The 72,089-nt window shown below is 35.9% G+C and overlaps 1 protein-coding gene across 1 annotated transcript; it reads left to right on the forward strand.

The window, feature by feature from the left end:
* Positions 1 to 13,354: 13,354 nt before the first annotated feature.
* On the forward strand, positions 13,355 to 38,010 carry LOC21404483. Its single transcript, XM_024173103.1, has 15 exons — positions 13,355 to 13,828; positions 14,958 to 15,295; positions 25,035 to 25,129; positions 25,229 to 25,743; positions 26,039 to 26,137; positions 26,227 to 26,404; positions 26,914 to 28,547; positions 28,783 to 28,875; positions 29,310 to 29,522; positions 29,971 to 32,238; positions 32,761 to 32,870; positions 33,721 to 34,120; positions 34,210 to 34,524; positions 35,340 to 35,597; positions 36,558 to 38,010. The coding sequence occupies exons 1-15, from the start codon at positions 13,355 to 13,357 to the stop codon at positions 37,698 to 37,700; spliced, it is 8,133 nt and encodes a 2,710-aa protein (XP_024028871.1). The 3' UTR covers positions 37,701 to 38,010.
* Positions 38,011 to 72,089: the final 34,079 nt, after the last annotated feature.

The raw sequence follows: 72,089 nt of genomic DNA on the forward strand, positions 1-72,089 counted from the left end.
CAAGAAATGAACGTGCTAAGTTCAATAATCTATAAAATATCTATGAACGCATAAACAACAATGCAAAAGTATCGTACTCCAATAAGATTCATTAAGTCTCCTTGAAATATCATAGTTATCAAGTGTTGATTTTATCCTCTTTTAACACCTTTTATCGTTTTCCCTTTAGAACCTCATACTTAATGTTAAACAACTACAAAGGCTCCAAACTACCAATCGTTCAGTCATAAATCAGTTTCTAACTCGAATCCATCAGAGTTAGAACGAGCAGTTCTAGTGATGAATATAAACACCATTTTGGACATTTTCTAAAACGGGTGCCAAACTATAGTTGTTGCACTAAAACCAACCTTGAAGTCATTTAGTTCCCATTATAGGCTTCACGTAGCCATAAGGGTTTCCCCAAACAGACACTGTAGCCTGATCAGTGCAACTGAGAATATTCAAACTTTTGTAGGAATACAACTGTTTGATTTTCTATTGTGTGGTTTCGAGAGCCCTGTAGATCTCCAAACCTCGCATGTAATATACCGAATCAAAGGCCTATGTGTCTAGTTTATATAGGAGTTAAAGATATGGACTTAGGAATCCCATAGAACTATTTGTGCATGTTCTCGTAGAATGTGTCAAATTTGCATTTTGTATAGAACTAGGAACTCATAAACTAGGACCCGGATTTAAAACCATAGTTACTGCACTTACATTGAGTTTAGAATCGTTAAGTATGTATTATAAGCTTCGCATGTGTAAAGCCCCTCCTGAGCTAGCAGCTAAAAATAAAGTCAGCTCAAGAGAAATGTTAACTAAAATAAATAATATTGCTTAATACAGAAATAATATCTATCACAAATACAATCATCGAACATAATTCTTAATATTACAAATTTCATTTCTTAATATCTCTTAACTCGTCATGGGACCTTGAACCATTCTTGCTCAGTCAACTGGAACTTCTATTTTAGCACTTACATACATCACAAGAATTATATGAGCGCAAGCTCAGTAGGTAAACCATAAATAATTTCCACTTTCAAATACTTTTCTATAACATTTAGGATCCTCTTGTATAATATTAATCTTGTGTTATTAGAACCCCTTTCATATAGTCCATATCTTGAAATCTCTCATTCCTTAAGAATTCAACCATTATCACATTCTCAGTTGGTTCATAATAAGCACAAGATTTCACGTCACATCCAGAAAACACTTTTAAAATCTCATGAAAGTAGGTCAACAATAATAAAGTGAAAACTTTCATTGGAAACATACTACTGTTTATGTGATGCAGTGGAAGATCTACTCATACTCAAGCTGCTTAAGAGGGAAAGCTATTCTCTCCCTATCTCTCCTCTTTTTTTTTCTTTCTTTATGTTATGACTCGCGTAAAATCGGTTGAAGACCACCCTCTGAATAGGCTTCAATATATGTACTACAAACTAAGAGAATTAGACTTCTCACTTAAAGAAATGTGGCATTAAGATCTCTAAGTAAGGTGGCATAGTTCACGTGCTTACATGCTAAGCTCCAAACGTGGACTCATATATTTTGTTTACTTAATTTATACCAACCCACCTCATGCTTATATAATATAATTCCTATCATATCAATTCTCAAGCAAATAAATCCATCCTCTTTCATGCATCATGCCTACAGACAACACTTTAATTATGCACTAAATAGATTCTAAGCATTATTGACAATATCAACGTAACCTCTACAAAACTCTACTTTTCATCTTATTCACTCTCAACTAAGCTAATAAATAGAATTTTAATATCAGATATTATAATTCTCCCTTTCTTAAAAAAATTTTGCCCTTGAAATTTGACAATTCTAATATCTCAAACTGAATATCTGTCTTTAAATAATTCAAAACCATACTTTGTCTCCAAAAACAAAAATCCTACACTAACTGAGCATTTAATCCCATGACATACCCACTATATCGCCATAAATGTATTGCTCTAATATCAAATTGTAATGCCCATCCCAAGCTAGCAGCTAAAAACAATGCTAGCTCGAGAAAAACGTTAACTAAAATAAATAATATTGCTTAATAGAGAAATAATATCTATCACAAATACAATCATCGAACATAATTCTTAGTATTACAAATTTCATTTCTTACGATCTCCTAACTCGTCATGGGACCTTGAACCATTCTTGCTCAGTCAACTGGAACATCTATTTTAGCACTTACCTGCGTCACAAGAACTATATGAGCGCAAGCTCAGTAAGTAAACCGTAAATAATTTCCACTTTCAAATACTTTTCTTTAACATTTAGGGCCCTCTTGTATAATATTAATCTTGTGTTATTAGAACCTCTTTCATATGGTCCCTATCTTGAAATCTCTCATTCCTCAAGAATTCGACCATTATCACATTCTCAGTTGGTTCATAATAAGCACAAGATTTCACGTCATATCCAAAAAACACATTTAAAATCTCATGGAAGTAGGTCAACAATAATAAATTGAAAACTTTCATTGAAAACATACTACTGTTTATGTGATGCAGTGAAAGATCTACTCACAGTCAAGTTGCTTAAGAGGGAAAGCTATTCTCTCTATATCTCTCCTCTTTTTTTTTCTTTCTTTATGCTATGACTCACGTAAAATTGACTAAAGACCACCCTCTGAATAGGCTTCAATATATGCACTACAAACTAAAGAGAATTAGACTTCTCACTTAAAGAAACTTGGCATTAAGATCTCTAAGTAAGGTGGCATACTTCATGTGCTTGCATGCTAAGCTCTAAACGTGGACTCATATATATTTTTTACTTAATTTATACCAACTCACCTCATGCTTATATAATATAATTCCTATCATATCAATTCTCAAGCAAATAAATCCATCCTCTTTCATGCATCATGCCTATAGACAACACTTTAATTATGTACTAAATAGATTCTAAGCATTATTGATCACTATCAACGTAACCTCTACAAAACTCTACTTTTCATCTTATATACCCTTAACTAAACTAATAAATAGAATTTTAATATCAGATATTACACTATGGCAGTGAAAATTATCCAAAACAGATAACTGTAGCTCAAGTTATACATTTTTAAAGTTAAGCATGATTTCTAGGAATTTTACAGAAAAATAACAACCTTTTGATCTGGTATAATATATTTTTGGAGACCTTAACAGAACCAAAATGAAGCTTGTTATAGCTCTTTAGAAAGCTCCAGATGTCTATTTTGATTAGGCACTAATTTTGTAATTTTTAGAAATGTGTAAAATATTTTATGATTATTCCTGTAACAGCTGCTAAAGCTATCTTTTTTAGGAATTGATAAAATAAAGAACTAAGACCCCTAGTTTTTGAAATAGCATTCCTACACCTAAACTAGTCTCGTTACAATTTAGAACATGTTATTAGTAATGTGTGGGAGTTAGAATCAGGTCATTTGGAGTTTTGTAACCCGAGTTGTGCGCATTGGAAGTTTCATGTAAAAACTTCTTAAAATCTGTAAAATCAGGGACAACTAGAATTTTAATTTCTTAAAAACTATTTTTGAGGTACTTAGAGAGCTTGGTTTTAGGTATACAAAAGCTTGTTTTGAAGCTCTATGTCTCTACTTTATTTAGAAACTAGAAGTATGCCCTTTAGATTTATGTGGAATGTGTTATGATCATTTTCGTCGGAAAGCTCAAAACTGCATTTTTGGCATAACGCAAAAAGTGTGAATTTGAACCTCAACTTCTAGAACCGAGATTGCTACACTTACGACACATAGCCTACCATTTAGTACGTATCATTAGTGATATGTAGCACTTGAAATCATTTTGTTTGGAGTTTTGTATGCCAAGATATGCGTAGTTGAAGTTTCACATAGAAAGTTTTTGAAATACCTTGAAAAGTTGAAATTTCAAAATTTCAATTTCTTGATGAATGTGTCTGAAAGGCTTAGAATATATGAAATAGTGCGTGCGATGGCTCGTTGGAAAGTCCTAGATGTCTATTTCTATTAGGAACTAGTTTTACACCATGTGAAGACACGTACTACGGTTTGCACGTGTTTTCACGACGGGCGTCAGGTCAGCCCAGATGCGAAATTAAAGAATTGAGTAAATTGGATAATTCTTTTAGATAATCTGAGTTTGATTAAGTGAAGGGCTTCCTTAAGCACTTAGCTTAAGGTTGGCTAGATGTTGAGAATCTAAAACCTTTTTAGTACTGCACAAGAAGCACATTCGTGATGATTCTTGTTCAATAATTCTATAACCTTGTCTCACCCTTCACGATGGAAGTTGAAAGTTTATACATATGTATAAAGATAAGAATTCACCCCGTTGATATACGAAAAACTGTGATCATACAAGAAATTACTAGGAGTCGCAAAGTGATGAAATCGTTAATGCCATTCATTTCCTTACAATGCATTGTTGTTGTTTTCGCAAGTTTAACCGCTACCCATGTTCAAAGGAATCACTCATTTTGGTGTGAAAGGGAAACTTGCGCCAAGATAAATAGGATTGTTCCAAATCATACAACAAGTTGGTGTCATTGCTTTTCACCTCGCGTTACCTCTTGAATTGTCTCATGTGTACAATGTGTTTCATGTTTCTATGCTTCGCAAGTGTCAACCCGATCCGGAAGCTATTGTACAATAGTACGATGTTTTGATTCAGTATGACACGACTTACAAGGAAGTACCGGTCCTGATTCTTGACCGAAAGATGAAAAGTTTACGTCATCATGAGATTCCGCTAGTGAAAGTGTTGTGGCAACACCATGGCGTTGAGGAAACAACGTGGGAACTAGAAGCGACAATGCAAGAACAGTATTCGTATCCGTTTTTATCTTAAAGTAAGCTCTAATTTCAAGGACAAAATTTCCTTTAGGAGGGTAGAACTGCAACAACCGGAAGAATTAAGTATGTTTAATTATGTGAATTGTGAGATATTAGTGTGCCTAATACTAATTTTATTAATTAATCATGTCATTAAAATTTCATTTTTAAGTTATATTCAAGAAATTTTAACTACTTCTAGTTTTAAAAATTTCACCCTAAAAATTTTAAAAATACACTTATTTCCTTTTTCTCTAAATATTCCTTACCATATTTTTCCCTTTGTGTTTTTCTTTTTCTTTCCTTTCTTTTTTCCTTTTCTCTCTTTTCTTTTCTTTTCTTTTCTTTTTCCCCTTCCTTCCCGCAGCTTCCACGCCACTCTCCCTCTCTTCTCTTTCTTTCTTTCTTTCTTTCCCTTTTCTCTCTCTCCTCTGCTTCATTCACCGTTGGTCTCTCTCTCTTTCTTTTTTTCCATTTTTCTCTCTCACCGTTGGCTTCTCTCTCCCTCCCTTACTCTTACTTTCTCTCATTTTCCCTCTCTCTCTCTCTCTCTTTTAGGTTCCTGCCGAAGCAGGAAGAAGAAAAAAATAAGAGAACATAGAGAGAATGGCTCCATCAAATAATTTAAGGTAAAACTCCTTGAAACCCACTCTTTAATTTGAATTTCTAACTTGAAAAATTGTGATTTTGGTTAGATTTGATGAATTTTGGTTAGGGTTTAGATTTGAATAAATTGTGGTTAAACTTGGAACAAATTGGGGGTTTTCAGTTATTGAACTTATTGAAGTGTTTAGAAACTGGTTTTAGTGATTTCCAGAGAATTTGTTTTGGAACTGAACTCAAACTGCAGGTTTTGACATTTTCCTTACTGTTATCGAAATGCTGACGAAATTTTTTCAAAACTCATTTTTCGAGTTAAATCTCAATTGGAAACCAAATCAACTGTTTGAGTTTTGACTTTTAAAGAATTCCAAATTGAATCATGAAAATTGGTTACAAACCTTGGATTTGAGTCAACGTACACTAGTAGGAAGCAGTTGAACTAGAATTGCTTTAGAGGTGAGAACTAAGTTCTAAAACATTGTTTTGATTACGAAGCTAGCGGCACGATTGGATGTGGAGCTTCAAGAATAGACGGTTGGACAACGTGAAGTTATTCGTAGATTTGACATCCAAGATGTAGAATATTCTTGTCCATATCTTTGTTAGCCTTGTTCTAAAGTGTTTTGGCCTATGAATATGTTTTAAAACAAAACATGTTTTATACTAAAAAGTGTTTGAGGAAATAGAATGATTTATGCTATTGAATTTATAATGAACTGAATTAAGGTTTAACGGATATTTTCTTAAAGTAAGATGTTTTAAGAAATGGTAAGAACGCTGATGGCTTAGTGATTGGGATATGAAAATCGTATCCTTGAGGGTATGACTCGAAACCCGTACGGGCTACTACAGTGGTGATTGGCCTTGCAATGACCGTAAATAATTTATCATTAAATTACTTGCTGGTGCCTGAAACCGGTAATTTAAGTTTATTTTCCTTTCAGAAAAAGGTTGTTTGGTTCTGAACGATTCGTTCGGGCCTGTACTTTCATTTATTTATTCAATTTTATAAAATTATATCTTATTGGGCATTCCACTCACTTTTACTATGTTTTCAATGTTTTAACCCCCTCCAGAGTTAGCGGTTTAGATTTACAGCACAACAAGTGGATGTCAATGGATTGAAGGCGCGAGATTCGAATAGGTTCGTTTGTTTTGAATTATAGTTTTTAAATTCCGAGTTGTACTATATTTCTGCATATAAACTGTATTGATCGACATTCTCCTAAAGTTGTACTATTTTCTTTAAATTTTATGGACTGTTTTAAATATCGTTCGCAAAAGAAAGACTTCGGAACAATAAATTTTGATATTTATGTATTTATTTTCATGGTTTTCGTTAATCAATTCAGTTTAATTGAGTTAATTTTTTTAATTAAATCCTAATAATCACAGTCTCATCTTTGAGGTCGTGACAGTTTTTTTACATTAAGTCATGTTTAGTAACGACTCGAGAAGCTGGGTCATTACAGTTTAATGGTTTGTTGTTGTAATCGATAATAAGTCTTAATGTGGTAGCTTCAATTTTCGATTACTATTGTCTAATTCCTCAGTAGTGAATGTAACTTTAAACCTTACCTTTCTTCAACAGCCTATAGAATCCTACTGACATTTCACAATTTCTTTTCCTTGTTTCTTTTCTGCTTCTTGTGCCTTTCAAGCATTGTATTTTCACCTTAAAGAGTCGTAGGTAGCGAGTCAATGTAAACTTTTCCTCTTAACTTCTTTATTGTTGCATTGCTATGGTTTTGAATAAAGAGTTTCTGAACGCTCATAGCAGGATATTTGATAAAGAGATAAGTCTATCTAATGCGTTATGTAGATTACCATGCTGTATACGGATACGTGGATTTCATATTTTGTCTAACCATTCTTGTTAATCACCCCCTCTCTTTTGTATTTTCTTGCACTTAGCTAGAATTGTTGAGGTAATCAACGAATGTTGTCTTCATTCTAGTGCTGTCATTTCCTATTTTTTAGTCTTAAGTGCAAGATTTCAGCCAAAACCAAGCGAATGAAACGATTCAGAGCGAGGAAAAAAAGTGAAAGAGGCGGAGAAGAGGAGCATATTGAGAAAGGAGCAAAAGATAGGGTTTCACGCGTGAAATGACCGAAAACCCCAGGCCAAAGACAGAGCAAACGGAGAGAAGGCAGGGGCAAAACGGTACAACCACAGCCCACATCGCAAGACAACCAAAAGCCCCAGCCCAGAAATAGAAGGGAGAAGGAAAAAGGACAAAACCGTCATTACACTATACAAGCACAGTAAATTGAGTGTGGATGAACAGTGGACAGCTCCTCCTTTATAGTATATTATTAAAGTGCTTGTAGAACAAGGCTTAGGATGAAAGGTGTGGAACTTGATCCTACAACCTCATAATGGTTTATATCTGAAGTCTTAAGGGAATGTTTGGTTGAAGGATTTAAACTATGATTTGAATCATGGTTCATGATTTGCTATAGTATTTTCTCTCATAAAAAATATACGTAAATTGAAAATGATTCTAATCACGTGATTCTAATCCATGAACCAAACGTCTCTTAAATCACAAAAATTTGTTTCGAAGCCTCGGGCCATAGTCAAAACCTGGATGAATGCCTCTATCTTGCAATGGGCTATATAGACAACTGCCACATTTCGGACGCTTGGATTATGTCCCAAAAAATAAAATAAAAAATTATTTCATAAAATATAATGTCATGTCATCATTATATGTTTTGTAATACTAAATACCCTTAGGACACTAGAAGGTATTCACTATAGACATGTCTTTTCACAACTCACATTAAGAACTTAAGCTGTAAAGTGAATTTTATGTGAGAAAAAAAATACTGTAATAAAAAAAATAAATTTAAAATTTTATAAAAAAATACTATAGCAAAAAAATTTGAGTTCTAAAAAAAACGTGTTTTATAATAGCAGATGATATCTATTGTGCCACTGTGATACCTGCAGGTGACAGTTAGACAGTAATTATCAATCGGTAACTATTGAGTTACTAACTAGTAACCCAGCCGAAAACCACTGGGATCCAACAACAATACTATTAATTACCAACAATGATATTGACGAGGATTTTTCACTAAAATACTAAGGCCTCGTTCATTTTACCGATTTGAGTTTTCTGTTTTAAATTTTTACAGTAAAAAATTTTCAAAAAATGTCACATCTAATTTTTTCTGTTATAGTAAAAAGTTCTAAAAAAATGTCACATCTCAGCTCAAATTGAAAACTCGAATCCATGAAGTGAACGAAGCCTAAAAAATCCCCATAATTCATCAAATTACATAAAATGCACAATCATTACTCACATAAATAAAAAAAATACAAACAAAATCAATAGGAAAAGTCTTCTCCACACCAGCTGGTATCCATTAGAATACCAACTAATATCCTGGCCGGTATCCATTGAAAAATCACCATTATCAGTGGCAGTGCAAAATCACCACTATGAAAGGTATTTAAGAAAATAAAAAAAAATACCAAAAATTGACGCCCATTTAGTTCGTTAATTCGAGTTGAGATGTAATATTGTGTGAGAGTTTTTTACTGTAGCAAAAAAGTTAGATGTGACTGTTTCTGAGAGCTTTTTACTGTAATAAAATTCAAATTCTAAACTCGAATCAACAAAAAAAGGGGACCAAAATCCACAAATAACACACATAAAAAATACAAAATCCACAAAAGTCATCAAAACTTCACGAAATACACAAAATCACATATTTGCTCCGCTAGATCTCTCCTTTGCCATGGAACCGTAGATCTCCTAGTCACTTACTCCAAATTAGCTGCACATCTAGTAGATATAACGTCCACATCGAAAAAATTGTTAAGAATAGAGTTCTAAGTGTGAGATGTAAAAAAATATTTATTATTTAATTAATAAAATAGTTTTTTCATTATTTATGTACATGTATTATTGAATATTTTGTGAATATAAGTGTTATATATGAGAGGACAATATTTAAGGATAATAATCGAAATATGTTCATAATGAATTTAATTAAAACAAAACTAATACATGTCATTCATATTAAGAATGAAATAGTGTTATCTGAATCATTAATATAGAGGGATAATGAATGTGTGTATTATGCATAATGAAATTATGTAGAGCTAGGACACAAACACAATTTGATTTCTAATAATTTATGTTAAGTGTATAAAATCAAATTTGAGTATACCAATAATCATATATAGATTGATCTTAATCTTGAGTTATTAGTAAAATCTTATTTATAGATTCGTGTTTTTTGACTTCCTCAATACGGGTTTCAACATTCTAAATTCTATTTCTTGTATCTTGGAAACATGAAAATAGATAGCTGAGAATGCTAATATACGAGATGGAATCCATTCCTTATTCCTTGAAAAAGTAGATAAATAATTCACTTAAAGATTGATTCGGTATCATGAATTTGTTTTTTTGAATATACTATTTATTAGAGAAGTAATAGTACTCAAGGATAAAGAAGAAATTATAGAGGTTAACGGATTTTACCTAGCTCTAATTATGAATTATTTATAGAGGATTAATCTATATGTAGTGACTATATCAAATGGACATTTCAAGTTTTTAAAAGTAAATTATGTCTATAATTTCGAGAATGCAATTTTAAATTTTTAGTGGAGTAACTTTTAGAATTAATATAATTAATTAATTAATTAAATAGTTTAATTAATTATAAATTTTTAAAAAAATGAAACATAAATAAAAGAGAGAAAGTAAAAAAAAAGTTAAAAGAAAAAAAGAAAGAAATAGGAGGCCAACATGTGGCGTTCATAGAGGCCAACACATGGCCTCCTTAGAAGCCAAATCCCTAGCTCTTTTAAGTAGAAATTACTTTTGCAACGTGCTCCGCATGTGTTGTCGTATTGTAGACACCTGAAAAATTTATTGTTTACCAGATAATGAGAAATTCATTTATACAATATTTTAAGGATTTTTGAATTTAGTTTAAAAGAAATATGTGTAAAGATAATAATTGACAAAAAAAAAATTAAGGTCACATTTTAAGAAAATTATTTTAACCAACAAAAAATAAAATAAGAACACATGCGAAAACTAACCTCCTAGGAGTAAAGTGAAGAACATTATATTTTTTAAAAACACACAAAAAATTAAAATGTAAAATAAATAGAAAATAAAGATAAAAAAGTAAAAAAAAAAGGGGGAAAAGATGTAAGTGAAGGGGCTGCCACTATAGAGAAGAGCTTTGATTTTTCTTTTTATTATGTATTATTAGATATATGTAAAGATAGCAACTAACAAAAAAAATAAAGTTGGGATACATTTTAAAAAAAATGATTTTAACAACTAAAAATAAATAGGAATACATGCAAAAAAAAGTTACTTTCATAGGAGTAAAGTAAGGAACAATATATTTAAAAAAACAAAAAATTCAAATGTATAAAAATAAAAAAAAATAAAAAAAGAAAGTGGAGAAAGAGCTTTGACTCTTTTATCTATTGTTAGTTGTATGGAGAAAAAATAAAAAAGAAAGTAATAGGCAAAAGAAAAAGAGAGGAAAAATAAAAAAGTTAAAAAAATGGAAAAAGAAAAAAAGAGGGAAAGTAAAAAAAATTAAAAGAAAAAAAGAAAGATATAAGAGGCCAACATGTGACCTCTATAGAGGCCAATACATAGCCTTTTTAGAAGTTAAATCCTTATTTCTTTTAAGTATGTATAAATATAGACATAGATATAGATTTATATTGTCACGTAACAATAAAACTAAAAGTTTTTTCCCCACAAGAATTAGTCAATCCACGAGTATTTTTCCTGGCAAGTATCATAAATAACTCTACTGCAATTCCGTTGCCACAAAACAAGTAAAGTAGATGTAACTCTACTGAGCACAACACAAATCAATAAGGATTCGTTTGGTACGATGATTTAAATTAAGGTGATTCAAATTAGGGTGATTCTAATCATGATTCTGGAACCAAAATCATGATTCATAATTTTGGATTCAAATTATGATTTTGAAACTATGATTCAGAATCAGGGATTTGAATCACCTTGAATCAAGAGGAGATGTGGTTTTAGAAACATGATTTGAGCTACTTTAAAACATAACATCAGATTCTGAAGCATTCAGAATCATCCAAACTAAACACTCATTCTGAATCACTGTAAACAAACACCGATTCTGAACTAGGATCCAGAATCATGATTCTAAATTCATCTACGAAATGCACCCTAATTGTTTTTAAAATTTTTATTGTGTCACATCAATAATTATTGTGTCAAAAATCCATTAAAAAGAGGTGGATATATCATTTTTCAAATTCAAAACTTTCTACCCCAAAAAAAGTTTCATATAATTCATTTTCTCAGAATGATCTTCTCACTAAAACTTTTTCAAAATGTTTACGGCAACTAAACAATATGAGGAAACAGTAGTACCGAGTATCATACATTAATAAAATATAGATTTAAAGTTATATGTCATTTGGACACCAACGGTTTTGGTCGGTTTGATAACCGATCCCACTCCATTACTTTTTAAAAGTAGAAATGAACTGAGTCAAAAGTGGAAATTGTTGGTCGGTTTCCAATCGATTTAAGGTCGATTATCGTCGCTTGGTTTTCTTTGATTTTCAGTTTTCATTAAACCGGTGGTATACTAGTTTGTGGCCCATTGTTTTTGCTAACAATTTTCTGTGTTTTTTTTCAAAAAATTTAGAAATAACTACATGAAATGTCTACTCTGAAAACCTTGAATTTAACAATGTCTACTTATATACAATATTTAAAAATATATACTTTTAAATAATAAGGCATGTGTAATATCGGGTATGTCCTTATTGTTTATTTTGGACACATTTCTGTGTGTGTGTTGTGGAGGGTGGGCTGAAACCACTTTCGACAATCGACTCAAAAACAAGTAAATGTACGGTTTTCTTAACCAACCATGTCGATTTCATATGGCACTGAAGTTCTACTTAAGCGATTTCGATGGTCGGTCTGTGTTCATTTTTTAGTTTTCTTGTACAATCTTAGGTGGATCCCATTAAACAACTTTTATTAGTCATGGTGCTTAGCATTAGTTGTACTTCCAAATATTTTTATTTATTGTTATTTATTTATTTATCTTTTTTGTAAAGACAACAGTGAACTTTCAAGACGGAATTTTTTTTTGTATTAATTACAAAAATTCTTTTGATTTATATCTCATGTAACACTTTATCTCATAATTTTTAAAACGTAACATCTGTTCCCATAAACAATTAAATATTAACAAAAAAAGTCTCGCCGTTAGGGTTTTAACTGAAATTGGTATTTAATTTACTATTTTGATGGTATTTTAATAATTTTATGATTTAAAATTTAATTTAAATCTAAATTAAATTAAATATTTTAAAAAAAACTTCATAAATTTTTTTAATCTACAAAAAAATGCATAAAATTTTTTTAACTTACATTCAATAATAATATTTGTATCATAATTAAAAGTTTAAATTTAAATTAATTTTAAATGCAAACAAAAATTTTAAAATATAGAGCTACTAACTACCCTAAAATAATAAATTATATGTCAATTTTCTTTAAAAATTTAACAGAAGGAACTTTTTGTTAATATTTCATTATTTAAAAGAAATAAATGTTATATTTTAAAAATTAAAAAATAAAATGTTACCAGAGTATAATTGAGAGACAGTTTTTATAATTAATACAAATTTTTTACTTTCCTTTGAAAATAAAAAATTGTATCCGAGCCATTAAACTTGAAAATAAAAACATACGCGGGCCGCCGTTAGAAAGCCGAACCACCTGATAGTTTCCTTAAAAAACATACAATAATATAAATACTAACTTGAGTGGGTTTTTTTTGAGTGATTGGGTGTAAACGAACAAACCCAATAAACGAGTTTGTTTTTAAACCCTAGTTCTCTGATTGTAGCCTTCATTCAGTTTCCCTCCTCTCTCTCTCGCCGCCATGGACGGACGCCACTGGAGATGGCCACCGCCACAGCAACCGTCTCAGCCGTCGTCGTCCCAACCTCAAAACCCTAATTTCCCCTTGCAAAACGTTTATTCCCAAACTCCTGCCTTCACACAGCCTCAAAATCCATTTCCTTACCACCTCTGGCAACATACCCCCAATTTTCCTCCCAACTTTCCGCCGCAAAACTCTAACGTTCACCCCCCAAACCCCAACCCGAGCTTCTCCTACAAGCAGCAGCACCAGCAGATCTCCACTCCAGCAACGCACTCTCAGGCTCGGGCCGAGAAGGTCGACGGGGCCGTCGCGAAGGCTCGGACCGATCTTATCGCCGCCGGAGAGAGCGTCTCGTCATGGAAGGTCGCTCAGGCTGCGCTCGTGGCCCTCCAGGTCGATTCGTGGGGCTCTTTGGGGTTTTCTATGCAGCAAGTCCCATCGCTTCATAGTCTTATGATCACCGAAGGAAAGGTAATGTGGTTGCTGAAATCTCTCTGTTTTTAGGTATATAGAACAGAATGAACGTACAAAGATGTGCAAGGTGAAAATAAATACATTGGTGAAATAACAGTTTAATTCACTATGTTCTTGTTTGGTTTGCCGTTCGAGTCTGATTTGGGTTTGAATTGTAGAATCTGAATTGTGGTGATTTGAATCTACTTGTAGAATCCGAATTATGGTGATTTGAATTGCGCTTCAAAATGATATTTGGATATGCAAATAAGTTATAATTTGAATTAGAATGAAATCTGAATTGTGTTTGAATAGAGTGTTAAAAACTGTTATTAGAGTTTTGCAACAAATCTATCTTATAAAACCTCATTGTAAAAGACATTTAAATGTGCAATATGGTTCGGATTTGTTTTCTCTTAATTATGAATCATCTCAATTGGAGTTGAAACGAAGAAGTTATGACATTTTTAAGCTTGAAGTTGAAGAGAGAAGTAAAAATAATTATATTTGAACTGTTCACAACAATCGAGATTGTTAAATTTAACGGCGGTGAATTCTAAAATCAACTATCTGAATTTTGAACTTTTAGGCACAATTTGAATTGAATTGTTTAGTTCAAATAGCCGAACCAAACATGGGGTATCTTTTTACAATTTTGCAATACTTTACATTGTATATCAAGATAAAAAGTACATCATTGAGAAAATAATCATGTTCTTTCAAAGGTTGTTCCTTACTGTTTTCGTTTTATTTTTGTTTTTGTTCAATTTTACACTACGGGTGAAATTGTGAAGAAAAAAATGGAATATTAATTCCTCAGTAACATTGTGTGGAAGGCACATTATTTCTTGGATATGAGGGGATGGAATATCGTTACACCTCGAATTAAGGATATTTCCGGAAAAATATTGACTAATTTATTTATATTTACTTCCTTTGTTGACACAAAAGGATCTGATTTTTGTTCTTTTAGATAAATTTCTTCAATTTTCTCGTCAAACAAACAGAAAAGAAACACACAAAATTTGTGACTACTTATTTCTCTTTAAGCTGCAACCGTTAGAATTGATATGATATATTGGAAAATACTACTGTTTTCAAAGTATATTCTTTTCACCTACTTTTACTTATTTTCCACTGGTATTAGATAGATGCGTTTATCCATTGCTTTGTTGGTGTGCGGAGAATCACTTCAGTGTACGAGTTGGGAGTGGAAATCTGCAAGGATGAAGGGATTGGACAGTTTGAAGAGCTGGGTTTGGGCCCTTTGGCTCGACATCCACTTGTTCTGCATTATTTCTCAGTGAATGTGGATACAATTGATATTTTGAAAATAACAACTGAGGAGATCATACTTCTACTTTCTCAATTCCGAAATCTTTGTAGTTCTAAAGATGTTAAGCTTGAGGAATTTTTAGATTTTGTTGCTGAAAAGCGATCAGTTGCCGGCAAGGAAAAGCTTGGTATACGAATTCTGCACTTTGGGTATGTAACACATTTATGCTCAATACTCTTTTCCCCCTAAATGATAGAACATCAGTTAGTGCAATATTTTTTGGAATTGAAACCTCATTAATCTGTAGCTATTGGCGCTATTGGTCTTTGAACTTTCAACATAGTGACACTTTTGTCCCTAAACTTTTGGGGGTTGTTCTTTTGCATTTTTGAATTAGGGTGACTTGAGTGATTACCTTGAGTTGAATTTGAGTTATAACTTGAGTTGAAGTTGTAACTTGAGTTTGTGTTTGGATGTGCACATTTGAGTTATGATTTGAATTGAGAATCTATTTGAGTTTGTGTTTGGACATGTCAAAACTTAAATTTGTATTTAGATAGTATTTTAATAAAAATTCAATGGTGATGAAAAATTTTAATAGGGTATATGGGTGTAGTTTTATTCGTTTTTTCGTTATGAATGCATAGGAAAAAAAATCATCTCAATCAGAATTAAAACGAAAAAGTTATGACATTTTTAAGAATAGAAAAAATACTGTTTATTAACTTCAGTTCGAGTTTATGAACTCGAGTTGAAGGGGAAACTTGAACTCGAGTTTAGCCCTAAACTCGAGTTCAAACTCAAATTTTACAAAAAAACATGAACTTGAATAAAGTTGTAATTCGAGTTCAAACTTCTTTGAGTTTCGTTGCAAAAGAATAACCCCTTAATTTTTGTAGATTAAACCTTGAACTTGTTTTTGGCAGTTTTGGTTCTGACACTAAAATTGACGAAGGTTTCTGAAATTTAATATATCGATATTGTATAATAATCAACATTTTACGTTAATAGTTATTGTTGTTAAATTTTAGAAATTGTTTGTTACTTTTAGTGTCTGGGGCCGAAATTACACAAAAAAAAATGTTGATGGAGTAATCTACTAAAATTGAAAGTTTAAGAATTAAATTGTTAAAATGCTCAAAGTTTTATTAGTTTGAAGTAAATTTTCTTCTAGTTGCCCATGTAATTTTGTGCTAGTCCTTTTGTTTTTTTGTGTGGCTGTTCTGCTAGTTGACTTTTCAATTTGTTTATTACAAAATGAAATATTAGAGAATTGACTTTGTGTCTGGGGCCGAAATTACACAAAAAAAAATGTTGATGGAGTAATCTACTAAAATTGAAAGTTCAAGAATTAAATTGTTAAAATGCTCAAAGTTTTATTAGTCTGAAGTAAATTTTCTTCTAGTTGCCCATGTAATTTTGTGCTAGTCTTTTTTTTTTTGGCTGTTTTGCTAGTTGACTTTTGAATTTGTTTATTACAAAATGAATATTAGAGAATTGCTCTTTCTAGAAGTCAGTCTTGCAGATTTTTAGGAAACTAAAAACTGTTGAATCAATTTTTTTACTCGTTGTTTGTATCCACTTAGACTTCAATGTTCAAAGGCCAAGTTCTTTTCGTTTTTATTCAATAAAAAAAATGAAGGTCAAGTTCTTGGCCTCATATGGCTTAAATTGACAAAGTGTTCAAGGACATCCCATTCTCCATGATGATTTTAAATTGGATGGATGTAATTGGTAGGTAGCTTCTTTTGAGGACTAGAGCTATTTCCTTTTCACTTTATTATTTTATTTTTATTGCTGTATGGCCAAGCTTTAGGCGTTGCTTTTTTATAATTTTTGAGGATCTGATAGGTTTCATAGAAGAATCAATTGGGATTAGGGCTGAATTAGGGCTTATTATTATTAATCAAATCAACTGAAAGACAAATCTGACTTACAATTCGAGAGGTAGGTCAATCTCTCAAAAACTCCTAATTATTCCTAATAGCTTGACAAAACTCAGCATAAACATAATTAACTTGTTAATGCACTCTTTTTAATAAAGTCCTAAATCTATAAAATACTAAAAGACTAATTTTCCCTCTTAACCCTACGCCTAACATAAGTTTGTAGGGGTTTGGGCTTAACATTACTCCCCTCCCTATGAGACACCTTGTCCTCAAGGTGGAACAAAGGAAACTGCTCTTGAATCAAGTCAAACGGTTCCCATGTCGTTTCATAGTTTGGCAAATCCTTCCATCTAATCAGCACCTCTTTATTGCTCAATTGTCTTGACAGCCCTTGGCGTACGCCTTCTAAAGCAGCTGGTTCGAACACAACCTCCATATCTTCAGTCAACGTAGGCGGTAGTAAAGGAGAGGGTGTATAGTCAACAATAGCCTGTCTCAATTGAGACATGAAACACCGGATGAATTGCCGAAGAGGGTGGCAACCTCAAACGATAAGCCACCTCGCCAATCCTCTCTATAATCTCATAAGGCCCAAAATACCGAGGAGAGAGCTTCTCATTCCTCCACCGCGCCAAGGTCTTCTGCCGATATGGTCGAAGCTTCAAGTATATCCAGTCCCCCACCGCAAACTGTACATCCCTCCTATGACCATCAACCTGCTTCTTCATAATCTGCTGAGCCTTAGACAAATGCATCTTCAACTCTTCCAACATTCTTTCCCCTTCTTCCAAGTACTGATTCACCTGCGACATATATAGGTGTCGTGCTATGCCCATCATGCACCAAATGCGGCGGGTCCCGTCCATATAAGATCTTAAAAGGAGTGGTCTGTGAAGCAGTATGGTAAGAGGTATTGTACCAATACTCAGCCCACACCAACCACTTTGCCCATTGCTTGGGCGTATCTGACACAAAACACCGCAGATAAGTCTCCACACTGTGATTGACTACCTCAGTCTGCCCATCGGTCTGCGGATGATAAGCCGTGCTCCTTTTCAATACCGTCCCCTGCATCTTAAACAACTCTCCAAAAATGGCTCAAAAAGACCTTATCCCGGTCCGTCACTATCGACCCCAGAATCCCGTGTAAACGCACCACCTCTCGCATAAAGGCTGCCGCCACTGTCACTGCGGTATAAGGGTGTCGCAAGGGTATGAAGTGAGCATACTTACTAAGACGATCAACCACCACCAAAATCACCATAAACCCATCCGACCGAGGCAACCCCTCAATGAAATCCATCGTCACCTCCTCCCAAACCTTATCCGGTAGCGATAGAGGTTGCAGTAACCCTCCTGGCACCATTGCTTGGTATTTGTGACGCTGACACACATCGCACCTGGCTACCATGTCTTCCACATCCTTCCTCATTCCCACCCAATACAACTCAGCTGCTAAGCGCCGGTAAGTCTCAAGAACCCCGGAGCGACCCCCAATCGCACTCCCATGAAACTGCTGCAGTAACCTCGGTATATGGGGCGATGTTCTCGGCAAAACGAGACGCCCCTGGTATAACAATTGCTGCCCCTCCAAAGAATAGCCTGGATATCTTGTCATCCCTCGCGCTAACGCAGTTCGGATCTTCTCCAACCCCTTGTCTACTTCAATATCTCGTAGTAGCGCCTCCCAATCCATCAACAAAGACACCGATAACGCTACCAATTGCGGCTCCTCCACCCGTCTCGACAAGGCATCCGCTGCCTTATTCTCCAACCCTGGGCGATATTGTATCTCAAAGTCATACCCCAACAGCTTAGACAGTCAACGCTGGTGTTCCTCAGTCACCAACCGTTGCTCCAACAGAAACTTGAGACTCCGCTTATCCCTTCGGATAATGAAACGTCGCCCCAATAAGTATGGCCTCCACTTCTATACGGCTAACACAATTGCCTTGAGTTCGCGCTCATCTCTGCCTTGAGCCATGCTCGTGCGGTTAACACTTGGCTGAAATAAGCGATTGGTCGCTAGTTCTGCATGAGGACTGCCCCTAGCCCATACCCCGATGCATCCGTCTCCATAATAAAAGGTTGGCTAAAGTCTGGTAAAGCCAACACCGGCACATTGGTCATGGCTCGTTTCAGCTTCTCGAAAGCTTGAGTCGCCGCTTCCCCCCACTGGAAGTTGTCCTTCTTCAACTGCTCCGTCAGGGCCCACACTATGGTGCTATACCCTTTCACAAACTTCCGATAGTACCCAGTGAGCCCCAAAAATCCTCTCAACTCCTTCAGCGTCTTAGGTAATGGCCACTCCAGCATTGCCACCACCTTAGACTGGTCTGTTGAAACCCCCGCAGCTGACACCACATGCCCCAAATACTTCACCCTCGCCTGAGCAAACAAACACTTCTTCTGATTGGCAAACAACTGATGTTTTTGTAACTCAGCCAACACTATCTCCAAATGGCTCCCATGATTCTCTAGAGAACTGCTGTAGATTAAGATGTCATCAAAGAAAACCAAGACAAACATCTGTAGATAAGGTTGAAATATTTTATTCATCAATGACTGAAAAGTGGCTGGAGCATTCGTGAGGTCAAACGGCATGATTAGGAATTCATAATGTCTCTCATGAGTCCGAAATGTAGTCTTATGTAGGAATTCGCAATGTCTCTCATGAGTCCGAAATGTAGTCTTATGTAGGAATTCGTAATGTCTCTCATGAGTCCGAAATGTAGTCTTATGCACATCCTCTGGCCGCATCCAAATCTGGGGATATTCTGACTTCAAGTCAATCTTTGTGAAAATTGCTGCTCCATGCAACTCATTCAACAACTTATCGATCACTGAAATAGGAAACTTATCCAGTATCGTCTCCTTGTTCAGGGCTCGATAGTCGATGCAAAATCTCAAACGCCCATCTTTTTTCTTCACCAATAAAATCGGGCTCGAAAACGGACTCACGCTTTGTTGTATGATCCCTGTCTCCAACATCTCCTTGACCAGCCTCTCAATCTCATCCTTCTGTATCTGGGGATAGCGATATGGGCGGACACTAACGGGTGAGGCCCCTTCCTTAAGCACGATCGCGTGCTCGTGATCCTGCTGTGGGGGTAGCCCCTTCGGCATCCGGAAAACCCCCTCAAAGCGCCTCAACAACTGTTGAATCTGCTCTAGAATCATCCTGTTTGTCTCTCTCTGCTCCCCTTCGAGGTTATGCAACTCGATCAAAAATTCGCGCCCTGCGTCCTGAATTGCCCTCACCATAGTCTTGAGCGACACCAGAGTTTTGCATCGACTCGGGTCGCCCCGCAGAACCACTGCTTGATCCCCAAACTGAAACGCCATTGTCAACAACTTCCAATTTACCCTCATCTCTCCCAATGATTGTAACCACTTCATCCCCAAGATGACATCTGTATACTTCCTAAATCTAGGGGAAGGAAATCCTCCAACGCTTGAACTCCCTGTATCCTCAAGATCAATCCTCTACATATTCCCCTACTCTTCTCCACCAATCTAGTACCCATGACCACCCCAAAACTGCCGGTGTCTGTCAAATGGAGGCCCAAACTGTCTACTACTCGATTGGAAATAAAATTTTGGGTCGCTCCACTATCCACCAACACCACCACATCCCGTTCGCCGATACTCCCCCTTAACTTCATGGTGTGGTTCGGTGTAAATCCCACCACCGAATTAAGTGAACTTCGGCCACGTCAAGGTGAAGATGCTCCTCTTCCATCTCTTCTTCCTCGGCTTCTTCCCCGCCTTCCTCCTCATCATCCACAGTCAGGACTTGTAGTGTTCAATGCTTACATTGGTGCCTCGTGAAAAATTTCTCATCGCATCGAAAGCACAACCCCTTCGCCCTCTTGTCCTGAATCTCTGTCTCAGTGAGGCGTTTGAAAGTCACTCCCGGACGCGCCCCACTAACCCGATCCTTTTGGGGCTCTCTCTGAATTCCCAACGTTTGAGTTTTCTGTCCTCCTGATGGTGTGCTGTTTTGGTATGAAAAACCGACTGAATTGCTCTTATTGACTCGCTCCGCTGCAATCTTATCCTCAATCATCTGTGCCAACTCCATTGTCTCCCCTAACCCTCTCGGTCTTAGCAAACGCAGCGTCGCTTGGATCTCCGGCTTTAGTCCCTTCTAAAATCCCCCTCCAACGCCGCTTCTGAGATTCCCCCTAAACGACCCGATAGCAGCTCAAATTTCTCCCTAGACTCCATGACCGTCCTATCTAGGGTCAGGGCAAAAAACTGTTCGTGTCAATGTCCCTCTTGAGTGGCTCGAAACCTCTCCAACAACCTGTCCTTAAATTCATCCCACGACCTCAATGGTTGTCGTTGTTCTCGCCATTGAAACAACGCAAGGGCCTTTCCCTCCAAACATAAAGCCGCTGCTATCAGTTTTTCCCTCTCTGAGAGTCCATTGATAGCGAAATAGCACTCTACCCTATACACCCATCCATATGCATCATCGCCTTTGAAAATGGGCATTTTCAGCTTCCTTACCCTAGAATCCGCCCCAAATTGGGTCTGCCCCGCCCAATTTAGCGCCATTGGAGGCCTCAAACCTCCCGATTCTCTTCCACTCTCCATAAATCCGGAAGACCCAGCCCATAATCCCCCCTGCCCAGCCCCAAATTGAGTTGATAACCCTTGCCCAGCCGCAATCCCGTCATACCTGCTTCCCCTCTCGTCGGAAACCCCTCCTCCCGGCCGTACGCCCCCAAATCCGCCCTGCCCAAGCGCGAATCTGCCTTGCCTAGGCCCTGATCTGCCAGGCCTAGGCCTGGAATCACCCCCAAACAGCATTGAGACGCCGTGCCCAGCCACCCTTGGCCCTGGCGCGCCCCAAGGCGGCGCCGAAACGCCGGACCCCGACGCGCATAGCCCTAGGCCGCCTCCTCCAGCAGCGAAAGCCTCTGATCCGCTGCCCCCAGCTGCGACCAAGCGTCCCCCGCCGCACCCAACGCCGAGGAAAAGTCCCCTTAAGTCGCGTGTCCCCTGGGCCGTCATCCGCGCTAGCAGATCTGCCGCGGGCCGTTGCCTCTGGCCGCGCGAAACTGGCGGTTTCCGGCCCCCCTCCCCCTGCGCCGTCATCGACCACGGGTTTCGTAATGTCGGACCCCTCTCCCGTTGTGCCACTATGGCTCGTCGCTGCTGCCGGTGGTGGGTTGAGGTGGAGCTCCGTTGATTTCATAGCAACATGGCCTCAAGGGATGAAAATTGTTGTTGGACGGTGTTAAATCGCTCGTCAATGGTGGTCTTGAGCGATCCAACTTCCGTTTCTAATTTCTCTTCAAGCGCGTCCACCTTCTTTGCTGCCATTGTCCCAGGATTTTGCTATGATACCAATTTGATAGGTTTCAGAGAAGAATCAATTGGGATTAGGGCTTATTATTATTAATCAAATCAACTGAAAGACAAATCCTGACCTATAATTTGAGAGGTAGGTCAATCTCTCTAAAACTCATAATTATTCTTAATAACTTTGTCAAAACTCAACATAAACATAATTAATTTGTTAATGCCCTCTTTATACTAAAGCCTTAAATCCATACAATACCAAAAGACTAATTTGCCCCCTAACCCTACGCACATAAGTCTGTAGGGGCTTGGGCTTAACAAGATCTCTCCTCATTTTTTCTTGTAATTTATCCTTATTAATGAAAATGGTTTTTCCTATTCCAACAACAATAACAAGCCTTAATCCCAACTTAATTGGGGTCGGCTATATGGATTTCACTTTTCCACACAGCTCTGTTCGAAATTAAACTTTCCTGAAGTCCTAGATCTAGAATATCTTTCCTAACTACTTTAGTCCACGTAATTCTTGGTCTACCCCTCCCTCTCTTAGTATTAGATATAAGAATGTCCTCCTAAGCACAAACTGATGCTTCTAGCGGTCTACGTTGGACATGCCCGTACCACCTCAAGCGGCCTTCGCGCACTTTATCTTCTATTGGTGCTACACCTACTTTATTACGAATAACTTCATTCCTTATGCGATCCATTCTCGTATGGCCACTCATCCATCTTAACATACACATTTCTACCTCACTCATTTTAGATATATGTTGTCTCTTAATGGCCCAACATTCACTACCATATAACATAGCTGGGCGGATTATAGTGCTATAGAATTTTCCTTTCAACTTAATAGGCATCTTGCCATCACGTAAAACTCCCGTAGCATTCTTTTACTTAACCCACCCTGCCTTAATCCTATGTTGAATATCTTCTTCTATATTTCCTTCGTACTGCACTATAGACCCAAGGTACCTAAACTTCCTAGAAGTCTCAATCTCCACACCATCTAAAGAAATTCCATCACTCTGATTACTTGAGTTATTAAGGGGTTTTTCTTTTGCAACGAAACTCAGAAAAAGTTTGAACTCGAGTTAAAATTTTATTCAAGTTCATGTTCTTTTGTAAAATTTGAGTTTTAACTCGAGTTTGAAGTTGAGTTTGAACTCGAGTTTGGAGCTAAACTCGAGTTCAAGTTTTCCCTTCAGTTTGAGTTCATAAACTCGAACTCAAGTTAATGAACAGTGTTTTTTCTATTCTTACTTGAGTTATTAAGGGGTTTTTCTTTTACAACGAAACTCAGAAAAAGTTTGAACTCGAGTTAAAATTTTATTCAAGTTCATGTTCTTTTGTAAAATTTGAGTTTTAACTCGAGTTTGAAGTCGAGTTTGAACTCGAGTTTGAAGTCGAGTTTGAACTCGAGTTTGGAGCTAAACTCGAGTTCAAGTTTTCCCTTCAGTTTGAGTTCATAAACTCGAACTCAAGTTAATGAACAGTGCTTTTTCTATTCTTAAAAATGCCATAACTTTTTCGTTTTAATTCTGATTGAGATGATTTTTTTTCTATGCATTCACAATGAAAAGACGAATAAAATCTCACCCATATACCCTATTAAAATTTTTCATCACTATTGATTTTTTATTAAAATACTATCTAAATATAAATTTAAGTTTTGACCCATTTAAATACAAACTCAAAAAGATTTTTAATTCAAATCATAACTTAAATATGCACATCCAAACACAAACTCAAGTTACAACTTCAACTCAAGTTATAATTCAAACTCAACTCAAGATCACCACTCAAGTCATCATAACTCAAAAATGCAAAAAGAACAACCCCTAAACCTACAATGCATGCATTCAGTTTTCGTCTTACTTAACTTAAATCCCTTCATCTCGAGAGTCTGTCTCCATAGTTCTAACTTACGGTTAGCTCCTTCCCTATGTTCATCAACTAAATTTATATCGTCCACAAAAAGCATACACCAAAGAACTCTATCTTGGATTTCTCTTGTCAGCTCATCCACCACGATGGTGAAAAAATATGGACTAAGAGCAGATCCTTGATGAAGGCCGATCTTAATGGAGAACTCTGCCGTGTAGCCTTCAGCAGTTCTCACACTCGTGACCACCCTATCGTACATGTCTTTAAGTACCTTGATATACCTCACATGCACTCCTCTCTTTTTTCTTTTCTTTTCTTTCCTGTTCCAAAAAATAAAATAAAAAATAAAAAAAATAAAAAAACTCTCCCAGTCAAAGTATCTTCAGGTTTTTAGATAGCTGCAGACTTCATTATTCTTCCTTACTCTAACTATATATTTGTTTTGTTTTGTTTTGTTTTTTTTTAAATACGGGTAATGTCTAAGCAGCTGATCATGTGTGCATATGTTTCAGAATCTTTTCTTTTTGATATATCAACGCTTTACAGTTTTCAACTTTTGTTATTGTCCACTTAAAATTGGAGACCTGGTTATAGAATAAACTATTTCGTGATTATTCTAGTTATATTGGACCATTGACTTGGGTGCTTGAATTTGTGATTTTTTTTTTTCTGTTCTATATTTGTTTTACATTTGGGACTTGATCCCATTCTTCCCTGAAAACATCAAAAGATTGTTTAAATCTTCATGAGTAAATATTGTTATCTTTCGTTCTTTAGGGTTTGTACAGTATAGCAGTATCATTCTTGTCAATTATATACACAAATAAACAATATTATTTGAAAAATACTGTGATTGTAGGAAACTCATTCATAACATCCGGAAGGCTAGGATTTTGGAAGATACTGTCATTTGTAATCATAACCAGGCACTTAAAGAACCAAAGAGAAAAAGAGGTGAGACACGTCCCCTTCTCTCCATGATGAAAAAGGAACTAGACGAACGGTTTGATGCTATTTCCAAGCGTGTTGGATCATTTAATAATGAAAAGACAGTTTTTCGTGGCAAGCACATTAGATTTGCATCATCAAGCTCAGAGGATGAACGTAGCAATGATTGTACATATGAAGATGATAGTGACTATGTTACAGACGATCATGGTAAATTCTCATCACAATCTGTCAAATGTTCTGACAGAGTAAGTAGTTGTCCTTACCCTTCTGCAACTGAAGAGATGAAACGGCTTGGATTGAAAGGTGAAATGAAACTGCATCTGTCTCCAGCAAGTGACAGCCAAAAGCACCATAAGAATATTGGATCAGCTAAAAAGAAAGGAAGAAATGAAGAACTAAGTAGCACTAACTCTGCACCCGCAAAACTGAAAAAGATGGACAAGGTACGCCTTGATGTTCTGCCACTAGAGAACGAGAATGGTGCACAGGAGAATAACAATACGAATGAAGATGATTTTTGCAGTATTAATGAAGATAAGTTTTTACTAACCAATGAATCTTTGAGAATGTTCATTACAATTTGGAAGGAGAGATGTCGGGGAGTCAGTGTGGGTCAGGTATGTTCATATTCTTTTTTATTTCGCATGATGTTTATGTTTGCAGTATGTATCATGGTGCTTGTTGGGTATTTAAGAGTTGGCTAGTCTAAATATAATCTTAATATTTAAGTTATATGGTTTATATGTTTCTCTTACCGGTTTATTTACTCCATGGTTGTCTTTTCTGGATGATTGCCGTGAGTATGAAGCACTCATCGATTTTGTTGGTTTTGACTTGTACCTGGCGTTCTATTTCTTGCTGGTTATTTGGGTACATAATAAGCACTTACCAGATAGATCTTGGTACTTGTAGGTATTGAAGAGGATGATTCGTTTTTATAAAGTTCAATTCTTAAGGAAGACAAGATCTATTTATTCATCTTATCCATTCATTGGAATATTAAACGTTGCTGTAAGTTGATCAATTTTTTCTTCCTTATCCATTGTTGTTATACAATTTACGTTGAATTGCTTAATAAGTTTATTATTTCTGTATTCTAGGTCTTGTCCATCAAATTGGGAATGTGGGACAGCATCTACGACACTGTACAAGCCGTCAGTCAATACGATTTATCTAAGACACTGATCAATGATGATTGTGAGTATGAGAGCATAGATGTTGAACCAAGTACAAAGGATGTAAGAGTGATTCCTGAACCTACGGCGGACCATACACTTTGTGAGTATCTTCTTAGTTGATCTTTGTTGAATATAGATAGGCTATTGTGGATTATTATCATGGTTTTACTCTTAACGTTTTTCTTTAGTGGTTGGTTCTAGCTTTTCTGATCATACAAATGTGATTAGAAATTAGGAGGTATTTGGATATCGTTACCTTAAATGCGTAAGTCATGAAACAAGTTAAAAGTTGGCTTGATATAAGGGTAGCACTTTGTAAATGCCATGATAGACTAGTCATTATTTCAACGTAATTGCATCTTTATTATTCTTATTATTATTACTTTACTATTATTATAATCATCATCATCATCATCATGTTGTTGTTTTACTATTACTACTATTGTTATTATTATTATTTGGAGTAACTGTTTTTATTTAAGAGGGCCAAAAAGTGGGAGCCTATTCAAGTATTAAAAAGTGGGGCTAAATTCTTCAAATATTTGTTGCACTCTAATTTTACTCCCTCTTGAGACTTGTATTCTTACCATGTGCTTTCAAACTTTACAGCAGTTTCAGTTGAAGACGTTATAAAGAAAGTTGCAGCATATCTCAAGCTTGATGACAATGTCTTTACAAATGATAGGACATCTGTGGAAAAGAGATTTAGCATGTGGAAAAACCTTTCCAATTGTCCGCATTGGCTGGCAGAACAATTTCGTGTCAAGGAATTCAGATCCCTTGGTTATGGGGATTTCACACTATTTTTAGAAAAATATGCTTCTCTGCTACCAAAAGAGCTGTGCAAATTCCTTACAGGTGACATAAGTGAGAAAAGTCCTTTGGAGGTTTGCATGATGCACCATCAATTGGTTCTTTTACTATCACAAGCTTCAAATAATTTATGGGAGGATAAAAACATAACCAAGCAGGATATTTTTTCACTTCTTATGAGGCAGTTTCCATCCATCACTTTCAACATCTTATCAAATGGTTCTTTAAATGATTTCATTAGCATGGCGGTGAAGGACAAAAACGTCTCAATTCCTAAATCTATTATATTCTCTTTAACACTATGTACCACAACTAATGCTCCAGAACTGTCAGCACGTAACAAGAACGGCCTACTGGATTGCACTAATAATGATCAAGATATCAGACCTCATGAATCTGTTACATCCAAGGATGCAATTGAAGTCTTGCTAAAGGCACCAATGTTGTCAGATTTAAATTTATGGTCACATTGGGACATTATATTTGCTCCCTCACTTGGTCCTCTTGTGTCATGGTTATTGAAAGAGGTCAAAACGGATGAATTGTTGTGTTTGGTGACCAGAGATGGAAAGGTCCTTCGGATAGATCCTTCTGCTACGGTTGACTCATTTCTAGAAGCTGCAATTCAAGGATCCTCTCACCGAACAGCAGTAAAATTGTTATCTCTGATCTCTGTAGTTGGGGGACAGAAACATGTTCCCATTTCCCTTTTAAAATGCCATGCCCAGCAGGCATTTAAAGTAATATTGAAGAATTCTCTAGAAAATGTGGAATTAAGTGGCTCTGGATATTCTTATTTTAGTGGGAAAGTGTTGTGTGGAGATGGAGAATCACAGAGCAACTTGAGCAAAATGAACAACTCAGTGTCTGCTACATCAAAGTTTGTCGTTGATTGTCTTCATTATATACCTGCAGAGATTCGTGCATTTGCTGCTGATGTACTTCTTTCAGGGATGCAATCTATTATCAAAGATGCTGCTGCAGCCATTTTACACGAGTGTAGCCAAACAGATCAGCGTCTCATGCTTCATGAAGTTGGGTTATCTCTTGGTGTGGTGGAGTGGATCAATGATTACCATGCATTTTGTTCGACAGCCGTTACTGATTTGTTCCCATCTGATGCTTTGTGCTTGAAAGCAGTTGGAATTAAGGTAAAGACACGTTCAAAACGCAAGCAAGATGTGTTGGACAAGTTTTCCACTGCTGAAGGGAACAAGAATACTTCTGTCAGGACACATAAGAAAAGCAAAAAACGTGCCTGCGATTCTTCTGTGATCAACAATGTAGAAGCTTCTGATGATAAAATTGTCTGTGGTGGCTCACTGCGTCCTTCTGAACAAAAGGAACATGAAGAGGCAGCTCTTGTCATTGAGTCTATCAGGAGAGATGAATTCGGTCTGGATCCAAGACTTTCAAACGTTGAGAGTGGCATGCTAAAGAAGCAGCATGCTCGCTTAGGGAGAGCATTGCATTGTCTTTCACAGGAATTATATTCCCAGGATTCACATTTTCTTCTTGAGCTGGTAATGACTTCTTTCTTATTATATTCTCTTGTGGGGGTGGAAAAATTGCTTACTATTAGAGTTATAACCAATTGAAACAAAGCACAAGGTTGATTGTATTTCATGCCTCTGTGATGCACAAAATTGACACACACACACACACATGCTAAAGAAGCAGCATGCTCGCTTAGGGAGAGCATTGCATTGTCTTTCACAGGAATTATATTCCCAGGATTCACATTTTCTTCTTGAGCTGGTAATGACTTCTTTCTTATTATATTTTCTTGTGGGGGTGGAAAAATTGCTTACTATTAGAGTTATAACCAATTGAAACAAAGCACAAGGTTGATTGTATTTCATGCCTCTGTGATGCACAAAATTGACACACACACACACACACACACACACACACACATCAATCTATAAATTCTTGGTATTAGGTTTTACTTCATTATGCAATTTGGGTGTTGCCTTCCGGAATTTTGCTCGAGAGAAAAATTGTTTAACGTTATTACATCCATCCCCTTTTTTGAACCGTCATATATTTCACGTTTGTTTGTGAGCATTCTTTTTTACTTCTTTTGAAAGAGACGTTGTGTATTCTTTTTCTTGAGCCAGATTTATGAAGCCTCTGATTGGGTTGTGTTCTTTTAATTTTTAAATACATCTTATAGTTCTCTATGGCTTCAGGTTCAGAATGCTGATGATAATATCTACCCTGAAAATGTGGAGCCAACTCTGACATTTATTCTTCAAGATTCCGGTATTGTTGTTCTGAATAATGAGCAAGGTTTCTCTACCGAGAATATTAGAGCTCTCTGTGACATTGGAAATTCAACAAAAAAAGGATCAAATGCGGGATATATAGGGCAGAAGGGTATTGGTTTTAAATCAGTATTTCGGGTATGTTGATAAGACACTAGCTCTTTTTTTCATTGTTCATGCGTAAAGCTACTGAGAAAGTCAGTTGCTTGATTGTTGGCTGCTCCTAGTTTAATACCTTGTAGTTTGTTTCCTATTACTCATGGCTTTACTGTAAATGGAGATGTGAGTGCTTACCTTTTTATTGCTCCAAAGGTTTTAACTTTTAATGATTGAAGTTTCAGTTGGATTTCATTATTGTTGATTGCAGTTGGATTACATCATCTCTTTCTCACTTTTCTGTTATAAGTGTTTCTTGTTCCAGTTATAAAAAGTTATTATAAATGAGATTTACTTCTTCAGATGTTCCTTGCTTTTGGCTACAAGTCTGCTAAAGAGACTAATTCCAGTGGCTATCATGTCAAGTTTATTGAACTCTATTTTCATATTGATGGTTAAATCTTATGAATATTTAAATGGTGTTTTGCAGATTACAGATGCTCCAGAGATTCATTCCAATGGATTTCATGTCAAGTTTGACATAAGCGAGGGTCAGATTGGTTTTGTTTTGCCAACAGTTGTACCTCCCTGCGACCTTGCTCTATTCAGCAGGCTGTCATCTAGTGGCAGTGATCAGTTTGATTTTAACCAGTGGAGCACTTGCATTGTGCTTCCTTTTAGATCAAGACCATCTGAAGGAAACGTTATGAAAAGTATTATGGCGATGTTTGCAGATCTTCATCCATCCTTGTTACTCTTTCTTCACCGCCTCCAGTGTATCAAGTTTAAAAACTTGCTGGATGATTCACTCATTGTCATGAGGAAAGAAGTTGTGGGGGATGGTATTATTAATGTCTCAAATGGAAAAGAGAAAATGACATGGTTTGTTGTGTCACAGAAATTACGGTCAGATTATATACGTCCTGATGTACAAATGACAGAAATTTCAATAGCGTTCACACTGCAGGAATCGGCTAGTGGTGGTTACAGTCCACTTCTGAGCCAACAGCCTGTGTTTGCATTTCTTCCTCTGAGAACTTATGGCCTAAAGTTCATTCTTCAGGGCGATTTTGTTCTTCCTTCATCTAGGGAGGAAGTGGATGGGAGTAGTCCATGGAACCAGTGGTTACTATCAGAGTTTCCAGGTTTGTTTGTCAAAGCAGAAAGATCTTTTTGTGCTCTTCCATGCTTTAAAGACAATCCTGGAAAAGCTGTAGCAGCTTTTATGAGCTTTGTCCCACTTGTTGGGGAAGTGCACGGTTTCTTTTCTAGTCTTCCTCGATTGATCATTTCCAAATTACGCATGTCAAATTGTTTAGTTTGGGAAGGACGTAATAGTGAATGGGTTCCTCCTTGCAAGGTTCTAAGAGGCTGGAATGAGCAGGCTCGTTCTATTCTTCCTGATGCTTTGCTTCATGAACACCTTGGTCTTGGTTTCTTAGATAAGCATATAGTTCTATCTGATGCGCTGGCAAGGGCTCTAGGTGTTGAGGAGTATGGACCAAAAATTCTGGTTCAAGTTTTGTCCTCCTTGTGTCGTACGGAAAGTGGCCTTAAGTCAATGGGCTTTGGCTGGTTGTCCTCTTGTCTGATTGAGCTTTACACAATGTTGGTGCCTTTCTCTGGGAGGACTGCGTCGGAGTCTGAAGTAGGATTAGATGTTATAAATAATCTTCAGAGAATTCCATTTGTTCCCCTCTCAAATGGTACATTCAGTGCAGTAAATGAGGGTACAATTTGGCTGCATTTTGATGCTTCAAGCTCTGGTTTTGATGGTGAGCATCGCATCGAGTCTTTTCCAAATCTATATTCCAAACTTCGAGTTGTAAGTCCTGATCTCCTATCTGCATCATCTGTTGATGGCTCACATAGTGATTTGACTTTATCTGACAAACTCACCATGATGCTTTATAAAATTGGTGTCCAAAAACTGTCTGCACATGAAATTATCAAGGTGCATATTCTTCCAGCAATATCTAATAAAACTATTGCTGATAAGGACAGGAATTTGACGACGGAATATGTTTGTTTTGTCATGTCCCACCTACACTCAAGCTGTTCTGATTGCCATGTTGACAGAGAGTACATAATGTCCGAGCTACAAAACAACGTTTATATTTTAACAAATAATGGCTTTAAACGACCTGCTGAAGTGTCTATTCATTTTAGCAAAGAGTATGGAAATTCTGTTAACATAAATAAGTTGATTGGTTCTGTGGATATGAAATGGCATGAGGTGGACATCTCCTATTTGAAGCATCCAATAACCAAAGCACTCCCATCTGGACAAGCGAAATGGAGGGAATTTTTCCAGTCAATTGGGATCACAGATTTTGTAAAAGTAGTCCAGGTTGAGAAGACTGTTGCAGAAATATCTCATGCTGTGTTGCAAAGTTTCATGTCAGAGGGACACTCGATTTCCCTTGGATCAATTGTTAAAGATTGGGAATCTCGTGAGTTGTTCGATTTGTTATCTTTGTTGACCAAGGTTGGAATGAGAAAAAGCAGTGAATACCTCTTAGAGGTTTTCGACAAATTATGGGATTCTTGCTTTACTGATAAAGCAACTGGTTACTATACTTCTGAATCTGTTGCGAGTAGTAAGCCTTTCAAGTCTTCATTTATAACCACCATCTCTGATGTGGAATGGGTTGCATCAACCATGGATGATAAACTTCATTGCGCTAAAGATTTGTATCATGACTGTGATGCAGTGCGTTCAATTCTTGGCATATCTGCTCCATATGCTGTCCCAAAGGTTAGTTTAGCATGTTTGCCTGCACACAAAATTGCCACTCCCTTTACATATCGTTTTAATTTTAGTATACCTTTTGTAGTTTTGAATTCTTTTCTTATTCTGTGTTATTGGACGAACTTAAGTACTGGTTATCTATAAAATATTTACCATCGTAGTCTCTGCTGTTTAGTCTAGGGTTTTCTTGGGGCTTATGAGCCCCTTGTTTCTGATATCTTTCACTTCTTGATAGTGTTGGGTAGTTGTAGTTTTCCTTATGTGGCCTGTAGTCCCAATGGGGTGCCTCATGCTCCTCCTAACAAGGGGCTTTTGTGTGCTTTTCCTTGCTGTTGGGTGAATGCTCTCTCAGTTTGTCTAAGTTCTGTTCTTGTAGACTCTTTGTAGTTGAGTGAAATTCACATTTTCCCTTCCAAAAAATAGTATCTTTTGATGGTGCAAGTATTAGTTGCGTTACAAAATTTGCATACTGTCTCATCTCCTTGGGATATTGTTTGATCCATATTGTTGTGTTTCTTTGTGAAACAGGTGAAAAGTGAGAAGTTAGTAAGTGATATTGGGTTTAAAACTAAGGTTACCCTGAAAGACGTTTTTGAACTGCTAAAAGTGTGGAGATGTAATGCTCCATTCATGGCCAGGTATTGTTGTTGCTCTCTCTCTCTCTCGCTCTCTCTTTAGCCATTCTCTTTTATAATGTTGGATTTCTTTTTTGGTTTGAAAGTGACATTGCACTCTGTTAAATTGTTGATTCGAAACTGATTTGAATGATTTGATTGTTTTTGTAATTTCAATGTTGCTTTTATTGTTTTCTATTTGGAGAATACCTTATCCTCTTTGCCTATTATTATTTTTAAATCAATAAAGGAGCTTTTCTTACATAAAAAAAAAAAAAGATTTCACCTATGTTGACGGTTTTTTGAGAGACTATGCAGAACTGTACGTCGGTGTTTCTCTTGAAATAATGAACAATTTGACTCCTGAAGTAACAAACAAACTGATGTTAGTGGTTTTTGATGTTGGTTTCCAAATCTTAAATGGCTTCTTCGTTCTTATTTCAGTTTTTCATGTATTTCTTTATTTATTTTGCCTGGGGGGAGAGGAGGATTGCAGGAAGATTATTCCTCGTCTCCCACTTTTCCCCCACTATTGGTATAATCATTTGTATTCTTTAAGACCTGATAAAGATTAGTTATTACCTTTTTTTTTTTTTTTTAAATAGAGCTCTTTTTACTTTTCTCTAAATGAAATTAGTCATCTGTAACTGTAATTTCAGTAATTGATCTGAACTTAGATATGCTTTTTCATATTGTTAAAAAGATGTTTTGATGCAAGGGATTTCTCACTGCTAACCGTTGTTTTGATATCAGTGCTCGTCTTTCATTAGCTATTTGATACAAGGACAAGGTTAATGTCCATATAGCCAGATGTTGGTAATTTCTTTGTTTAGATTATCATTTAATAGAACTCTTTAACTCTTTTGCATTCTAGCATAACGCAAATGTCCAAATTGTACACGTTTATTTGGAATGAAGTGGCTGCTTCAAGGAAATTGGCGGAGGAATTCCATTCCGAACCGTTCATTTTTGTGCCATACACATTTTCTTTAAGGAAGGAGGATGTGGTACCTGGTATATTTTTGTCACCTAATGAAGTATATTGGCGTGATTCAACTGGTGCTATGGACCATATGAAAGAGTTGCATTCTCAACACAGCTCAACAAATGTGGCTCTTGGTCCTTTGAGCAAGACGTTACACGACATCTATCCTGGCCTTCATGACTTCTTTATTGATTTGTGTGGGGTGCATGAGAATCCTCCTCTCCCTGCGTACCTCCAGATTTTGCGGCAGTTATCCAGTGTCACTTTGCCTTCACAAGCTGCCAAGGCAGTAAGTAAAGTAAAATAGGATGCAATATTCTTTGCAGTTAATGCAGGTTGTGCTGCAACCTAATTTTTTTCCCCCTTCCCATTTCTCAGGTTTTTCAAGTTCTTTTAAAGTGGGCGGATGGACTGAATTCAGGATTAAGTCCAGAGGAAGTTGTTTACCTGAAAAAATCTCTTAAGAAAGCAGACTGTACAGTGCTTCCTACCTTGCAAGATAAGTGGGTTTCTCTACATCCTAACTTTGGTCTCGTGTGCTGGTGTGATGATAAAAAGTTAAAAAAACATTTTAAGCATGTGAATGGGATCGATTTTTTGTCCTTGGGCAAACTGAGCAAGAATGAAAAAGAGATGCTTCAGACAAAAGTGTCTGTTCTCATGAGAACTTTAGGGATACCTGCTCTTTCAGAGGTAAGATCTCTTCCTTTTTGTTCATCTCCATCTTCCCCATACATCGAGATACTGCTGCACTCAGCTGCACATGTTATTTGCAATTGTGTCTATATAAACACACACACACACACACATAATGTCAACTTATGTACAATTGTTTTGGTTTTCTCTTTTGTGCTTGTTGGTGGACGTCTTGTCCCCATTGTGTTATATATATATATATATTTTTTTTTTTTTTCCCTTAAATCACAAGTACAATTAAGTGGATTGTTTATAATAACCTATGAAATCCAAGAAAAATTGTTGCACGTTCTCATATGGTTCAATTTGGTCATCTATTTTTCTTACTAAACACATACACATTATGCAGTATGCAGTATCATTAGAAATTGATTATGCAAAAACTCACATTTTACTAGCTTTAAAAATTCAATGTTCGATATTTCCAGTTCTTATATCTTCGTGTTTTAGCACCAGATTGAAAATACCAATATTAAAGCATATACCATAAAGTGCAATTGGAAACTGCAGGAAAATATGAGATATCTTTCTGATTTTGTAAGAGAATATGCTTTTCATTGGTTTTGGATTATAGTTTCTTGATAAATACTAGTATAATTTGGTTCTATTTTAGAGCCTTGGTTCTATTTTAGAGCCTAGTTTCTATTTAGGTTTCGGAAGCATTAGGTTGTTGATCCCACCTATTATACTTGGTCATGGGTTTGTTGCACCCTAATTTGCAGGGGACCCTATCTGTTTCATGCATGTGTGTGTGTGTGTGCGCGCGCGTATTGTTGACCTTTTATCACTTTCCTACATTAATTAATATGCAGGTTGTAAGTCGGGAAGCAGTATATTACGGTGTAGTAGACTCCAGATTTAAAGCATCATTGGTGAACTGGGCTCTTCCCTATGCTCAGCGCTACTTGCATAATGCACACCCGGACAAATATTCTCAACTAAAGCAGTCTGGATTTGATATTCTAGATTGTTTACAGGTAGTAGTTGTTGAAAAATTATTCTACAAAAATGTTATAAAAGGTTGCGGTAGTACATCCGAGAAACGACTTGAGTCTTCTTGTCTTCTCCAGGTATGCCATTCCATCCCTCATTACACATGTATGTTTTATTGCTTATGGAAGAACTTGAAGCTAGAATTTCAAAGCTAGATGAGAAAAGGCTATAACTTCCTCTTATGACATTAAACGGTAAGATTCTGAGGAAGAAAAATTAGAGCCACACTGGGAGCATATTATTAAAAATTAAAAGAAAACCCACAGTAGGAGTTTTGAATGGTAGTTAGCATTTCACTTCATGTTTGTAAAATGCAAGATTCACATACCAAAAAGTCCCACATGGACTGATTATAAGGCAAATAGTGGGTTTATAAGCCCTTGGGTTCCCTCCTTGCAAGCTGATTTTGCAATTGTGAGTATTACCATATGGGTTTATATCAATTGATATTAGAGCAAGTCCTCCACATCCTTCTGTAACTGCTGCTTACGGATGGGGCGACCTGGGGTGGGCTGCTACCCAGTAGAAAGGAGGGATCTGCAAAGTCACCCAGCTGGGAAGATGGGCCACTGTGGACGGTAGTTGCAGAGTGTGGTGGAATGTTAGATACCAAAGTCCCACATGGGATGATTATAAAACAAATAGAACGTTTATAGCCCCTTGGATTGCCTCCCCTTGCAAACCAGTTTTGCAAGGTGAGTTCTACCCAATTGGTTTGTAATAGCACCTTTTCAAAGTGGATAGTATTCTCTTTCTCTATGTGTGCCTCTTCCCTTGGTGCTTATTATCGACTCTATTTTTATATAGTAAGTCGGTGTATCGAGATGTCTATCAGATCTTTATTTCTTACTTGATAAGTCCACCTACAAGACTTGCCTTTGGCTTTCACGTCGGTAGTTGTTTTACTTCCTCTTTGAAGAGTTTCATATTTGGGATATCATTATTTGAACGTTGTGGTTAATAGGTTATTGGCCTTGGACTTGCATATATTAACTTTCTCATCTACTACATATAATTTATTTTCCTTATTTTTGTAGGGTAATATATTGTATTCAACCAAAGATTCAGATGCCCATGCCTTGTTTATGGAACTTTCTCGTTTATTTTTTGATGGAAAACCTGAATTGCACATGGCAAATTTCCTGCACATGATCACAACCATGGCAGAATCAGGTTCCAGTGAGGGTCAAACAGAGTTCTTCATCTTGAATAGCCAAAAGATTCCAAAGCTTCCTGATGGAGAATCAGTTTGGTCCCTTGCATCTATGTCTTCGTTGGCAGATAATGATGAAAAAACTCAGACAAAGTTTGCTTCAGGAGCAGCGCATGAGCAAAGTACTGCAAAACACAATCATTTCAAACAGATGCATGGAACTTCAAGTGGAGCAGCAACCACTTCAAACTGGCCTCCTGTGGATTGGAAAACTGCACCAGGTTTTGACTATGCTCGTGCAAATGGTTTCAAGATGCAACCACCGATTGCACAGCCTTGTTTCAGCTCTCACTATATAAAGGAGGATGATTATCTTACCATTGATGAAGCAGATATTGCAGCTCCGCTCTCAATTGACAATGATTGGTCGATCGAAGATGATTCAGGAGCATCAACAGCTTTAGTTTTGCCAGACTCCAGCAATCTGGAAGAACAGCGGGTCAACGCTTGTGATGAAACTAATCTTGAAGTGACTAGAGAAGTTGATCATGTTGGTTCAGATTCTGCTCCCGAGTTACCTAAATTAGGTGCATCTAGGTTTCACAAAAAAGATCAGATTAGAATTGGTATACCCAATGAACAAGGAATCTTGACAGGGAGACTTGGCGAGCTTCTTGCTTTTAAATACTTCATTGGGAAAGCTGGTAAGGACGCCGTAGAGTGGGTTAATGGAGACAACGAAACAGGGCTGCCTTATGACATAGTTGTTAAGAACAAAAATGGTAAAGAGTTTATCGAAGTTAAATCAACCGTATCTCCGAGGAAAAACTGGCTGATGATAACACCGAGAGAGTGGCATTTTGCAGTCGATAGAGGTGACGCTTTCAGCATTGCTCACGTCGTCCTGTTGAAAAATAAAGTTGCGAGGGTCTCTGTGTTCAAGAATCCAGTAAAACTGCTCCAGCAGCGCAAGTTGCAGTTGGTCATTGTGATGCCTACAGAAAAGGAATTCACCATTGTCTCCTGAAGGTGCACACTGGGATTTCTTCTTCCGTTGGATGCTCTCAGAATTAGAGCCTTTCTCCCAATAACAGCAATTCTCCAATGGTTTTCAGTGCTTTGCACTTGTCCTCTCTGTTTTCATCTGTGAGAGCACCAACTTCTAATTTAACCGCACAAGGTTAGATCAAAACGTGTCTACGCAAATGTAGGCAAATGTTAAAGTTATCTTGTAAAGTTTAGTTGTCCCAAATACAGAACATAATTTATACAACTAATAAATGTAGAGAACCCATTCTTTTTTTAAATCTGGAAGTGATATTTCTTTTTGTTCCTCATCCTCTGAATCAGCATTTTCTCTATTTATCATGCATTTTGTATAGATTTGATATTCACGGCAGTGGTAAGTTCGGGTTATTGATACAAATGGATAGTAGAGGCTTAGTTTTATGTATAGCGCTTTTTCATATTTAAGAATGAAGATTAATTTATGACAGTTATCTGAATTTATCTCTTTTTGGAATTAGTTCATGTAGTTGTATTTGTCTCACAAAGTTTTTGAAGTAGAAGTCTCTTTCGAAGTAGTTATATTTACTTCTTATTCTTTGCATCGTAACTTTTGAACATTTCAACATTAAGTAGCGAGTCAGGTATCAGTTTAAAAAGTATAAACTGTTTTCTAAATATTCAAAACAAATATTAGAATCATTTTGAAAAAATTGTGGACTAGATTATTATTAAAGGTAATTGTTCAAATAATTTAAAAACAGAAATCAAATTTTTTTATGCTTGGAGGAAAATAAACATTGTTCACAATAAGGTATTTATTATTTTCAAAATTGAAGTCTGAACTTTTCTCACTGATTTTGTCGATACTCTCGCGGTATTCTCACTTTCATTGTGTAGTCCTCGACGGTAAGTTCTTTGTAAGAACTAATATTTTTCAAAGAAAATTAAACAGGATTAGTTATTCCCGAATCAACTATCCAGGACGAATAATGATCCTCTACTAATGATGTTTCTAGAATTAGTAAATTTTATTTACTTTGATTCGTCTTCTTCTTTGTTTTGAGATACAATTTCCTTGTAAGAGTTAAAGACTTAATAAAGAAAACAAAACATGATTAATTACTCCTGAATCTACTATTCAGGGTTAGGAATCACTCTTTACTAAATATGTTTTTAGAACTAGCAAATCGTATTTGCTTTCATTCTTTTCTTTTAAGTGGAAACGACTTTCCAGTTGTCTTTTGGTTAGGACCTTTATAGCATTTAGCCAAACCTTTTATATGGATTTCCATACACGGTATCTGATGACTGCATTATCTCATAAGCTGTCTCTATGCCTTCATACTTCTTGTGAAGTACCACACCCAAACCTAGCTAACAGTTAGCTATATGTGTTTTCCTCAGGGACCGAAGGACAATCCTTTAGTTGGGACAAACTTATATTCATCACATGAATGCAAGTTATTTATGTTACTTTACCACTTCGCATAGTTATCTCTAGTCAGTGTTTCAGTTCCGAGTAGGTTTAAAATTAGATTATACATCTTATTGGAAATAAATAGTATATTCATCTAGTCAATTTTTGTGCATGAATATCAAGACGTGAGTTTTTAGCATAATTAAATATGATGCATGATGCACATGAAATATACATAAATCATGTTTTAATTTTAGGTGCCAACGATAATCCAATGTGCCACGAATATAGTGCCGTCGTAGGGTACGTTAAAATATTCACAAATTGAACTGAGACCTTCTCAATTAATAAATATAATCAAAATATCTCATATTTTAATATTTATCAACTACCGTTATTTTAGTCAATATATAATCAACAAATTTGATTATATTTTGATGATTGTAACCCATTGTTTCAGATTCTACAAACTTAACTCCGGAGCGCCGCCATAGGGTAAGTCAAACTGAAAATACATATTTGAATCCTATCATTAGGAAATCAACCTTGTTATTGAGCCGAAAGAACAATTTTCGTTGGGAGTGCGGAATCGATGCCGCCGTGGAGCCCATTTCAAATCTCACGGTGTTGAACTAACGATGGAGAGTAGTGGGTCGTATTGTCATACAACCCTCTCCCACTCAATGTTTTACAAATAAGTCTTTTATTTGAAAATCATCTCATGGTTTTTAAATCTGCATAAATAAACAATTTATTTGTTGGATATGTGAAATTCTAAAATTTAACTCTTAAATTCAATTTCACATATAACATAATTTTACAAATCAATTTTGCAACTTAAATCTATTTAATCATGCATGAGTCGTATTTTATTTTATTTTTCAAAAATATTTTAAATAAATAAAATAATACACGTGTATGCATGACATGTAATTAAACATATGAGTAGGCACATTATATTTATATGACATGTTATATGTATAGACATATAATATACAATCATCCAATAAATATAAGTCAATCGGCTATTGAGACGTATTTGACCGGGTCCCATGAAAAATATAAATTACAACCATATTGAACGAATAATTACTACAACCAAATTGAATAAATAAATAACTACAATAATTATTTTCTTTCGTTACATCAACGGGTCTTTGATTTTTGAATTTTCCGTTCATCGGCTTCATTCTTCGTCTTCGGGTCAGATTTCATCTTCTTCGTGGTCCAGAACTCTTCTGGGTTCAATGGCATGCGTGGGCGCGCAGGAGGTGCACCTGGGCCGCGTGCGGGGTGCGGCAGGCCGCGTGCGGGGCGTCACTTCTGAATTTTCCCGAGCTTCTTGTACTTGTGATTCTTTGCCCTAATCTTCCCAAATCTTAGAATTACAATAATTCTAATACTCGAAAAAAATTATAAATAATTTAATGAATGAATTTAACTGATCCATGGAACCATATAATTAACGACCAAATCCATCATCTATGGACTCATCAACATGAATCAATATAAACATCCATAAATAAATGCAAGTGCCTACCCATCACATACATACAAATTAAATATCACATATTTAATACAATATTAATTATCGCATAATCGAAGCATAAATTGATATAGTCTATAGACCACTATGATACCAATTGTTAGTTTCCGAAACGATTTTGGATAAGGAAACGTGTGAGTAGCGGATCGTGTATGAAATTTTTTTCATAAAACCTTTGAGATACTCTATAGATTATATTAATTTATGCATGAATAAATTAATCACATTAATTTATTTACCAAGAACCGGATTAGGAATTATACATAGCAACAGATTAGGATGATAACTCGTGTTATTTTGACCTTGAACGTTCCTCGCTCCAATGTTAGTTTAGAGCACCCGAATCTTCTTCGTCAATTCCTTGAATCTACAATGAACATGTGTGTGGGAACATCTGAAACAAAACAAGATTAGCAAGAACACTCAAGATTTTCACGAACACCAACACATGCACAACGTGGAATTTTTTTTTGGAGAAAATTTCCCTCTTCCTCACTCTATACTATTTAGCTACTTAGCTAGGGAAAGCAAAAATTATGTCTCACAATTTTCTACACTGTTATTTTATAGAGTAGTAGTCAAACTCCTAGAAGGAGCCTTATAATTATCTCTAAGATAAAACTTGTTAATTATCTCCTACTTCAATTTGATTTTGAAACAAAATTCACTCTACCTTACCCAATATGGCCGGCCACCACAAAGGGAATTCCTCCCTGTGGTAGGCATAATTTTACAGATACAAAATAGGGCAAAATTTTATCCTGCAGTCTAATTTTTAACTTAAATTCAAATTCTAATTTAAGTTAAACTTAAATCAATTTGAATTTCAAATTGGTCAACTTATCAAATAAGTTAATTGGATAACTATGGAGAGCAAATAATTGAATCCCAAAGGGAATCACACTGTGCTGTGCGTTCATACTATGTGAACACCTTCACATGTGTGTCAAAATTCAAATTTAAACTTAAACTTAAACTTAAAAAATCACATTATTTAATTTATAATTAATTCACAATTAATTATCCTTGAGCGGTTTATTTTAGAATTCCATAATTCTAAAAATTCCATTTTGCCCTTAGTGTCTTGTAGAATTACAAGAACAACGCGGGGACTCATAGACCTATAACTTTGAGCTCCAATAAAATTAATAATTAATTAAACTCTTTAATTAATTAATTAATTAATTCTATTAATTCCAGTAGTTACTCCACCATAAACTTAGAATTGCACTCTCGTAATTATAGACATAAATTACTTCTAAACTATGAAGTGTACATTTGATATAGTCATTGCATATAGATCAATCCTCTATAAATAATTCATAATTAAAGATAGGTAAAATCCGTTAACCTCTCTAATTACATATTTATCTTTGAGTACCATTGATTCTCTAATGAACAGTTATTCATAAAATAAATTCATAAATCGGAGCTCCTATTGGTCCAAGTACCGAGTCTCTCAAGATAATTATTTATCTATTTTTTTCTCAAGACGGAATGGATTCCATCTAGTATAATAACATTTCCGGCAACTTACTTCATATCGTGTCTCTAAAATATAAGGAATATGATTCAGAATTTCAGAATCCGTACTGAGTAAATCAAAAGACACAAATCCATAAATAGGAGTCTGTTAAGAACTTAGGATTAAGATCATTCTATAGATGATCATCGATAGACTCAATTAGAATTTCTATACTGCTCACGACCCCAAAAGAGGAACTTGATTATTGGAAAAATTACATTTAATTAAATGAGATTAATTAACAAAATCCAAGAAAATACATATCTATGAAATAAATATTAAAATATATTACTCCGGAGTCTTTCTTTTACAAATAATATTTAAAACAGTCCATAGAATCTAAAGATAATATAACTCTGGTATAATGTCAATCAATACAATTTATATACAGAAATATAATACAACTATTAATTAAAATCTGTAAAATTAAAAATAGAATGAACCACCTCGAATCTCGCGCCTTCAGTCCTATGGCATCAATTTTCCATGCAGCAAATCAAACGGCTAATTTTGGAGGGGGGCAACATTTAAATCAGTGATGAGCCAAATGGCCAGTTGGGAGAAAAAGGGATAAGGACAATAAAACAAGGAGGGTGAAATAATCAGAGACTCGAACACCATCGAAAATAAAATGCATAACTCAAATGCAAGAGATGATAATATGTGAAAAACACCTAATATGACTGATGCAATCAAATGTAGAGTCAAGTTGATAATCAAGTATTTAAAAGCTCTTTCAAAAAACCATATCATTTTCAAATCCATTTCAAAAGTGATAAGGTACCCGGTGTCTAAATAATCTACAAATACTGTGTATCTGTAATTTTATTAGACACTAGGATATCCAAGTAATTTGTAGATAGAAGAAAGATAAAGATTATACGCTGGTAGTTTGAAAGGCTCTTTCAAAGTACCGATACGTAATCTAGTACAAAGCCTTGATATCACCACCCGTACTATGAAAGTGGCCCGTACGGGTTTCGAAACTGCCCCCAAGGATACGATATCCATATCCCGATCTCTAGGCCATTATGCTGAAGTCAACTATCTAAAATGCTCATTAGATAGCGTTTGAAAACTTAAATATATCATGCTCAAATTATCTTAATTCAAGACTTAATCTATTTTCTAAAATTCACATTCCTACACCATGATTCGCGAAAGTCAAGTTTTTGAGAAGGCCTTCCATATATATAATCGCTATATATATATATATATACAAATATACTTTTCAGAATCATTTTTAAAGTCTCAATATCAGTGAAAATTGACTTTTACACCGGGAAGTAGAAATCTATGAATATGTCTAAAAGGGAAGAGAAATGCAATCTCATGCTCAAACAAGATAAAAACTCAAGAAATGAACATGATCAGTTTAATAATCTATAAAATATCAATGAATTTATAAACAACAATGCAAAAGTGTCGTACTCCAATAAGATCTATTAAGTCTCCTTGAGATATCATAGTTATCAAGTGTTAGTTTTATCATCTTTTAACACTTTTCATCGTACTCCCTTTAGAACCTCATCCTTAATGTTAAACAACTACAAAGGCACCAAACTACCAATCGTTCAGTCATAAATCAGTTTCTAACTCGAATCTATATTCTTGATAAATCCAGTAATTAGCAAATTCATCGATCTTGACGGGAATATACATAAATTATTATATAAGTCCCCAAAAATTCCAAAATGAACTCCATAAAAAAGTAGACACGTAGATCTTTCTAATGAGCTATCATATGCCCAAATCCAAGCTATCTAAATGCCTCAAAAATAGTTTTCAAGAAATCAAAATTCTGTTTTTTTTTCTAGTTTTGACAGTTCTTGGGAAGTTTCTACATGAAACTTTCAATGCGCACAACTTGGGTTACAAAACTACAAATGACATGATTTAAACTCCCATACATCACTAATAACATGTTCTAAATGGTAGTAACGGTTTATTAATTCTTAGAAAACACAACTTTAGCGACTGTTACGAGAATAATCGTAAAATATTTTACATAACCCGGAAAATTACAAAATCAATACTTAATAGAAGTAGACATCTAGGACTTTCCAAAGAGCTATCATAATCATAGTTTTAGGTTTGTTAAGGTATCCAAAAACACATTATACTAGATCAAAACGTGGCTATTGTAACACCCTGAAAAATTAAATTAGATTAATTAAGGAAATTGAGATTTATTAGTGTGCCTGATCTGAATTAATTAATTGGTTAGTAATTAATAAATGTTTCTGACGTGTAATTTAAATAATTTCAAGGTATTTAAATACTCTCAGTAATTATATTTTACCCAAAAGTGTGTATGGGCACATTTCTGGACTGCCTTTTTAAATTTTGTGACATGTGCCCATTTCTTTTTCTTTTTCCTTTCTTTTCTTTTCTTTTCTTCCTTTGCTTTTCCTTCCCGTGCACTCTCTTTCTCCCACTCTCAGTCTCTCGTTCTCACTCTCTCTCCCTCTCCCGTTCAAAAATCTTCCATTTTGTCTCAAATCAAAACCGGATTCGAACCAAAGAGGAATTTCACGAAGTTTTCGACGCCAAGAGAAGGATTTGAGGTAAGATTTCTGAAAAAACCTCTCTTGATTCTTGGATTTTTGGATTTAAAAACCCTATTTTGGTTCGGAATGAATTTTCATGGATTTTGAGTAAAATCGTGGTAGAAATTGGAGATCTTGGGTTCTTTGGACTTGATTTAGTACCTAGAACCTGGATCTAGTGGTTGTCCCTTGAGATATTGTGATTTGAGACTAAATTTGTAGGTTTTCAGATTGATTTTGTGAGTTTTCTCGCACTGGTGTTCTTCACCGGTCGACCTGTGCGGTCGACCGGATTGCATTGGCCTGACTGGTCGACCGGATTGCACACCACCGGTCGACCGGTGGTGTTGCACTGCTCTATCATCGGTCGATTGGTGTACATGTGGTTTGACCCCGTTTGTCCTGGAAATGCTGTTTTGACATCTGTTTTCGAGGAGGACCCAAAGTAGCTTCATTTGGGGACCTAGAGGATTAACATCTTTAATCCATGTTTTGAGATTGAAAACCCTTGGAATGATGATTTGAAACAGAAAATAGTTTGTGAAACCAGTAATTGAATTATGGCACACCAATAGAAAATCAAATGATGTAATTGAGACTAAATTGTTTTAGGAATGAGAATTAAATCCTAAAGTATTGTCTTGTATTAGTGCTGGCTGAGGACTCAGATTGAGTGGCTTGAGGAAGCGGAAGCCATAATAGTGCACCGCTAGCCACAAGTTTGATAATTACGAGGTATGATTCCTATCCCTTTTCTTTGTGAGCCTAATTTTTAAAAGAGTTTTGGCCTTGCAAATGTTTTAACGAAAGGGGATTGTTTGCGAAAGAAAAGTATTTAAAACCCATGGCTTGTTGTAGTTCATGGTACCCATGGCTTGTTGTAGTACATGGGACCATGGCTTGTTGTAGTTCATGGGACTCATGGCTTGTGTAGTTCATGAGATTATAACGAACGATTTCATAAAGTTTAATGAATGATTTCTTAAGAGAAGAGATCTTGCGAATCGGTAAACTGGCTGATGGTCAAGATAGGATATGGAGAGTGCATCCTTAGGGTCTGGACCTGAAACCCCGGGGGTATGGCTTGTGCACGTGGTTGTGTAAGTGATTTATCATAGTATAAATTACTTGTTGATGCTTGTAATATGGATATATTTTCAGATATATTTCCTTTGAGAAAAAGGATGTGAGGTTCTGGCTGTTGTGTCGGGACTGAATGTCATAATTTATTTACTTATTTATTTATTCAATATTATAAATTATATCCTACTGAGCCTTTCGCTCACGTTTTTATTATTTTATATATATTAAACCCCTCCTAAGCGACTCTAGGAACGGTGTAGAGTAGCTGGATTATTTGCTATCGTTCGACCAAGTGAGGATTGTGTTCATCCTCTTGGATATATGTAAGAATTTGTAAACTCTGATATTTGAATTTCTAGACTGTGGATGATGTCTGTAATGATTTATTTACGTGTCATGTATGTATTTTAATAAGATCCTGTGGATAGGTCATGTGTTTAGTACAGAGTGAGAGGCTTGAGTTTTAGTCTCTCCCTTGTGATTTATTTTAATTAAGTGTGGGGCTCGTTGGGAATTTCCTTTATTATCATGCGCTTAACCCCTAGTCGAGCTCCACGTCACCAACCCTTGTTCCGGGGCGTGACAGAGTGGTATCAGAGACTTAGGTTAAGAATCCACAGGATTGTACATACATGTGTGACATCAGGAATCCATTGAATAGTATAGTTTCTTTTTAGTTAAAGGAGATGCCACCACGTCATAGGTCGGTTAACAACCCGGCACCACAGAACCAATAGTTCATGGATGCCATGTATGCTGCTTTCCAAGGAATGGCCACTTGAGCTCAGAATGAGCGACCGGCCGAGGATAGGAAGCAGGGTTATTTTCAGGAATTTAGATGTGCACCAATCCCCATGTTCAATAGTGAAGGAGGACCCCAGGAGGCAGAATTCTGGCTTGATTCCATAGTCAAGCACTTGAATACTATGAGAGTGCTGGATGAATACTGTGTTGAATTTGTGGTGTACAAGATGGAAGGCCAAGCGAGTACTTGGTGGAAACAAGTGAGAAAAAGGGCTTGATGTTGCGGGAATGACTTGGGAATAGTTTGAAGTTCTCTTTAATGAGCAATACTTCCCTCAGAGTTATCGGGATGAAAGGGCGATGGAATTTATGTCCTTGCTCCAAGGTGATATGTCGGTGAGGGAGTATGAGGCAAAATTCAATGACTTGTCCTGCTTTGCGCCATCTCTTGTGGAGTCTGAGCATTTGAAATGCCTGAAATTTGCGAAAAGTCTCAAGAATTATGTAAGGAGACCCTTAGTGGCTCTAAGGATTTGAAATTTTTGAGACCTGGTGGTTGCTGCTACAAGCGTGGAACAAGAAAATCTGGCCTATCAGCAGAGTAAGGAAGCAGCTGGTCGAGTTTCTACTTCAGGTGGGCCACAGCGGAGTGGTAGAAGAAACCGCAATCAGGGACAGATTAGCGAGGAAATGATAAGTGGTGGCAGTAGTTCCTCTAGAAGTGACAGAAGTGGTCCCTATAGCCCCAAGTGTCATTATTGTGGGCAAGTTGGCCACATTAGGAGGAACTATCCAAATCAGAATCAGCCGCCGACTCAGCAATCTCAGAGTGAGGCTTCTTCCGGTCAAGGACGACCACCGCAGTTTTTGCCACCTTATCAGCCACAACTACCGATGCCATACCCTCCTGTGCCAACCTACCGTCCGCCTCAATATTCATAGTTTTGACCTCAAGCGTCGGGACCGGTGCAGATACCTCCGTGACAACAATATAGGCTAGGGACATAACGGCCCAATATTGGTGATAAAGGAAAGGGGAAAGCGCAGGGACAAGCTTATACCCTGACCGGAGGTAGTTCTGGAAGACAGGCCAGCAACATGGTGGTTGAGAGTATGATTCTGATCTCTCACTCATTTGCACATGTATTGTTTGATACTGATGCCACAAACTATTTTATATCAAGTTCTTTTGTTCGAATGTTGAAATTGAAATATGAGAACTTGGAAGTCACGATGACGTTGAACTCTCCACTGGGATGTGTGGAGGTGTTGAGTGTGTGTAGATCGTGTGAAATCATGATTGGGGGTGAGAGATTGAGAGCCGACTTGATTATCCTTTCGATGAGTCTATTTGACACGGTACTCGGAATGGATTGGTTATCAAAATACGGTGTAATTGTTGATTGCTACCGTAGAAGAGTGACTTTAGTGACAATCTCCGGAGCGGTGATTGCTTATCAAGCAGATATGAATCCAGTCTTGGAAGAACGACTGTTGAAATACAGCGTTGGAGGACGTAGGAATCAAGCTTATTTCTCTTTCCTTATTCCTCTAGAAGGTGAACCCGAGGTAACAGGAGATAATGTGGGAATTCCTGTGGTGGATGAATTTATAGATGTATTTCCTGATGAGCTACCTGGTTTACCACCGGATCAGGAGATTGATTTTTGCATTGATTTGGTTCCGAGAACGACACTTATCTCTATTCCTCCATACCGGATGGCACCTGTTGAAATGAGAGAATTAAGAAAGTAGCTCGAGGAGCTAACAGAAAAGGGGTATATAAGGAATAGTACTTCCCCTTGGGGTGCACCGGTGTTGTTTGTGAAGAAGCACGACGGATCACTCCGACTGTGCATTGACTATCGTCAATTGAATAGGGTAACTGTGAAGAATAAATACCCACTGCCGAGGATCGATGAGTTATTCGATCAGTTGGGTGGATCGCAGTATTACTCTAAGATTGACTTGAGGTCTGGGTACTATCAACTATAAATCAAGGAGGAAGATATCCCAAAAACTGCTTTTAGAAGTCGGTATGGACACTTCGAGTTCTCAGTAATGCCTTTTGGGTTGACGAATGCCCTGGCTGCGTTTATGGATTTAATGAACTGTGTTTTCTGGATGTATTTGGATCGGTTCGTGATCGTCTTCATTGATGACATTCTGGTGTATTCGAAGACTTGGGAAGAACATGAACAACATTTGAGGATTGTTCTTTAGACTCTTCGTGAGCACTAGTTGTATACAAAAAAGGAGAAGTGTGACTTCTGGCTGACGGAAGTGAAGTTCCTTGGTCATGTGATATCAGGACAAGAAATTTCTGTAGATCCTTCCAAGATTGAAACTGTGCTACTGTGGGAAAGGCCGAAGAATGTGGTAGAAATTCAAAGTTTCCTCAGACTAGTAGGATACTATCGGCGCTTTGTAAAGGACTTCTCGAGCATTGCTGTACCGATAACTCGGTTGACCAGGAAAGAAGTCAGATTTGAATGGGACACTGAGTGTGAACATGCCTTTCAAGAAATGAAGGCAAGACTGACCAGCGTACCAGTTCTGATTATACTCGATAGTGAGGAGCAATATGAGGTGTATTCTGACGCCTCGGGGAGTGGACTTGGCTGTGTTTTGATGCAAGGTGGACGCATTGTAGCCTATGCATCTCACCAATTGAAGCCATATGAACGAAATTACCCCACTCATGATTTAGAGCTGGCAGTGGTGATATTTGCTCTGAAGATATGGAGATGTTATCTCTATGGAGCAAGGTTCCAGGTCTTTTCTGACCATAAGAGTCTGAAGTACTTGTTTACTCAGAAAGATCTGAACCTCAAGCAGAGAAGATGGGTGGAGTACATGGAAGATTATGACTTCGCGCTGTAATATCATCCAGGAAAAGCTAATGTGGTAGCTAATGCCCTTAGCAGGAAGACTACAGGGATTATGGCATCATTAGCTTTAGAAGACTAGAAAATGACTGAAGTTGTGAGAGGATTGCAACCAGGCAATGGTGTATAATCTTATCTCCACACCGCCCCTTGTGGAACAAGTCAAGCAGAATCAGTGGCAAGACCCTCATCTCCAAGGAATCTGGATTCGAATCCAGAATGGAGAGTAACTCGAGGATTGGAGAATCCAAGAGGATAGGGCATTGTACTTCCGCGACCGCCTAGCCATTCCTAAGGTGGACAAGATTAAGAAGACAATTCTGCATGAGGCCCATAAGTCGCAGTACGCTATTCATCCTGGAAGCACCAAGATGTATCAGGATCTGAAGAGGCAGTACTGGTGGAGAGGTATGAAGAAAGACGTTCGTGAGTAGGTCTCTGAATGTGTAACTTGTCTCCAGATTAAGGCTGAACATCAGAAGCCAACAGGAGAGTTACAGTCTTTACCTGTTCCGGGATGGAAATGGGAACGCATCATGATGGATTTTTTGATGGGACTACCAAGAACTGAACACAAGCACGATGCCATCTGGGTGGTGGTGGACAAGTTGACGAAATCTGCGCATTTCATACCTTTTTGTGCGACGTATTCTCAGAAGATTCTGTCACAGTTGTACCTAGAGCATGTCGTGAGACTTCATGGTGTGCCATTGTCCATTACGTCTGATTGTGACACTCGCTTTAATGCAATGTATTGGAAGAGTTTCTAGGAAGCCATAGGAATAGAATTGAACTTCAGCACAACATTTCATCCTCAAACTGATGGGCAATCTGAAAGAGTTATTCAGATATTGAAGGATATGCTTCGTGCTTGTATTCTGGATTTTGGTGGGAACTGGAAGAAACACTTGCACCTTGCTGAGTTTGCGTACAATAATAGCTATCAGGGAATTATCGGCATGGCACCATTCGAAGCTTTCTATGGTTGTCCTTGTAGATCGCATGTGTGTTGGTTGGAACCAGGATCGACTCACCACTAGACCAGAAGTTATTCAAGAGAATAATGAGAAGATAGCTGTGATTCAGGAACGATTTTTAACAGCCCAAAGTCGTCAGAAGAACTATGCTGACAAAAGGCGTAGGCCTTCAGAATTTCAGGAAGGTGACTTCGTTTTGTTGAAGGTTTCGGCATGGAAGGGAGTTGTTGTTTTGGTGTGAAAGGGAAGCTTGCGCCAAGGTACATCGGACCATTTTTGATCGTGCAACGAGTCAGTGTCATGGCGTATCGTCTTGGCCTACCACCTGAGTTATCTCATGTACATGACGTGTTCCATGTCTCCATGCTTCAAAAATGTCAACCTGAACCAGAAGCGGTGGTGCAATGGTATGACGTTCTGTTACAGTATGATGTGACATACGAGGAGGCACCAGTTCAGATTCTTGATCGTAAGATGAAGAGCTTACGTCATCGTGAGATCCCGCTAGTGAAAGTATTATGGTAGCACCATGGAGTTGAGGAAGTGGCATGGGAGCTTGAAACAACGATGCAGGAGTGTTATCCGCATCTATTTGCATCCTGAGGTAATGTGACGACCCTAACTTTTGGTCATCATCCTATGCTCATACTTACCATTTCTTAACCTCTACCATTTACTAGTTATAACTTCTTAAAATTTCAGGCCATTTTTTTTATATATGTTAAAATGCTGTAGCATTTAGCAAGCATTTTGTTTTCAGCCATTCATAAAATGTTGTAGCATTCTGACAACATTCTGTTACATTAGTCATCAAAATACATAAAACACTCTTTTATTTTACACATAATGTTCAGCAGCGTTTTCAAAACACGTGATACATCCACAACCCACTTGCCCACATTCCACTGCTACATCTTCTCTGCATGCCCAGCATCAAGTTTCAAGGAGCCGGTGCCTTACCCGTGCTTCCTACAACACGAACAAACTTAATGAGCTTTCGCTCAACAAGTATCAATAAGACATAACAGAAACATTAATTATGTGTACTCATATATGCATTCGTGTCATATATCCTTGTACATAATTCTAAACGACTTTCATTTGTTTTTCTCACTCTTGTCGTTCTTGTTTACGGATACCATACCGTTATATGGAATGATTTTCGTGTTTCATATTCTTGTCTTTTACGTCATCTCCAGACCTGAGATATTGTTGTCCTCATCATTGGTTCAAACCAGCAAGCCTTTATGTCGAGGTGCTCAGCCCTATTTCGGATAAGCATCTTGATATCATCACCCTTAGTGGTAATCATTTAAAGAAGACTTGTTCTTTCGTTCTTCGTGTATCCTACCTGTGACTTTCTTCGCTCTCATGGCAGAGTGAGGGGCGTTACTTATTCACCAATATAATCAGCTTCTGGTGAAGATCTGCTCATATGCCGCTCTTTGATCGAGGGTTAGCAATCACGCAGAAAAAGACTTGCGGCTTCTTTTCTCCGTAGTAGTGTTACCATGATCGTAGCTTTCTAATTGATAGAAAAATAAGGATGAAGGGTTAAAGGAGGAAAGTCCTTGTGTTAGCTCTCTTCCGAACCATTGAATGAAGCTCTATATATCCTCGTTCGGACTTGTATTCCAAGCATCGTTCATCTTGAAGTGTCAATTCACACGATCACGAAATTTCTGGTGTTGTCTTGCTCATCCAAAAATTTGAGATCTAATTTGGCTAGAACCCGGATCTAATTTGGTGTTCTATTCCAAGCATAGTTTGGACTTGATTTAGTACCTAGAACCCGGATCTAGTGGTTGTCCCTTGAGATATTGTGATTTGGGACTGAATTTGTAGGTTTTTGGATTGATTTTGTGAGTTTTCTTGCACTGGTGTTCTTCACCGGTCGACCGGACTGCATTGGCCTGACCGGTCGACCGGATTGCACACCACCGGTTGACCGGTGGTGTCGCACTACTCTGTTACCGGTCGACTGGTGTACACGGGATTTGACCCTGTTTGGCCTGAAAATGCTGTTTTAACCTCTGTTTTTGAGGAGGACCCAAAGTAGCTTCATTTGAGGACCTAGAGTAGATGGATTAGCATCTTTAAAAGGTTGACCAGGCTATAAGAATTTAAGTGCACCTGAGTACTAAGACATTTTTTCTTTGTCTTTTTCATTCGAAGAGCTATTCTTTCTTTGTTTTCTTCTTTCTATTTTCACATGAATTCCACTGAACTGCATTTCATATGATCTAGAGATCGATCTTTCCACAGGTCACTCTGGCAAGGTGAACTATTTCCTTTTGGTTGGCTTCTTAGAATAGAAGGAGAAGTCCATGTTTTAAGATTGAAAACCCTTGGAATGATGATTTGAAACATGAAATGGTTTGTGAAACCGGTAATTGAATTATGGCACACTAATAGGAAATCAAAGGATGTAATTGAGACTGAATTGCTTTAGTAATGAGAATTAAATCCTAAAGTGTTGTCTTGTATCAATGCTGGTTGAGGACTCAGACTGAGTGGCTTGAGGAAGCAGAAGCCGGAATACTGCACCGCTAGCCACATGTTTGATAATTATGAGGTAGGATTCCTATCCCTTTTCTTTGTGAGCCTGATTTTTAAAAGAGTTTAGGCCTTGCAAATGTTTTAAAGAAAGGGGCTTGTTTGCGAAAGAAAAGTATTTAAAACCCATGGCTTGTTGTAGTTCATGGTACCCATGGCTTATTGTAGTACATGGGACCATGGCTTGTTGTAGTTTATGGGACTCATGGCTTGTGTAGTTCATGAGATTATAACGAATGATTTCATAAAGTTTAATGAATGATTTCTTAAGAGAAGAGATCTTGCGAATCGGTAAACTAGCTGATGGCCAAGATAGGATGTGGAGAGTATGGCTTGTGTACGTGGTTGTGTAAGTGATTTATCATAGTATAAATTACTTGATGATGCCTGTAATACATAGATATTTTCAGATAGATTTCCTTTGAGAAAAAGGATGTTAGGTTCCAGCTGTTGTGTCGGGACTGAATGTGATAATTTATTTACTTATTCATTTATTTATTTATTCACTTATTTATTTATTCAGTTTTATAAATTATATCCTACTGAGCCTTTCGCTCACGTTTTTATTGTTTTATATATATTAAACCCCTCCCAGGCGACTCTAGGAGCGGTGCAGAGTATCTGAATTATTTGCTACCGTTCGAACAAGTGAGGATTGTGCTCATCCTCTTGGATATATTTAAGAATTTGTAAACTCTGATATTTGAATTTCTAGGCTGTGGATGATGTCTGTAATGATTTATTTACATGTCATGTATGTGCTCTAATGAGATCCTATGGATAGGTCCTGTGTTTAGTACAGTATGAGAGGCTTGAGTTTTAGTCTCTCCCTTGTGATTTATTTTAATTAAGTGTGGGGCTCGTTGGGAATTTCCTTTATTATTATGCGCTTAACCCCTGATCGAGCTCCACGTCATCGACCCCTGTTCCGGAGCGTGTCAACTATTTTTCTGTAGAATTTATAGAAATCATGCTTAACTTTAAAAATGCATAACTTGAGCTATAGCTGTTCGTTTAAGGTGATTCTTTTAGCTATACAGAGCTTAAGATATCTAATTTATGCTACTAACATGTTCCAACTCAAAAAACTCAAGAGGGAATATCATTTCTAACAACTTTGACTCAACCTTGAGGAAGGAAGTTAAAGATTTATAGAGTCAGCCAACATACTAAGATCTCAAGATGAAGACACCATCACCAAATCACAAGTCAAAGGATAAACATAAAGGAAACATAATATTTTCATATTAGACAACTAAAGAGGAAAAACCCTACCTAAAACTTCTTCTAATCTTGAAAAAAAGCATAAAACCTCTAATGAATCTCCACCAAAATTGATTAAAAACCTCAATTTGCATGAACCGTAGAGGACCAATTTGGGGCATTTCATTTGTTTATGGAATTAGAAACACTTTGAACTACAAATAAAACAAAGAGGTCAAAGTTCAAACTAAAAACTGATTTTAAAAACAAAGGAGAATAGAAATCAAAATTCCATACGTCCTTGATCACGAAAACCACATGCAAAACTTCAAGGTTCTACAAAATCATTGTCAAAACCGGATTCCCAAGGGAAATTGAACAAAAGCCCTCTCTTTATCATCTTAATTAAAGCATTTGTTGAGAGGAAGAAAGAGGGAGGATCAGACAGAGAGAGAGATGAGAAAGAGTGTGTGAGAGAAAACGAGATAGAGAAAGGGAGAAAGAATAACGTCAGGGTGTGAGAGGGGGAGAGAGAGAGTCGATAAAACAAGGAAAAATGGAATTGCTGGTTTTGAAATCTAATTTGGTACCCAAAGTTGAAATTACCACAATGTCCTTTTAAGAGTAACAATTTTTAAATTTCTGAAAATGATTTTTTAAAATCGCGAAAAATTTTATAATGAAATAATTGTAAGCGAATTTGAAACGCTAATTTTTAAATTCATTAACAATAACAACTGGATTAAACTAATTAATCTCAACTAATTCAAGCGGGTGTTACAACCCTACCCTCTTAAAGAAATTCCATCCTTGGAATTAGAATACAACATGGGTAGCGGCTTAATATGAGAAAATAACAACAAAGAAATGCCAAAAAATGAATGATGTTAACGATTTCATCACTTTATGTCAACTCGTGATTTCTCCACAATCACGCCTTTTTATACATAAGCTGGACAAATTTTCGTCTCTATATACTTGTCCAATCAATCAACTTCTAATGTCAATTGTTATGCGAGGTTATAGATTAAATGGACAAAATTATTATGGGCATAACTCTTGCAGAGTGCCTAATTCACTCTAGATTTTCAACATCTAACCAAGCATTTCAGGCTAGGTGCTTAGGGAAGCTCTCCTAACTGATAAAGAAATTTCCCATTAAAACATCATTTTGAAATACAGATCAACAACAAGAATGCCACATGCATGGTGGAGAAGAGAGGCCAATACGACGGTTAGTTGGGATGGCATCCTGGAACCTATGAAATAAGACTTGATGCACCTTTACTGTGGAGATTCACAAGAAACAAGCGATGGATCCGCTGGCGACATCATAGCATTGGTTAAAAAGAAGGCATCTTCATCAGCATGAAGAGCGAACTGGTGACATTGGCACGATATACTTCGATTATCACAACTAATCAATTAATTAATGAGAAAGAAATAAACTCCAAAACCCCAGTAGAATAGGACCACTCACCTCATGTAACATCTCAAAAAATAAAACAGGTTTAATTTTGATAATTATAGTTTATTAGTGTGCCCAATTTCATCTTTCTTAATTAATTATGTTTACTAAATATTTTCAAAAAAATTTTAATTACTTTGCAGTTTTTATATTTTCACCTCAGATTTGTGTGGAGACACATTTTCTGATCTACTTTTTTAAATATCTTTTGATGTCTATCCTTTTCTTTCCTTTATCTTTTCTTTCCTTTCCTTCTTTCTCTCATTTTTCTTTTCTCTCCTGTGGACTTTCTCTTTCTTCTCTCTCTCTCTTACTCTCCCTCTTATTCAGTCTCTCTCTCGTCTCTCTCCCTTCCTCTCACTCTCAACCTTGTCTCTAAGGGGACTTCTGAACCGAATTTGAACTAAAGAGGATCCTCAAGAAGTTTTCAATATCAAAGGAAGGATTTGTGGTAAGATTTCTAAAAATCTCCTCTTAAAGCTTGGATTTTTCTATCGGTGAAACTTATTTTCACTTTAAGATTGATTTTGATGGATTTTGGTTGAAATCATGTTGGAATTTAGGGGTTTTTGATTCTTTGAGTTTGATCGAGTATTTGGAACCTGGATCTAGTGATTTTCCATGAAAATATCTCAAAGTGGAACCCAAAATTGTAGGATTTGGCTTCATTCTCCATGGGTCGGCCATTTAGGCCGACCTGTACTACTTCCACTGGTCGATCGGGGTGGTCGACCGGTCTCCTCTCCACCGGCCTACTGGTGGAGATGAACCCTTTGCCACCGGTCGAACGATGTGCACTTCCCCTACCTCAAAACTATTTAAAAACCTTGATTTTGACCCAAAATTCAATGTAGAGCCAACCTAACTTCATTTGGGAACTTAAAGTGAGTGGATTAGCCATATTCATCCTTGTTTCCATTCCATTTCTCTTGATTGAATTCCAATTATTGAAGAATCATGATTTGAAGTTTGAAATTGTTCATGAACTTTGATTTTAAGTAAACGAACACTAGTATGATACAATTATATAAGTTTGAGTTTGATTCGGTTGTGACGATGAAGTCTAAATCTTAGAACATTATTTTAATAGTGGAAATAGCAGGACATCAATGGTTCAACTTCAAAGGAAGTTGGGCTAGGACGACAAGGAGCTAGTTGTAGAACTCTACCGGAAAGGTAGGATATTCTTGTCCATATCCTTGTTAGCATGGTTTAAAGTGTTTTGGCCTGTGTAAATGTTTTAAAGATAAAACATGTTTGATAAAGAAAAGTAGGTTAAGACAATAACATCATTATTGCAATTGAACTCATAATGAACTGATTTAATAGCTTTAATAGTATTTTCTTAAAGATACGATATCTTGCGAACTGGTAAGCCTACTGACGGCCTAGAAATCATGATATAGAGATCGTATACTTGGGGACAGGACCCGAAACCCGTATCGGCCACTACCACTACAAGAAATAAGGCTATTAGCGACGACAAAAAGTCATTGTAAAAAATACAAAGTCATCGTAAATGAAGTTTTAGCGACCACTTGTCGTCGCAAACCTATCGCCGCAATTGATTTATCGCAAAAATAATATTTACGACGACAAGCAATCGTCGTAATTATATTTGCGATGCCAATCGTCGTAAATGAGTCGCTGTAATTATTTTATCGGTTACATCGTTAAGATGACATGACATTGAGTATTTACGACGATAATTTATGAATTAAGTTGTCACAAGAAACTCAGAATTAGTTGAAGTGGCTTATATTTTTTACGACCACATTTGTCGTCGTAAATAATATTTTAATATTTTAATTTATTTTTTCTCATTGTAATAATTAGTGTTGTATATTACTATATATTTAAACCCAATATTAAATATAATTCATGATATTATAATAATAAAGAAGAATTAAATAAAAGGAAATAAATAAAAAAAATTAGAAATAAAAATTATTATTGTAGAAAGTAATTAATAAAATAAAATAAAAATGTAATTATAGTAGAATTGTACTGAAATAAAAATTGTTACATTAATAAAAATCTAATCTCCTAAATTAGCAGCATCACTGAGACCATCATCGTTGTCATCAAAAGGAGTCAGAGGCGGATGACCAAGATGGACATACGGCACATGGGAGTAACCGCTGGGAAAGTCATGTTGGGGTGCATTTGAGTGATCAAGTCATGCATCATTCTGATGCTCTCGTATAGCTGGAGGTTTTGCCGGTAACTCTGTTGCAAGTATTCTTCTATGTGTGGGTCCGAACGTGTCGTAGAAGATCTTACCGAGCGTGAGCTAGATGACCACACATCTCCTCGATAAACCTTTTGTGGGAGTGTGCGACCCACTCCCGTCTTGTATCCTTTGCGAGTGCCTAGAAACTGCTTCATAATATCCTCCTCGTTAATGGCTCCTGTTGCAGATGATCCAAAAGTAGCAAACTGCGTCTGGATCTGCGTTTCTCTTTGTCCCTCCATCCGATGCTACAAATATTATAAGAAAAAATTAAATACATAATGCGATTTAAATAAAAAATGACATCGTTTTTCTTCGCCTCATTAATATTTCTGAGAATATTCTTGAGGAAAATACACGTGCTCATTTTTTACAACGACTTTGTTAAAATGTCGTCGCAAATAATTTTAAGGAAACCGCCAAAGTTTCTACCATTTTTTAGGGAAATTTAAGTTCCAAGCTATTTATGACGACATTATTAAACAAGTCGTCACAAAAAATAGTCGTTCTTGATAGAATTTTCTAGAACTCTTTTTTGTGACAACACATGCCGTCGTAAAAACAGTTATTTTGAAAATATTTTTTTGGAACCATTTTTTGCGACGTCTTTTTAATACGTCATCACAAAAAAAAAAAAAAATCTGGAACCTATTCGCGAGAAATCGCCAAATTTTCTGCCTATTTTTGGCCACGTCACTGCCAACAAAATTTGCGACGACATGTCGTCGTAAATAATGGACAAACTGGCGCCAAAATTGTTGGTGCCATATTGGTTTTGGCGCCAATGGCTATTAGCAACGACATGTCATCGTAAATAATTTGTGAAATTATAGCGACGATATGTCGTCGCCAATAGTGAAATTTTGTGCAACGACATTTTGTCGCAAATAGGGAATGCGACGACAAGTCATTCAAATATTTTATTTTCTTTTTGGCGACGACATGTCTTTGCTAATACTATAATTTTAGCAGCGATAAATGTCGTCGCTAATAATGTCGTTGCTAATAACCCTTTTTGTTGTAGTGTACGGTGGTGATAAGGGTTGTGCTTTTGTTTAAGTAATTTATCATAGCTATAAATTACTTGATTATGCCTGTAATTTGGAATTTAAGTTTATATTTTTCTTTTAGAAAAGGATGTTTGGTTTCGGCTAATGTGTTGGGACTGTGCATTTCTATTTATTTATAAAGTTTTCTAAAATATATCTTGATGGGCCTTCCACTCATTTTTCTTTTGTTTCATTGTATTTAACCCCTCTCAGGCGACGCTAGAAGCAGTGCTGAGTAGGTAAGTAAGTTGCTACAACCAGAAATTATTGTATAAGAGGTTCAAGTGAAGACATTATAACCAACTCAGACTTGTTATAAAGTAAGGATTGTATATTCTCAGATTGTAAACCTTAAACATTCTAGACTGTGGTTAAAATCTGTAACTGTTTTCTTTATCTATTCATGTATGTACAATATGGAATATTCTGGGGGGGAAACCCTGAATGATGCCAGAGGCTCAGTTTTGAACCTATTTTATAAGAAAAATGTGAAAGTCCCGATCACTTTCTTAAAATCCAATTTCATCAAAATGTGGAAGCTTGCATAGAAATTTCCTTAATGTTTTACTTTTGAGATCGATTTTCATATTTTCAAATACTTAATTACTCCCTTAATCAAGTTTAACTTCTAAATGAGCCTCCACATCACTAACCCCTATTTCAGGGTGTTACACCTCATTCGAGTCTTTATCAGCTTCTGTAACACCCGGTCAAATTAATTAAGATTATTTAATTTAATCGGGCTATCAGTTAATTAATCTGAGATTAGTGGAAGATTTTCAGTTATAATTATCAGATAAAGGACTTTTCTCCTATAAAATGATTTGATTTAAAAATTTACGTTTTAGTCATTCGATCAGTTTGAGGTATTGGTAATTAATTTTTTAGAATAGGAATGGTGGGCCATTTTATATTTTCGTTAGATTGGGATTTGAAGTCTAATCATTAAATTTGCATAGAAAGGCTAAGCCTATTTTCTTTTTTCCTTTTCTTTTTTTCTTTTCTCTGTTTCCTTTCCTTCCCCGGATATTTTTCTTTTCCTCTCTCTCTGGCAAACTTTCTCTCTCTCTCTCTCATTCTTTCAAATTTTTCTTCAATTTTAAAATTCAATAACTCACTCGTTCTTAATCGGAATTGAGTGATTCTTGTTTCTATGAGTTCAGAACGAAGAGGAGAATGAGATGAAACCTATATTGAATATGGAAATCTACTAATCCTGGTAGCTGACTGGAGCTCCGCCGCCGTCCTTGCCGTGAGCCAGCATTTTCGGTGGTGGTGGCCGACACCACCCGCATCAAACGTAGAGGATGACTTTGAGATTTAAAGCCCTAAAGAAATTTTAAGGAATGAGCTTTTATTTTGAGGTAAGGTTTTCCTCTTTTTTCTCCTTCTTGGTTTAAATCTAGATTTTTCTCTTATTTGTGTTCAGATTGGTGATTTATAAAAGGAAATTGATGAATAACCCTTGATATCATGAAAATTCCATTGGAACTGACTAAATTTCTGAGTTTTAGAGGTTTGAGTTCTAAAATTTGATTTACTTGATGGTTTATGATTTTAAACCTAGTTTATGGTGAATTACATGGGGATTTTGGTGTTCTAACCACGGATTAGTGTTTAGAGACTGTTTGGAGTAAATTTTTGTAAGTTTATCCTGAAATCCATCCAAAAACACAGGTTTTTGGCATTGTTCCTCGTCAAAACGGCGGGCTGACTCTGTCTGCAGAACTGTTAGGAATGGTGTCCTAGAAACATGAGATGTAATAGGATATTTATTATTTATTTAATAAAAGAGTTTATTCATTATTTTATGTGCATATATTTATGAATATTTTATGAATATCAAATGAAAATTTCATGATTATTTATGTGACCTTAAACGCTGTATATAAGTGTTATATGCGGGAGGATAATGTTTAAGCATAATAATAAAAAACGGTGTTCATAATGAATTTAATTAAAGTTCGGAATCTTTAATTAAAACATTATTAATACATGTCATTCCCATTTAGAATGGAATGGTGTTATTCACACTCTTAATATGACGATATATTGAATGAGTGTATTTCACGTAATAAGATTATGTGGAACAAGGACACAAACACTATGAATTTTTAATAATTTCCGTTAAGTATATAAATTCTAATTGAGTCTATTGATGGTCATAAATAGAATGATCTTAATCCTGAGTTCTTAACAGACTCCTGTTTATGGATTCGTGTCTTTTGATTTACTCGGTACAGATTCTGAGATCCTGAATCCTATTCCTTGTATTTTAGAGACATGATAAAGTAAGTAGTCGGGAATGTTATTATGCGAGATGGAATCCATTCCTTCTTGAGATAGAAGAAGATAAATAATTCTCTTGAGGGTTGATTCGGTACTTAGACCAGTAGGAGCTCTGATTCATGAATGTGTTTTATGAATCACTGTCCATTAGAGAATCAATGGTACTCAAGGATAAAGATGTAATTAGAGAGGTTAACGGATTTCACCTAGCTCTAATTATGAATTATTTATGGAGGATTGATCTATATACAGTGACTATATCGAATGGAAACTTGACAATTTAGAAGGAATTTATGTCTATAATTTTGAGAGTGCAATTCCAAGTTTATAGTGGAGTAACTATTAGAATTAATAGAATTAATTAATTAATTAAAGTGTTTAATTAATTATTAATTTTATTAGAGCTCAAGATTATAGGTCTATTAGTCCCCGTGTCGTCCTAGTAATTCTACGAGACACAAAGGGCAAAATGATAATTTTAAAATTATAGAATTTTAAAAAATTAAACACTCGAAAATAATTAATTGAGAATTAATTATTATTTAAATAATGTGATTATTTAAATTTAAATTTGAATACATCTAGTTTTATCCATTTAAACTTATTTGATAAGTTGTTCAATTTAGAATTCAAATTAATTTAAATTTGACTTAAATTGGAATTTGAATTTGAGTCAAAATTGGACTGCCGGATAAATGATGATTTTCTCTTCCTTCCCTATCTGATATTGGCACCTACACAAAGATAAAATCCCTTATCTATGGCTGGCCATAATGGATAAAAGAGAAGAGGAGATTTTGTTCCAAATTCAAATAAGAGATAATTAACAAGCTTTATCTTGGAGATAGAGATTGGATTCCTTCTACAAGTTTGACTTCTACTCTATAAATAAGATAATGATCGAAAACTGTGAGACACAATTTTTGAAACAAATTTTGCCCTCTATTTTGAGTGTGGCCGAATTTTCTCTATAGAGTGAGAGGGAAAAATTTTTCTCCAAAAATTCCACATCGTGCATGCGTTGGTGTTTGTAGAAATTCGAGTGTTTATTCTAATCCATTTTGTTTCAGGTGTGCCCACACACACGTCTTCATGGATTCTAGAAATTGACGTGGAAGACATTGGTTTTCTAAACACAAAACTTTGGAGCAAGGATTGTTCGAGGTCAAAGAACTCAAGTTATCATCCTAATCAGCCATCAGGTATTATTCCTAATTGAGTTCTTAATAAATAAATTAATGTGATTAATTTGTTCATGCATAAATTAATATAATCTATAGAGTATCTCAAAGGTTTTATGAAAATTTTTGTTATACTTGATCCGCCTCCCCCACGCTTCTGCATCCGAATTCGATTCAGTAACCAACAGATTGTATCCTTAGGGGCATGTCCTGAAACCTGTACGGGTCACTTCGGTGGTGATTTGGCTTTTCCCTTGCACTATATGATGTATCGGTACTTTGAAAGAGCATTTTAAACTACCAGCGTATGATGTTTTAATCTCTCCTATTTTTCCTATTACTTGGGTGTTCTAGAGTTGAACATAAATACGAATACCAAGTATTCGTGGATTATTTGGGTGATAGATGTCCTAATTTGAGAATGATATGGTATTTTTAAAGGAGTTTTTAGATACTTGATCATCGATCCCATTTTGTAGGTGCTGGTACCTGCTAATACTCATAAACTTGAGCTGATTTTCCTTACATGAGCCATGGTTTTGAATCGATATTTCAATTGCTAAAATTATCGTCTCTATTCTTATTTTATTTCGTACCCTGTTTTCCCCTACTGGGCATTCGACTCACCCCTGTTTTAAATGTTTTTCCTCCCACCAGAGTTAGTGGCTTGACTTGCAACGTGGTAAGCTGATGTCGATGGATTGAAGGCTCGGGATACGAGGTTGTTTGTTTTATTTTGATTTTACAATTTCTTTTTTTAAATTCTGAGTTTTACTGAATTCCTGTATTTGAACTGTATTAGTCGCCATTGTTCAAGTGTTGTATTATTTTTGAACATTATGGACTATGTTAATCCTATTTGTAAAAGATAGACTCTGATGCAATATATTTTGGTATTTATATACTTTATTTTCATGGATTTTCATTTATTAATCCAGTTTAATTAAGTTAATTTTCTTATTAAACCCTAATAATCACGACTCTATCTTTGGGGTCGTGACAGTTTTTGGTATCAGAGCACGACTTGTGATTACATGGGAAATTGAGCCTGTGTGAGTTTTTTATTGAGTTTTGTTGTTATTTTAACAGTTTTAGTGTTGGGACAAGTCGTTTAGTACTGGTTAATACATGATATAGTTACACTTGAGAATTTGACGTTGGAGTTTATCTTATTTTTCTAGACCACTTTGATGGATGGAATTCATGTTTCTATTATCGATGTTTATTGATGAAGTTCGAAGTCAAAATTTGACTTTGAAGTTTTTGGCAAGTATTGATTTTGACCCGGTGTTTATTGATTCGTCTCCACAAGTGCTCATGACTCTTGTCAGTTCTTAAAACTCAAAGTCAGTGTTGACTTTGGAATTTTCATGAGGTTTTCGATTTTGAGACGATATTTGTTTTGACTTCCGTATAGCTTAACTCTAAGTATTGGTTCTTTCCACCTCACGACGCACTGAATGTGTAGATTTATATCGGTAAAGGACGAGCTCAAATTTTAGTCGTATCTGATGGATGAAGTATCCTCACTTGCTTCTTGGTTCTTATCTCAATTAAGGGTTAAGTTTAGATTCTACTCCTAATGTGGTTCCCAGAAATGATTTGTTATGAGTTTTCACCACTTATTTTGCCTTGCTGATACATCCTTCTATCCTTGATGGTGATTTATCTCAAAACAATGACTTCATTGGTGTTCTCGTATCAGTAAGATTTCATTCTCTCTTCAGAGGTTGATCATGATTTCGATAGATTATGTCTTGAGGTTGGTACTTATCTCTATTATTTGTTATATTTGTCTTTTGCTTAGAAGCATGGTAGGTCATGACCCATAGGTTTCAGGATTTCAACTTCGAATTCTATTCTTAATCCGTTTTGACCAGGAGTTGGTCCCTCCATTATTATTGTGTATCGATTTATGCTATATTTCTGTCACGATCCTATATTACTTAAGAATTGGAATTTTTTCTTGTCTCGAGTGTTAGTCTCGGTGACTTCCTCGTTAATCTAAAAACACGCCATTGTAAGGCACTGACTATGGATATTAATCCTACACCATTCTCTGCCATTTTGCTTTCGAGTTCAGTGTAAGTCTGACTTACTTTTAGAGTTGATCATATCACTTATTTCCTTTCTAGTGAATGGTTTTTATTTTGTGTGAGATTTGTAATCAATTTTCACTTTGAAAATACTCATTTAGTCACCGGGTTTTAGAGATTCAATCTTTATCTGGTTTCATATCAATTCGATATTAAATTTCTATCGGTTCTTCTTTTAGAGTCAAATTTGACTATGGGAATTTCTTCGACTTTCTAGATTCCAAGTCGATGATTGATGTCCTTGTGTTTGTTCATCTTCAGGATCGGGTGTCTCTATTCCAATGGTTGAAAGTCTATGTTGTTGATTGAATTTTAGCTGGAATGGATGATATATTGGATATGAGATTCCTGGATGACAAGGTGTTTTCGTCTTTCATTCCATGATTCTAAAATTTTTGGAGACTCAAATGAGTCAAGTGGTCCCATCTTATTGAGATTGGAGTTCATTTCTTTCTCATTGGTTGATTGTGACAAATGAAGTATACCGTGCCGATGTCACAAGTCAGCTAATCACGCTGATGAAGATGTTTTCTCTTCAATTAAAGTTTTTGATATTGCTAGCAAAGTCGCGAGATAAATGTTCATCCCTATCTTGACACATGTAATCTTCATAGCAAAAGCACAGCAATTCCTAGCTCATAGGTTCTAGGTAGCTTATCCCAACGAACCGTCGTATTCGTCTACTTTCTCCTCCATACGTATGGCATTCTTGTTCTTGATTTATATTTTGAAATAAGGTTTTAAATGAAAATTCGTTAGCAGTTGGAATAGTCCCCTCAGGCGTGAGATGTTGGGTTTACCCATGATAGATAGACATTTTAATTTCATAAGAGCCGTTAACTTATAAGCCCTTAAGTGTTAAAGGATTGAAGGAATTAGAATGAGTAGTTCTAGTGATGAGCGTGAACATCATTTTGGACGTTTTCCAAAACTAATGTCAAACCATAGAGGTTGCATTAAAAACCAACTTTGAAGTCACCGAGTACACGTGGTAAACTTCATGTGGCCATAAGGATTTCCCAGACGGATGCCCATAGTCTGAATAATGTAACTTAGAATATTAGTGATTATGCATGAAATTCAGGCGGTTTTAATTTTCTGTTACGTGTTTTTGGGGGCCTCTGAACCTTGCACGTAGTATACTGAATCGAAGGCTTATGTGTCTAGTTCCTATAGGAGCTGGAGATATCAATTTAGGAGCCTCGTGGAATTAGTTGCGCATGTTTTACTAAGATGTATTGAATCTGCATTTTGAATAAAAACTAGAAACTCATGAACTAGAAACTCATTTACTATGTGTTATAAGCTTCGCATTGGCTGCGAGAATCATCCAAATTAGATACCTGTAACCTAAGTTGTACGCATTGGAAGTTTCATGTAGAAACTTCTCCAAAGCTATCAAAATCAAGAAAACTAAAATTTTAATTTCTTAGAAACTATTTTTGAGGTAATTAGAGAGCTTGGAATTGGGCATATGATAGCTCGTTTTGAAGTTCTAGGTGTATACTTTATTTAAAAATTGGAATTACACCATTTACAATTATGTGGAATGTTTTATGACCATTTCCATCAAAAACGTCAAAATTACATTTATGGCATAACGTAAAAAGTGTGAATTTGAACCCCAATTTCTAGAACCGAGATTGCTGCACTTAAGACATTTGGCCTACCATTTAGTGTGCATCATTCGTGACGTGTGGACTTTTTTAGGCCAAGTTATGCATGGTTATAAGTAATCACATATGGAAGGCGTGATTGTGAAGTAATCACGAGTTGTTATAAGTAATGAAACCATTAATGCCATTCGTTTTCTTACATATCTTTGTTGAATGTTTTCTCAGTAAAACTACTACCCATGATTTATTCTAATTTTGAGGATGGAATTACTTCAATAGGGGTATTTAATCGAGATTAATTAATTTAATCCAGTTGTGAGTGTTACTGAATCTGAGATTAGTGGAAGATTTTCAGTTATAATTATCACATAAATGACTTTTCTCCTCTAAAATGTTTGTTTTTAAAAATTAAAGTTTCAATTCCTCATTCAGTTTGAGGTATCGGTAATTAATTTTTCAGAATAAGAATGGTGGGCCATTTTATATTTTAGGTAGATTAGGCTTTGAAGTCTAATCATCAAATTTGCACAGAAAGCCCAAGCCCATTTTTCTTTTTTCCTTTTCTTTATTTTTCTGTTCTCATTTTTCCTTTCCTTCCTTAGATATTTTTCTTTTCCTCTCCCTCTCTTTCTCATTCTTTTCTCTCTCTCCTTCTTCCCAAATTTTCTTCAATTTTAAAATTCAAAAACTCACTCGTTCTTAATCGGAATTGAGTGATTCTTGTTTTTATGAGTTCACAATGAAGAGGAGAACGAGATGACACCCATATTGAATATGGAAATCCACCATGCCTGGCAGTTCACCGGTGCTCCACCGCCGTCCACGCCGTGAGCCTCTGAAGATGAACGAACACAAGGACATTAATCATCGACTTAAAATCTAAGAAGTCGAATATTTTTTCAAAAATGAAACTGACCCTAAGGTTAGAACCGACAAGAATTACTATCGAATATATATAAAATTAAATAATGATTATGTTGGTTTCTGAAACGATTTCGGATGCGGAAGCGTGTGAGTAGCGGATCGTGTATAACAAAAATTTTCATAAAATCTTTAAGATACTCTATAGATTATATTGATTTATGTACGAATAAATTAATCACATTAATTTATTTACTAAGAACCAGATAAGGAATTATACCTAGCAACCGATTAGGATGATAACTTATATTCGTTAACCTTGAACGTTCCTTGCCCAAATGCTAGTTTAGAAAACCTGAATCTTCCTCGTCAATTCCTAAATCTACGAAGACGTTTTTGTGGGCACACCTGAAATGAAATGAGATTAGCAAGAACACTCAAGGTTTCCATGAACACCAACACATGCACAACGTGGAATTTTTGGAGAAAATTTTCCTCTTCCTTGCTCTATAAATTTAGCTTTTTGAGAAAAAAAATATTGTCTCACACTTTTCTACAATCTCTTATTTTATAGAGTAACAATCAAACTCTTAGAATGAGTCTTATCTTTATCTCCAAGATAAAACTTGTTATTTATCTCTCACTTTAAATTTTTTCTTGAAACAAAATCCAATCAGGTCAGCCACTACTATGCGATATCCTTCCTGTGGTAGGTGCAATTTTGCAGATAAAGACTAGAGAAAGATTTTATCCTATAGTTTGAATTTATGTCAAACTTAAATTCAAATTCCAATTTAAGTCAAACTTAAATCAATTTGAATTTCAAATTAAACAACTTATCAAATAAGTTAATGGATAACTATTTTCACTTAAATACAAATTCTAATTTAACTCAAACTTAAATCAATTTTAATTTCAAATTGAACAACTTATCAAATAAGTTAATTGGATAACTATGGAGAGCAAGCAATTTGAATCCCAAAGGGATTCATACTGTGTTGTGTATTCACACTATGTGAACACCATCGCTTGTGTGTTTCAAAATTCAAACTTAAACTTAAATAATCACATTATTTAATTTATAGTTAATTTTCAATTTATTATCCTTGAGTATCAAGGTTCTATTTCAGAATTCTATAATTCTAAAATTCTCATTTTGCTCTTAAGTGTCTTGTAGAATTACAAGGACAACACGAGAACTCATTGACCTATAATTTTGAGCTCCAATAAAATTAATAATTAATTAATTCCAATAGTTACTCCACTATAAACTTGGAATTGCACTCTCGTAATTATAGACATGAATTACTTTTAAACTGTGAAGTGTTCATTTGATATAGTCACTGTATATATATCAATCCAACATAAGTAATTCATAATTAGAGCTAGGTGAAATAGTTAACCTCTCTAATTACATTTTTATCCCTTAGTACCATTGATTCTCTAACGGATAGTGATTCATAAAACAAATTCATGAATTGAAGCTCCTACTGGTCCAAGTACGGAATCAACCCTCAAGAGAATTATTTATCTACTTCTTTCTCAAGAAGGAATGGATTCCATCTCATATAGTAACATTCCTGGCTACCTACTTGATCATGTCTCCAAAATACAAGGAATAGGACTCATGATCTCAGAATCTGTACCGAGTAAATCAAAAGACATAAATCCATAAATAAGAATCTGCTAAGAACTCATGATTAAAATCATTCTATATATGACAATCGGTAGACTCAATTAGAATTTCTATACTTAACAAAAATGATGAGAAATTCATATTGTGTTTGTGTCCATGTTCCACATAATCTCATTATGCGTAATACACTCATTCAATATCTCACCATATTAACAGCGCGAATAACATCGTTCCATTCTAAATGGGAATGACATGTATTAGTAATGTTTTATTTAAAGATTCTAAACTTTAAATTCTAACATCATTTTGATTATTATCCTAAAACATTATCCTCACACATATAGCACTTATATACAATGTTTAAAATCACATAAATAATCATGAAATTTTCATTAATATTCATAAAATATTCAATATATGCACATAAAATAATGAATAAACTATTTTATTAAATAAATAATAAATATCCTATTACATCTCATGCTTTTAGGACATTGTTCCCAACAATCTCCCATTTGTCCTAAAGCAGGCGTGACATGTCTCTAATCCTGAAACTTTCTAGGTGTCTATGACTGATATATCCTTGGAACAACTTCCAGATTAGTTAAGAATTTTTAGAGTCAGGTTGCTTTCCTTTGCTACGTCACATGCTGCTACACATTAACGCTTAATGATAGAATTAGCAATCACACTTTGCCAACAACCTTTCGTATCATGACTCCTTCACCTAGTGTGAACACAGATTTGGATATCGACTTTCGAGATCCATGCATGACTCATAGTTAAAGTCTGTGTATCCAGCTAAAAGACAACTCTTTAACTAACTAAACTATCTTACAGTTTCTTACTTTCCTCATACACTTAAGGATATACTACATCGCTACCCAATGATCCAATCATGAATTCAACTGACAACAACTGACCTCTCCCCTTGAATATCAAATATTCAGGCTAGTAAAGAAAAAGGACATCTTCTTTTCTTTCATTTGATACATCTTGGTTTTGATCAAATCCACAAGACTTAATAGCCTTATCAAACCTGATGTTCCATGATCTCGACGCCTACTTTAATCCATAAATGGATCTCTATAGTTGTCAAACTTTCTACTCTTGGCCTTCGTCTATGTAACCTTTTGGCTGATCCATATAGATGGTTTCCTCAAGATAGACATTCAAAAAAGCTATCTTGACATCCATCTTCCATATCTTATGGTCAAAATATGCTGTTATGGTAAGGAGTATCCAAATGGACTTAAGCATGGCTACCGGAGATAGAGTTTCGTCATAGTCAACTCCTTCTTTCTGGGTATAACCCTTAGCAACTAGCCTTGCTTTATAAGTCTCCACTTTTTCATCCACTCCTATCTTTTTCTTGAAGATCCAATTACATCCAATGGGTTTTACCCTTTTAGGTAGATCTACAAGTTACTAGACTGAGTTAGAGTACATGGACTCCATCACGAGTTCATAGCTTCTTACCATTTTTCCTTATCAGAATCATTTATCACAGCCTTAAAGGTCAATGCTTCTGGGACACCATTCTCAACAGATTAAACCTTCAAAACCTGGTAAACGTAATGAGAATTTTCAAAGTCAATAATTGACTACAAATCTCACACCAACGAAAACCATACACTATAAAGGAAATAAGTGGCATGGTTAATTCTAGAAGTAAGTTAAACATAACACTAAACTCGAAAACAACATGGCGGAGATCGGTATAGAATTGATGTCTATAGTCAATGTCTTACAACGACACGTTTTGGATTAGCATAGGAATCACCGAAACTAACATTCAAAATGAGAAAGAATTTCAATTTTTGAATGACAGAGGGTTGTGACAGGAAGATGATATGAGTCGAAACACCAATAACAAATTGAAGGACCAACTCCTGGTCAAAACAAATTAAGAACAAAACTCAAGGGTAACTGTCAATCTCACGATGCAGTCTGTAGCAACCATCATTGTCAACTGTAGAAAGAATGAAATCTCTCTGGCACAAGAAAACCCACGGAGTAAACACTCTTGAACAAATCACCCTCAAGAGATAGAGAAACGCATTAGCGAATCGAAACAAGTAGCTAGAACATAAACTAGAGATCACAAGACTAAACTTGCGCATCGATCAAATCAAGAAAAGCAAAACAGGGAGGGAGGAAACTTTAATGGTGAAAAACTGTAAGATTCCAAGTTGTTACTCTCCATCGACTTAAACCTCTACACTAGGTGCGAGAAAGGTAAAAGGCACCAATACCGAGAATTTAATTGTACGAAAGTCAATACAAATATCGCCTCACAACCAAAATCTTCATGAAAATTCCAAAGTCAACACTGACTTTGAAATTAAAAAAGAAAAACTAATAAGAGTCATTAGCACTTGTGGAAATGATTCAATAAACATTAGATCAAAATCAAAACTTCACGAGAGTTTCAAAGTCAAACTTTGACTTTAGGCTTCATATCCATAAACATCGATATAAAAACATGGAATCAATCCATCCATCAAAGTGTTCTAGGAAAATGTAACAGACTCTGACGTCAAATTCTCAAGTGTAATTGTATCATATATTAACTAGAATTGTATGACATGTCTCGATATTAACACTGTTAAAAATAAGAACAAAACTCAATAGAAAACTGACATAGGCTAAATTCCCAGGGAATCCAAAGCAGTGCTCTGATACCAAAACTTGTCACGGCCCCAAAAGTGGAACTTGATTATTGGAAAAATTACATTTAATTAAATGAGATTAAGTAACAAAAACCAAGAAAGAAATAAATATTAAAATATATAGCTCTGGAGTCTTTCTTTTATAAATAATATTTAAAGCAGTTCATAGAATCTAAAGATAATACAACTCTGGGACAATGTCGATCAATACAGTTTATATACAGAAATACAGTACAACTCAGAATGAAAATCTGTAAAATTAAAAATTGAATGAACCACCTCGAGTCTCGCGCCTTTAATCCTATGGCCTCAACTTGGCACACAGCAAATCAAACGGCTAATTCTGGAGGGGGCAACATTTAAATCAGGGATTAGCCAAATGCCCAGTAGGGAGGAAAAGGGATAACAATAATAAAACAAGGAAGGTGAAATAATCATAAAGACTCGAACACCATCGAAAATAAAATGCATAACTCAAATGCAGGAGATGATAATATGTGAAAAACATCTAATCATGACAGATGCAGTCAAATGTAGAGTCAAGCGGATAATCAAGCATTTGAAAGCTCATTCAAAAAACTATATCATTTTCAAATCCATTTCAAAAGTGATAAGGTACCCGGAGTCTAAATAGTGTACAAATACTGGGTATTTGTAATTTTATTAGACAATAGGATATCTAAGTCATTTATAGATAGAAGAAATATCAAGATCACATGACGGTAGTTTGAAATGCTCTTTCAAAGTACTGATACGTAATCGGGTGCAAAGCCTTGATATCACTATGAAAGTGGCCCGTACGGGTTTCGGGACTTGCCC

This window comes from Morus notabilis, unplaced genomic scaffold, assembly GCF_000414095.1.
Source record: "Morus notabilis unplaced genomic scaffold, ASM41409v2 Scaffold783, whole genome shotgun sequence".
NCBI lineage: Eukaryota > Viridiplantae > Streptophyta > Magnoliopsida > Rosales > Moraceae > Morus > Morus notabilis.

What these genes read in the sequence shown, in the direction of transcription:
- LOC21404483 (XM_024173103.1), top strand. Translation starts at nt 13,355, where the DNA reads ATGGACGGACGCCACTGGAGATGGCCACCGCCACAGCAACCGTCTCAG. An exon ending in ATACGAATTCTGCACTTTGG is followed by an intron (nt 15,296 to 25,034) that starts GTATGTAACACA and finishes CTGTGATTGTAG; the next exon opens with GAAACTCATTCATAACATCC. An exon ending in AATGCTCCATTCATGGCCAG is followed by an intron (nt 32,871 to 33,720) that starts GTATTGTTGTTG and finishes TTTGCATTCTAG; the next exon opens with CATAACGCAAATGTCCAAAT.